This window comes from Fragaria vesca, linkage group LG5 (genome assembly GCF_000184155.1).
Source record: "Fragaria vesca subsp. vesca linkage group LG5, FraVesHawaii_1.0, whole genome shotgun sequence".
Lineage (NCBI taxonomy): Eukaryota > Viridiplantae > Streptophyta > Magnoliopsida > Rosales > Rosaceae > Fragaria > Fragaria vesca.
The window spans coordinates 12,481,848-12,549,436 of NC_020495.1; the positions used below are offsets into that span (position 1 = coordinate 12,481,848).

At 36.8% G+C, this 67,589-nt stretch overlaps 8 protein-coding genes and 1 pseudogene across 8 annotated transcripts; 4 read left to right on the forward strand and 5 right to left on the reverse strand.

Annotated features, from left to right (window-relative positions):
- Nucleotides 1-1,829: 1,829 nt before the first annotated feature.
- Nucleotides 1,830-5,327, reverse strand: LOC101312929 (transcription factor bHLH143-like). Its single transcript, XM_004299659.1, has 4 exons — nt 5,169-5,327; nt 4,308-4,956; nt 4,025-4,171; nt 1,830-3,931 (listed from the first exon to the last, which is right to left on the reverse strand). The coding sequence occupies exon 4, from the start codon at nt 3,912-3,914 to the stop codon at nt 2,832-2,834; it is 1,083 nt and encodes a 360-aa protein (XP_004299707.1). The 5' UTR covers nt 3,915-3,931; nt 4,025-4,171; nt 4,308-4,956; nt 5,169-5,327; the 3' UTR covers nt 1,830-2,831.
- A 17,338-nt stretch (nt 5,328-22,665) lies between these two features.
- Nucleotides 22,666-25,609, reverse strand: LOC101313215 (cyclin-D3-1-like). Its single transcript, XM_004299660.1, has 6 exons — nt 24,861-25,609; nt 24,314-24,400; nt 24,112-24,210; nt 23,824-24,025; nt 23,512-23,645; nt 22,666-23,371 (listed from the first exon to the last, which is right to left on the reverse strand). Exons 1-6 carry the CDS (start codon nt 25,182-25,184, stop codon nt 23,132-23,134), a joined length of 1,086 nt encoding a protein of 361 aa, XP_004299708.1. The 5' UTR covers nt 25,185-25,609; the 3' UTR covers nt 22,666-23,131.
- Nucleotides 25,610-33,947: 8,338 nt separating this feature from the next.
- On the forward strand, nt 33,948-36,581 carry LOC101313514 (protein CutA 1, chloroplastic-like). The gene is made up of 6 exons (XM_004299661.1): nt 33,948-34,133; nt 34,207-34,331; nt 35,021-35,083; nt 35,736-35,767; nt 35,936-36,030; nt 36,246-36,581. The coding sequence occupies exons 2-6, from the start codon at nt 34,253-34,255 to the stop codon at nt 36,325-36,327; spliced, it is 351 nt and encodes a 116-aa protein (XP_004299709.1). The 5' UTR covers nt 33,948-34,133; nt 34,207-34,252; the 3' UTR covers nt 36,328-36,581.
- Nucleotides 36,582-37,595: 1,014 nt separating this feature from the next.
- On the reverse strand, nt 37,596-39,457 carry LOC101313803 (cytochrome P450 716B1-like). The gene is made up of 4 exons (XM_004299662.1): nt 38,966-39,457; nt 38,424-38,865; nt 38,147-38,334; nt 37,596-37,895 (listed from the first exon to the last, which is right to left on the reverse strand). The coding sequence occupies exons 1-4, from the start codon at nt 39,455-39,457 to the stop codon at nt 37,596-37,598; spliced, it is 1,422 nt and encodes a 473-aa protein (XP_004299710.1).
- A 1,220-nt stretch (nt 39,458-40,677) lies between these two features.
- On the reverse strand, nt 40,678-45,018 carry LOC101305081 (TMV resistance protein N-like). The gene is made up of 5 exons (XM_004301305.1): nt 44,446-45,018; nt 43,231-44,371; nt 42,667-42,960; nt 41,333-42,556; nt 40,678-41,211 (listed from the first exon to the last, which is right to left on the reverse strand). Exons 1-5 carry the CDS (start codon nt 44,919-44,921, stop codon nt 40,678-40,680), a joined length of 3,669 nt encoding a protein of 1,222 aa, XP_004301353.1. The 5' UTR covers nt 44,922-45,018.
- Nucleotides 45,019-47,568: 2,550 nt separating this feature from the next.
- LOC101314089 (laccase-14-like) lies at nt 47,569-50,641 on the forward strand. Its single transcript, XM_004299663.1, has 7 exons — nt 47,569-47,810; nt 47,985-48,136; nt 48,282-48,526; nt 48,893-49,018; nt 49,128-49,722; nt 49,857-50,215; nt 50,333-50,641. Exons 1-7 carry the CDS (start codon nt 47,697-47,699, stop codon nt 50,509-50,511), a joined length of 1,770 nt encoding a protein of 589 aa, XP_004299711.1. The 5' UTR covers nt 47,569-47,696; the 3' UTR covers nt 50,512-50,641.
- Nucleotides 50,642-51,916: 1,275 nt separating this feature from the next.
- LOC101305379 lies at nt 51,917-54,613 on the forward strand (annotated as a pseudogene).
- A 1,662-nt stretch (nt 54,614-56,275) lies between these two features.
- On the reverse strand, nt 56,276-59,110 carry LOC101314376 (14-3-3-like protein B-like). Its single transcript, XM_004299664.1, has 4 exons — nt 58,569-59,110; nt 58,095-58,217; nt 57,092-57,208; nt 56,276-56,816 (listed from the first exon to the last, which is right to left on the reverse strand). Exons 1-4 carry the CDS (start codon nt 59,067-59,069, stop codon nt 56,796-56,798), a joined length of 762 nt encoding a protein of 253 aa, XP_004299712.1. The 5' UTR covers nt 59,070-59,110; the 3' UTR covers nt 56,276-56,795.
- A 2,204-nt stretch (nt 59,111-61,314) lies between these two features.
- Nucleotides 61,315-63,518, forward strand: LOC101305670 (pentatricopeptide repeat-containing protein At5g18475-like). The gene is given in 3 exon segments (XM_004301306.1): nt 61,315-61,420; nt 61,854-63,365; nt 63,368-63,518. Coding segments are annotated over 3 exon segments (1,704 nt in total). The 3' UTR covers nt 63,454-63,518.
- Nucleotides 63,519-67,589: the final 4,071 nt, after the last annotated feature.

Below are 67,589 nucleotides of genomic sequence, written 5' to 3' on the forward strand. Positions count from 1 at the left end.
TGAAGACATGTTAAAAAGCATTGACATGCTAAGTTGTTGAAACTTCCGTGATTAGTAAGAATCAGGAAGAGCCCTATGATTGATGTAAAGATCAGGGGGAGGTGCGAACTTCAGGGGGAGTCTAGCACATACATACATGTCACTATCAAATGTGAAGGGTGCGTTGTACTCTTTTTCTCCTACGATCAAGGTTCAGTTTTTCTCTACACTTTGTTCTTCATCAGTAGAATATTTAATTGTAGTAATAAATGCCACAATCTCTAAAATTGGGAAGTTGTTGGAGTTAGAGCAAAAAAAATTTGAAGATTTTGACTTTTGCTTCCCTATTTTAAAAAATTTTTGGATAAGCTGTTGGAAATGCTCTAATATTTGTGGTCACTCGAGGGTGTAGAGAACTTATTCAATTGAAAAAGCAAAAAAAAAATAATAATAACAAAAAAGAAAGGTCTATGGTCATTTTATAACTTTGAATTGTCAAATTATTAAAAAAAAAATCAATAGGGTTTAAGACCCGACCTAGCTAAGAGATTCAGCTCCACAACCCTGAATTGTCAAAATTACTTAGTGAGAGTGAGTTTTGTTATAACTCACGGAAAATGCATCAAAGGGTTGGAAACTCTTTGGCTCTCTTCGAAGCTTGTTGTCGCTCATAACATGTGTAGGTTACCAAATAATCACAATAATAAGGAGAAACATTTACTTTTAGTGGATCGCTTCGGAGCTCCAGATTTAGGACTAGGCCCAGTGTTAGATATGAGGTAATGAGGTATGAAGTCCTTGATCCAATTCATAGTCGAACCTCCAAGGTTGGGTCCTCATATACATACCCTAGCTCAAAGCCTCTATGAACTCTTTTTTTTGGGACAACACCTCAATGAATCTTTGTATTTGAACACATATCTATACGAAAGTAGATTAAGATGATTTAACATAAAAGCTCATCTGTTAATAAAATTGTAAGCATTCCTAGTTGAGAGAGGTATACAATGCACTTTTGGTAGGTTTCGGGAGTGATCGACATGGCTTAGCCAGACTATTGTAATCTTAGTTTCTCCTAAAAATGTGAGGGGATGAGATATTGTGCCCTCAACAGTCATCTTCATTCATCAAGAGCTAAGATCTTACTTGTATAGTACACACAATTGGACAGTTAACATTTATCTAGATGTCAACATTTAATATTTACAAATGCAATGCATGTTCTTCTTTCAGTAGGCAGTGATCTTAACAGTTTTATCTATGTTTAATAATCAACAACCACTATAAATGGGCTTAGTGCTCGAGTGTCAGGTAGAAAACCCCCTAACCCAAGTTCGATTCATGAACTTGTCAAAGGAGTTGAACCATGCACCAAGTGATTAAGTTTTTACGTGTAAGAAGCCTTTAGGTTACCCTAGTCCAATCAGAAAAGAAAAGAAAAAGAAAAAAAAAAAACAAACATTTGATGACCAATAGCAGTTGTCGATTGGAGGTTTGGAAGTTTTACATGTCTTGTATTACCTAAAGCTATGTAACTAATCTCTGCCTTTTAGTCGCATTTAAGTACTTCTGCCCTGCAAAATTTACCAAATGTTTTCGTCAAGAACTTTATGGTATTTCATAATTCGGAATGATGGCTCAGAATAATCATATGCTTAAAGAATCTAGTGGAAATCAAAAGTATCATCAAATGTATCCAAAATTACCAAGACTGTCATTTTACTCCTACTATGCATGAAGCAACGTCCCATCGCACTTACCCATAGCGTGTGGTCTAAAAATGACTCCACTTTCCTCCACATTTCTTTCAGAGATTAAGAAAAAATCGTCACAATGAATTACATCATAATCATAGAAGTTATTTATTATTCCTCCTTACAGTCTTAAGCTAATAATGCAAGTATGCAACTCCGTGGTCCCCGAAACACCCATAATGAAAGAAACTTTGCAACAACACAAATCAAGAATCACACAACACATCACTGTCTCATATCACCAAACGCGTGCATGCGACGTAAGTACATAAACATCAAGACAACATAACACCAACCCAACTTAAATTACACCCAACACGAATACATCATCACACTTCCCCTCTCTTTTATTACAACATTAATATCCAACCCCATTATCCTCATATCACAAAGTCTATTCACCGTCACGTTTACAGTGAAAATCCGATACGCTTAGTCTCCGTCACATGGCTGGCTAGACACGAGAAATGGTGGGATTAGGGCCCTCGGCCGGCCTCCCAATCGGCCCCATTTGCATGATGGAGTGGAGAAGGCGCGCTCTTGCTCGTGGAAACTTGGACATCAGTAAAGAGGAGAGCTCCACAGATGATAAACATGGACAAGTAAACAAAAAGGGAGGAGAAAGTGAGAGTTGGGACCCAAATACAACCAAGAGCGTGCACCTCTTTCTCTTCTCTTTAGGGGTAGGGGCCCTCCAGAATAAAACTACCGAGTCTTTCAATTCACCCCATGCCCAGGTGCGCTCGTCACTTTCTCTTAAACCTAAAACCATGATTCACCGCCCTTTATTGGGACATTATGTAAAGCACCACTCCCTTCTTGCTCATGATATCCAACCCCAAAGCTCCGCTGATTTCCAATCCTACCCAATCATTGAAGAAAATACTTCAAGAGGGGTTCAACTTCAAGCAACAATTTTCACCACCACCCTAGCTGGAACACGCCTCATGTCCTACCATCTCTACAAGCAACGCATACACACCACCAACCAGGCAACTTATTCTCCACAATCACATCAACTGTTTCTAAACGATTAGAACTGATAATGTCAAACTGCTACTGGAAATCTACTGTATACTTGGATAGATAGGTTGGGACTCAGAGAGACTCGAGTCCAAAAGCTTTGGCCTTAACCTTCAGCAAATTTAGGTAGAGGATGGCTTCATCGAGCACCACCATTGCATCTTTTCCCTTGACACCAGGAATTATGTTCTGCAGAACGCTCACTGTCTCGCGTATCTTGTCCTTTTTCATCTTCTTGTTGCTGGACAAGGAATCCAATTCTCTAGACCCGGAACTTCTGTTGCGGGCACAACTGGATTCTGCATCATCCTCTAACTCAGCTGATCTGTCGGGATTCTTGGAAGTTGCAGTGTCCATTATGGATGGCACATCATAACCTCCATCAAATAGCTTCCGCTTTTTAGTTATTCCACAAGAACTAGCAACTTCTTCATCCCTTGCTTCAAACCAATTCTGCTTATCATGAACTGTCATTGTACTAGGGGAATGACCTGTGCTAGTAACTTCATCGTCCTCGGTATAGTCGCTCTCATCATCTGAGTAGAGCAATGCATTCAGTTCTTCTGTGTCTTCATGCATCTCACTTTCAGCACCAGATTCATCATTTCCTTTAAACTCATCAGTCAAAATTGCTCCCGAGAGGTTTGGAAAATCTCTATTAGATGCATGATCATTCCCATTCACATGGTATGCACCTTGTTGGTACCCATCCCAAGAAGTAGGGCACTGCAAAGGATTCACTATTCCAGAATTAAAGACCAAACTTGTTTGATCCCCTGACGGATTGCTGACAAGCAATCTCTTCTGTTTACTGTCAGGGTCTACACAGGGTATCAATGTCTCCTTAGGGTCTTGGAAGGAGCAAGTAGAAACTTTCTCTTTGAGAACAGTGTGTGTAGCAGGCACGAATGCCTGTTGGATACTGGGCAAGCAATAGAACCAACCATGAGGTTCATTTGCTCTGCCAACTTGTGGATGGGGCAACCCAGATGATGCATACACTGGCAAAGTTCCATTTGTGAACAGCATACTAGTGCCAGGGTTTCTATATGCAGAAATGAAGTTCTGTTGCCCCAAGACAAAAGGAGCACCCAAGGTATATGGATCGGGCGGTCGCCGATCATGCGGCTGGTGAATCCAAGATCCGAATTCACCCATCCAATCAAATCAACTACCTAAAATTTGTACCAAAAACAGACATTATATAATGAATTGGACAAAATCCACACAGTAATTATAATTCACCAAGTGGAATGTGGAAAACATACCAGAAAGTCGTATGTACAACTAGAAACAGTTGATTAATGTCTCTTTCCGCAGCAATGAAAAAAAACTAAAATCTCCAGCTTAATTTGAACGCAAAGCACAGAAAGTATCTACGTGACAGGTTTCAGCAAATGACGAAAATATTCAGCCTGTAAACACCAAATACACCCATGTCAGGCATCATATACCAATATTTTTGACATGGAAAACGAAAAAACAATGAATCTGAGGAAAACAACAGCAATAAGATAAGATCAGATGGTACTAAAGAATCTATGAACTCACCTGGCAATCCTGAAGAGGTTGAAAGCATGCTATTACTCTAATAACTATGGTGGCGCTCCCATCAATCCCATTTTCATGTTTCAATGCTCGAAATCTTGTTTGGCTCGCTGCTTGGCTTACCATAACTAAACAATTTCCCAGCACTTGAATATGATTTAGGAAGACGAACAGACTTCCAAAACACCACAATTTCAAGAAAACAGACTCAAGCTGATTGATCACTGGAAACAAGAGACTTAACCAACGAAACGAAAGAGTTTGCAGAATACCGAGATTCAAAGAGAATACGAAAAAACGGCTAGACAAAGCTAAAACTGAAAAAGGCCGAAAATGGACTGAAACAGAATTTCAGGAAAAGGGATTTTGATCTGGAGTTTCAACTAATCTGACGGACATACCAAGGAACGACGATGAAAAAAGAGGATCCCATGGAGAATAATCAGGAGTTAAAAATGGCTCGAAACCGAAGAGTATTCACTAATCCACTGTCTTAAAACAAAGAACAATTACAGAATAACTCTACAGTATAAATTCAAAGAGATAACTTTGCGAAACACATCAACAGAACGGGTCAGCAACCACCGCATGCTTTTCCGGTCTTAACCCTCCACCAAATCGATAGATCTCCACAACCTCTTCCTTAAACCCCCTGCAATTGCATCATTCCATCAGAAAACAAAAAACAAAAAACAATATTTATATCTCCATTAATTCACACGCTAATCACAATTTACAGATCCCTGTATTTCAGAAATTCATATATAAATAAAAACATGAATCGCTATGAGATACGAAATAATACACTCAAGATAACTATAACCATAAAGAGCACAAACTGTAAAGAAGAAGCGGACGACTTACAGAGAGCGAAAGCCAATCGGAGAGCGTGATGAGCTTAATCCGTGCGTGAGAGACTGAGATCGAATCGGAGGGGAAGCTTTCGGGAGAAGAAGAAGCAGAGGAAAGTGGGTGAGAGAGAAAGTACAGAAATGCAGAGAAGGCAGTCAAAAGCTTAAGCGTGAATGAGAGCACGGGGAGGCAGAGAGAGATTATATAGAGATCTAATTTTACAGAAATGTCCCTGTTTGGGGATCAATAATATTTTTTTTTTGGGGGGGTTTACTCTGCGGGTGATTTTATCATCGCCTGGGCGTTGAGGTCAATGGCGCTGTTGCGATGTTGACCGGTGTGGTTGGGTCGGGAATTTGTGGAGTTCCGAAATTGTCCTCCTTATTTTTATTTAGACGGCGAAGCCCTTTCTTTTTCTTTTTACTTTTCTTTTGTTTTATTTTTAATTTTTCTTGTAGTGGCAGCGCGCCCCTCCCCTCCTAACATCATCATCAATCTCTACAAGTACAAGAAAGTTTCGGATGTAAATTGTGATTTGTGAGACATAAAGTAACGAAATGAAATTTGAGGGTGTTTTTTTACCATAAAATTGTTAGTCGATTAATGATCAGATGAATCTTACAACAATATATAAGATATTATTGAAATATGATTTTGGTGTTGGTTGATCTATTGTGGTCCACTGTTATAGTTACCATAAATGAAAAAGAAAAAAATTCGATGATCAATAACATAAAAGTTGTTACATACGTGATTTAAACAGAATATACCCTACCCTCTGTTACCATAAAATTATTTCCAATTTTTATGGCAACAAGAATTCAAGTTTAGGTGCTAGCTTTTTACTTTTACAAGCTATGAAATGATGCAAGAAGAGCAAAGGGACGGTAAAAGAAGAAATAAAAGGTAACTTAGGCAGTATACCTACAGATTATAAGATAAAAAAGTGGGATGGGATCCGATGTTTTACATGAACACCAATAATTTGGAGCTTGACCATTCAAACCACGAATTATAGATTCATAAGATAAGGTCCCACTGTTTTTGATTGGGTATGTGATTTGTGTGTGTGATAGATATATCAATGGCCTGCTTTAGGGTTTAGGGTTGGCTTAAAAGTTAAAAGGCCAATAGATATAGACCCCCCCCAATACCTCCTTTCTTTGATGTGATGCATAAATGTGTCTTAACCATCAAAGTATGCATCAATGGATTCCTGGCTCGAACTAAGAGTGAAGAGTCGATCGGTGCGTATTCTTCTTTTCTTTAGCGTAATAAGAGAGTTGTGATTTTTGTATGAAACTGACATATCAATATAAATGATTCTTGTAATAATTTTGATTTTGAGAGTTGATTTGCCAAATTGTTTGACCACATCGAGAACATTTTGCTATTCATACAAAGATATACCATAGATTTCAACCATTAGCAAAAAAAGACAATGTTAGTACGTCTAATGAGTCAAAGAGGCACACTAAATATGTACTAAATTAGACGATACATATCACCATCATGTCACAGTCAAAAGATGACTACATAGTCTGGTGCATGAACGAATGCGCAAGGAAAAACATAGGTCAATTTTCCAAAGACTTGAAAAGCCAACAAATCGATACATGTTGCATCATCCACAACCCAAACCAAACCATCATTTTTGATAGACAATGTTGCAATTTTAAACCGAGCAACAACACACATCATGAAAGAAACGCTATTAGAGATGCTGTCACTTTTTTTGATTTGTTGTCCTATTATATCCTCGTGTTCCTTGTAAGAAGGTTACAATATAACACAATTCACCCTCGTGTTCTGTGTAATATTCAAACTATCCAAAACAATTTGAGCGAAATATGTATATTTATTGATCTCACCTCTTGGAATGATTTTACGAGTCTTGTATTTGACTCTCAAGTTTTTGTTTTGATGAAAATGTACCTTTTAAGTTTATTTCCTATGTTTTAAGTTTTTACCTAATTAAAATAATTACCTTATATAAATGAACTTAGGCACTTGTGTACACTGTAAGGCCTCGTTTGGTTGATGGAAAGGAAATTGGTTCCTTAGTCTTTCCTATATATATAGGAAAGTAAATTTCCCACTGGTTTCCATATCATGTGTTTGGGAACATCGAGAAAGTAACTAGGAAATGTATTTTACTTTCTTTTCTAATGTTTGGTTTATGTAAGGATAGGAAAATAAGTAATATTAATTTACCAATTATATCCTTAGTATTAAAATATAAAATATTCAAGATTCAAAAAAATTTATGGATAATTTGGTAATAACATTCATTAAATAATATTTGAAAGATGCAATTAATATTGGGAAAATATGAGGGAGATTGAATCCTATGGTATGTGGAAGGATCCAATTTCCCATATATTTTCCTATATTGTAGTAAAATCTTTCCTTTCTATAGATGTGTTAAACAAAGGAAAGAAACAACTTTCATTTCCCAAGTTTTCCAATCCGTGAGCCAAATGAGGTCTAACTGTCTCTAGCGCCTTCGACATAGTACAAGTGAGAAGGATTTACCCTACCTTTAGGTATTTTAATGTATAAGAGTATGTCTGTTAATGACAGTAAACATATATGTGACGGCATATTCTTATTTGTGATTAATATACAAGTTCACCCTTGTGAGATTGATTAAAGAAAAAGCTTTATTTATTGCTGGTGTTATCATAGGATCCTAATTTGATATTTGACTGTCTTTAAAAACCAGACCAAACAGTGCTGCAACATTAAAAAACTTAAAATACAAAAATGAAAAAACTAAACTAGTGGAGCCTTTGCCCTAAACAAGTGAGCTAAGGAACCAATTTCCCATGATTTACCAAAAACATATAATATAAAAACACTCCCATGATGATTTGATCACCTGAAACAAATCTAATGCACAGGTAAGGAGATCTAATTAAATATTAAAATTTGCAAGATTATTATTTTGAATTGATAATTTTAAGCATACTTTCATGCCCTCTTGTTTGGAGTGGAGGGAACAATAGCCACGCCCAATCAAGTCCTCTCCTTCCCCTCCCAATCTCATTGGGTCTACTCTTTTGGTAGCACTAACCACTCTCCCCTTGTACAAAATTACATGTAAAGCAAAGGATTCCTACCTTTCTTTCAATCTTCATTTAAAATATAAGAACCCTAATCCTCTATAAAGAATTTTTGCTTTTGATTATCTTTTCAATATTTTGTAATTCTTAGGGGAAAATAAACAAAAATTGATTTCCTCCGCACGTCTTATGTGTTGTTTGATCATCATCATAGCCATTAGCCACTTTGAAATTTTAAAAATATTCTCTTTTGGGAGAATGAAAGTAGAAATGGCACAAGAATGGTGGTTGTGGATTGACCACTCGACTAAAGTGTGTTCCAACACTTCCCTTTAAGAAGGAGGAAAAGAAAGTTGAAGCTTAGCGGCAGCAGCAGCAGCTTGCCCACCCAGAAGAATGGAAGAATGGAATGGATGATTCAGTGTATCCCACAAAATGCTAAATACTCGATAATTTATTTTGGTTGAGTAATCACACCTAGTGGACCCTCCATATTTTATGGATGTCCTCATTCTTTCAAAAATTATGTTATTTCTACAGGAGAAATTTTTCTGTTCCTGTCCTCTAGGAGAACCACGTCAGCATGCCTAGTGGTCCTCCTTGGCCAATAAGAAGCCGTTATGTAGTATTTTTTGACATGTCATAATAAGGTAAAACAAAACTGTATTTAACTTGAGTAAATGCAAACTTTTTTTTAAAAAAAAAAAAGAAGAAAAAACTGAAGTAAAACCAAACAAGATCAAAACAAAAAAAACCAAGATCTAGGGTTCATGTCATCTCCTTAACCGAAAAAAAAAAAATCAGATCTCCATGGTAGTTCACTAAATTTAAACCCCACCTAATCCAAATTTGATCTCTAGAAATCAATTTAAGGTTTTTCTTTGCTCTTTTCTTCGACCTCCATCCTCTTTCAACTACCATGGAGATCTAGGATTTTTTTTTTCTTCTTTTTGGTAAGGAGATGATGAACCCTAGATCTGAGTTCTTTTTTTGTTTGATATTGTTTGATTTTACTTAATTCATTGTTTTTTTAAGTTGGATTTACTTAAGTTAAATACAAAAATTGTTTTATCCTATTATGACATGTCAAAAAATACTACATGGCGATTTTCTATTGACCAAGGAGGACCACTAGGCGTTCTGACATGGTCCTCCTGGAGGATAGAAAAATTTCTCTTTCTACAGCATGACCGCACATAAATGTTTGAAAATTTACTTGAAATAGACATCTTAGCTATTGAATTTTATTTAGAAATAGAAGATTGTGAAAGTACGACAAACAATATCGGTGACTACTTTCATCTTCCGGTGGTAGGTTTTAGAGATTTACACTAGTTAGGTACATTGGCGAGAGTGTTAGTGTTTGTCCTTCATAGCCCACCAACACTATTTGTGGTGGGTTATCTTACACCCGTTTTGGGTCAAAAGGGTCCAATTCGAGCTGTGCATTATTGTCTTAAGATTTCCCCATTCACAAACTTAAAGTTCAGAAGTCTGTGATTCCTCGAGTTCCTGATTGCTGTTTGTTCTCTACTTCTCTTCATTTTGAGGGCTTTATGTTTCTTGGTTTGTCGAATTTATAGTCGTAATCGTTATGTTTTATTAACTTCCAATTTGTTTGTTTGTTTATTATTATTATTATTACTACTTTTTTTTTCTTTTCTTTTTTCTTTTTTTTTTCTTCTCCGACTTTCCTTGTCATCCACTTCTGACTCAAGTCAATGTCACTTATAAGGAGGAAATACAAATCGTATCTAAGCTCTAAGGTATTGAACTGTCAACTGTATTCTGTATACTTCGTTTTCGTGGCAAAGTATGTGCTGGTATACATATATAGGTTTATGATTATTGACACATATGAGTTCTTTCAACAATTTATCATAAGCTTATACTTTTAGGTCTAGCTTGCTTTCAAATCATACAGAGCACAAGCTCACGGTCATGGCTTCAAAAGCAAAAGGACCATTTCTGCCAAGCATGATCGATGAACATTTGCTTTTTGTTGTTAATCATATCTAAAGCTTTGATTGTGACAGTAAATTTGATCTTCATCTGTCTTTTACTTACATCCTATATGAAATGGTGTGATCACCGCGATGCAGATTGTATTTGTTTGTTCAGATCTAATAGAGTTACAATATCAGAGTTTTTTTTTTTTAAGCTAAATGACTGACAAAATGAAACCATTAAAACAACCTGCTCCGAAGAGATCAAAAATGATAGTTGAACCTATAACAAGGGGAAATCTGAATCCCAGAAATTAGGCCTTGCATAATAGTGATCGAGGTTGGCAAGATCGTTGGTAGCAAAGTTGGCTTCACAGATTTTATGCTGGAAGTGAATGCGATGGAAAGAGCTTGCAATCTTCTTAATGTCTTGGACAATCTGAATGAGCCTCTAGGGATATTTAAACTTCTCATTAACACAATTGATGATTAACGAAGAGTCACCTTCCACCAGTAGATCTTGGATTCCCATTTTTTTTGCTCTAAGAAGACTATCTCCGAGTGTAGTGGCTTTTGCAATGGGAACAATTGTCTTCCCGAGTTTTTGAGCATAAGCAATTAAAGGACATCCAACATCATCTCTCAGAATAAATCCAGCAGCAACATCAAAAGTTTGTTGGATAACTGAGCCGTCAAAGTTAATCTTGACTTGGCCCTGAGGAGGGGAATTTCACTTGATGTTGAGCGGTTTGGAGTAGCATAGTGATAGGTTGCAGCACAAGCCACAACAGCATGAGGAGAGAAAATTTTGTTTCTGAACACAAAATCATTACGTTTCTGCCAAATCTGCCAGCAAAAAATAAGAATCTTTCTAAACTTAGAAGCATCAAAGGGACTATTTATAAAAGGATCATGCAACTTTTGGGCCAAGTTATCAGAATTGCAAATATCTCTGCAATTAGCAAGATTCAACTTGATCAGTTCTACGACATTTACAGAAAAGATGAGAGATAATTTCTTCCTCCTGATCGGACAAAGGACACAAGTTATTAAGAGTAATACCAAACCTGTGTGCTTCTAGTCTTTAACCTACCCCTTAGAAAGAGTCAACCAAAAACTTTAATTTTGGGAGCCAAATCTGATTTCCAAACTTTTTCCAAATCTGATTACCAAATCTGTTACGATATTAGAGTTGCTATATTAGATTGTAAACCTTAAACGCGATAAATGAGAACTGCTGTACAAAACAATAAGAGTAGGTTTACTGATGAAGTTGATGGAATCAGAGAAATTGTGTTTGATAATGGATTCAGATTTAAGTCAGTCCACTGAATCCGATCTACTTACGAGCTTGGACATCTAACACAATAAAAGCATCTACCTCGCCTCCTCAGTGGAGACCGTTGTTACCTTCTTGTTTCTCCAAGTTAAAACAAAATATTGTAATTAATGGATAACACGTTTCAAAGTGCGATTGACGAACATTTTTTTTCTGGTAAATTTTTAATACTATAATAGATTGGAGTTGCTTCTTAAAGAGACCAATGTTGGCATTAACACTAATTCTTAGTTTAGGTGGGTCATGAGACCATGGGAGCCATTTGGTTGTGGATTCTCCAACAAAAACCTCCACGCTTGGAAAGCTAAAACAATTCCATTCTCCACCAGCCCGCACTAAAAAGGATCATATTCATATTCTTATGCCGTGTGCTTTTCTTATAAACATCAACACCAAAAACAACGAGAACAAAAAAAGGAAGGGAATCCATGCCCTTCACTCCTCCCAATTTTTAAGCTACACACAACCCACTTCCTTAGACTTTTTCCCACTCTACTTTATACACTAATGCATGCACTAATCATTTTACCAAAAGAAAAAATGGTCCATTATATTAGAAAGTGTCAACCCTCTCTACCATCTTCATCTACATCTCTTTCTTTAATTAAGGAGGTTTTTGGAAGCTAATATGTATGTTATTGTATGGACTATGGAGTAGTTGTTCGAGATTGCACGATTCATTGAGTAGGTATTGGTTAGGCTTGAATTTTAGATCATCAAACACGTGCAAGCAAGCACGCTTCCTTGAAAATTAATTCGTGATGGGAAAGTTTCAATTGTCTCTGTGATATCATTAAGGGTATGATGTGGTTTTAACCAAATAGCTATATATGGTATGTCTCTATTTATGATTTGCCATAAAAAATTTACAGTTTTGAATCATCGGACTCGCACGTTTGAAGTGTTTTATACGGAAAAATTATCGACCTCAAAACATGATTTTTTTGTTTTTGTTTTAAACAAGCACACATACTTCTTACATTTGTTGAGATGTTCATTTGTAAGCATATTGCATAAATTCAATATATCTCCGGAAGACTGAACACAATGAAAATGATATGTTTGTTGAAAGCATTTCAAACACAACTAAAAGCGCACACGAAACTTGCGGTGCTTGTTTTGAGAATATACATGGGTAAACATCAAGCGTGGTGTGGTGATCGCTTGAAATATCTTGTTGCACATTTTAGGTTCCTTTAGCAAGAAAATAGAGACTTTATCAACACTCTCATAGACCAACCTTATTGTGTGTTGGTTTCCTAAATTCTTTTTTCTCCTTGTAATTTAAGCCTTTATGGGATGATTAACGAAAGTTTTATTAATCTCAAAAATAATCATCCCACATTACTTTCATTATGGCTTTCATAACAAGACCACCAAATACTAAGCCGAGAAAAGTGTTGCAACTCTTTTGAATAAAGGAAAGACAGTGATGACCGATAATTAAGCTCCAATGAATTCCACCGTGCGAACATTTCTCAGTAATAATTTGTTTGGTTCACAATCCTCCCGAGTAATTATGAGGTTTACGGTGCTTCCACATTACTCTTCTTCTCTGCTAATCAAGGCTGGAAAGGAAAAATGACACATAGCCAGAGGCTCGAGTGTTTCCATTACATTTTCAAACACGGGTAACTTTCTGTTAATTGGTAATTAGTACCCCCAAGTCAAGTTTATCCACCCATAGCAGTGCTGTAATTATTGTATTGACCATAAGAGGAATACTTTCAATCTATCTAGTGTATTTTAGACTAACTTCTATTTTCACATGCTGTTTCATTATATTTCTGAGTATTTAGAACTTAAAAGATCTAATTTGTTAGATCTAGTTTTTTTTTTTTTTTTTTTTTTTTTTTTGNGTGAACCTCTAATTCATTAGATCCGTTTAGAGTGTGAGGTATATTGCAAGTTTTCACTGATGTAAAAGCTCATATACCAATATGAGAGTCAAGGGCTGACCCTTATCGCATTTCGAATCCTCATTTATATAGAATTTCAATATTTTGAAGCATTCTTTTTTGTGTTCACCGTTCTAAGAAAGCTTGAGAGACAATAATTAGATGGTTCAAGTGCTTTTACACTATGTTGGTTGAATATCTTACCGCTTCGTGGCTTCATTGACTTCATAACTTCATAATAGGCAAGTAAACCTCCTTCTAGTTCATCAATAGTAAATCAAAGCATGCCGGGCAAAGTCAGACATGAAAAGTCCATTTTCCAATCCAATTTTGCTATGTGAAACCGTACGTTATATTGTATTGAGATTTATTTGATAAACAACATAAAAAATGAAGCATACCATATTAATACAAGTCTTCAGTCATCTCATGTAAATCATACTCTGATTAAATGATTTTTCGACCTCGTTCATGTGACAGAAATTATAAGCAGTAATGATACTTATTCAGACAATTAATATGTTGAAAAATTATCAACTCATTCAGTCATTCTACTTCTACGAATTCTAGGTTTCATATCATTATTATTTTTTAAATAATAAAAAATAAACTTTTTGGTGATTGAAGGCTAAAGGACAAAGGTAAACGGAAATTAGGGAACACAAAAAAAAAAAAAAAAAAAAAGAATTGAAGTCTAGAACCGTAATTTACCAGTGGCTGGGGTAAAGAAAGTAATCACTGACCTCGTAAAGCGAAGGCAGTAAAATAATATAAACTTATTAAAATAAGCAAGAATAAAAAAAGGAATAAAATCTTGAGAACCCAGACCACCAAATCTCCGTCACAGTAAACAAGCAGCACCAGACTTTAAGCCAAAAAGTTGGTCACGCGACCCCGAAACCTTTTAACTAAACAACCCCCCAGGCCGAAGCCGTCTTTATCTCCCCGCCACGTGTCGTGCCGACACGCGCCTCCGCAGGCGTGTGGAGGATAAGATCACGAACAGGACAGAAATGATGAGCGTGAAAAGCAGCAGACTGTACGATCGATACGCACCGTATCGGCCGCATGGGGCGCGCATGCTTTGAGAGCCAGCTCGCGTTTCCAGAGTGGTCAGAGCTCGGTCAAACCATTGTTAAATGGGCCGAGACGTCAGCCCATGCACGCGCGCGCGCGAGTCTTCTCTGGCTTCAGTGGGGCCGTAAAAAAGTGCTCTGGATGGATGACACGTGGAGTGCATGGACTGTGGGGTCCACCGCATCAGCTGGGAATTATTGCGGGACGCGTTAGACGCCAGTTTTAACCGTGCTTTTCTGGCGTGTCTCTTTTTTACTGCAGAGTTTTATGCCTTTGCGGTGATCTTTGTTTTCTAGTGTTATGCGGTTTGACACCCTGCCTTAGGTTTTGGGTATTTACATCATGCCCCATCTTCTTCCCCTCTCTTTCTATAATTTTTTTTGGAATAATTTCAGTTTACTCCGTCAACTTTAGATCGATCATTATATTAGTCATTCTTCTTTCAATTTCATCAAAAACACCCCTCAACTCCCAATTTTCATCAGCCGCGCATGTCCAAACCTCCAATCTCTATTCAATTCCTCTGTCAAGTGATGATTTGATATCAAGAAGAAAGTCAAATTCTAAAAGTTACCTTTCGGACCATTTTTCCCCCATATCAATACACATCTTTATTCTCATCACAACCCCCTAACCTTACTGATTTTGGTGGATTGAATACAATTTGTCTATTTTTTCTTTTTTCTTGATATCAAGTCATCACTTGACAGAGGAATTTGATGAAGATTGAAGGTTTGGACATGCGCGGCTGATGAAAATTGAGAGTTGAGGGGTGTTTTTGATGAAATTGAAAAAAGAATGACTAACATGATAATCGACCTAAGTTGATGGGGGTAAACTGAAATTAGTTTTTTTTTTTATCAATTAAACAACTCATTACTCTCACATATAAGTGAGTCTTATGTCACTAAACTAAATAATGATATTAGGCTATACTTCTACCATTTTGATTTACCTATTTTCACTACATTTTTGGGTTTATTAAGTTGGTAACATTATTTGACGTAACTATATAGGTTGTTGGATGTTTCTACTACGGTAAGTGTTTTACTGTCATCATGAAAGTTTAGAGAGGGTTTGTTCTAAATTTTTATTCTCAATTGTTGAATTTGTTCGACATGATAGTTTGAAAATGATCACATGTATTTAGAGTTTATCTTAAAAATCACGTGCTATTTTGAATAAAAAATCAAGTCACGATTCACAAAAAAGTGTAAGTTTTTGCACCTAAAAGAAATGTATTTCAATACGTCGTGTTATAAGAGGTAGAAGTTTATGGCATGACATTGGACAAAAAGAAAATGCATCTCAATACATTAGTTGATCAAAGCTTGTCATTGTAGGTCTCCATACCACTTTTTATCTCTATCAAAAGCATACACTAACCTAGGGTCAAAAATTGTAGCTATTAAAAATACTTGTGGTAAATAGTTCGGCAACTAGTTCTAGCACAGGTATTGCCAAACTCGTTGAATATATGTGGTAAACTGGTAATGTAGGCTTTATACTTAGCAGCCCTATCTCACAATTCCTAAGATCACGTGTATGTATTAGGCGCACACACGTATCAAGAACCCCTTAACAAACTAATTAGGTACCTTTTATCATCTTAACTATAGTGATATAGTTGTTGTTTTCCCACTAAACTTGATCATTATTTTCCATACATCGCACCTAGGCAATGCTACCTATAATTATAACTCCAAATCAACATTAAAAGTCAAATTTCAATATTGTAAATGACCAAGTCTTTGCCTTGGCATTTGAAAATCCTAGTATTTGGGCTAGTGGCATATTATAAAAACTATTAAAGGTATACATCAGTCGTATAATTCAAAGGATTAAATTTATTTTATCTCCATGTGATTTAGGGTTAAATTCATTTCAGTCATGAGTTTACAGTTAGTTAGCGTTGTTGAAAAAAGCTCTGCCAGGTATCTAGGTCTTCTCTCTCAATGTCGCTTTGCACCCTTCATCCTCGACGAAAATGTCGAACTCTGATGCCAATCGAATGGCCGCTGCCCTGGCTGTCCAAGATAGAGGCAAGGTCTCTTTTAGAGCGGTCAGAGCCGCCGTGGTCTCATCTCACCATCTTGTTGTTAGGAGATTACTTTCCCTAAAGAAACAACCAAACCCCAAGGCACTGATTGGGACGTTGTCTTTGATCTGGGGATTCAAGAACAGGCTCACCATGAGAGCGGAAGGGGATCGCTTTACCATGCGGGTTCAAAGAATAAGCCTAAACCTGAGATCAGTTTGGGTCCAAAAAGAGCTCGAAAGAGGACCTTTGGAGCATGAAGGATGTTGGTATTGGGAGGTAATTTGGATTCGGGTTCTGAGATTGTTGATGTTGCTGCCTCTGAAGCGGGGACTAAAGTAATTGAGGAGCTTGCTTTCGACTCCTCTGGTTCTAGTAGCTCTGGGGTTAACCCTTTGGAGTAGTTTGGTTTGCTGTGGATCTTTAAATAAGTCCGATGATTCTGACAGTTCCGAGTTATTGATCATAGTGTCTATTTTAGGGTTTACAACATTAAGATGATTTATGTCATATCGGTTGCTTTACATAGCTCTTTTCTATCGTTGCCCTTGCGGGTGTGTTATGCTTATATTGTTCTCCTACTGTTTCTTGATCAATAAAATGACTTATCGTCCTTGTTCAAAAAAAAAAAAAAAAAAAAAAAAAAACACTTCATTTCAATCCTCATTCTCTCAAATTTGAAAAATTAACCTCTTAAATTTTCTAATTTTCATCAACTTTAAGATTTGGTCAAATTTAAAAGTTAATTTTGACTTTACGACTCACTTTAAGGTCTAAAATAATTTCAAACATCACACTTTAGACCCTATTTTTCTAATATTTCATGTTAGCATTTAACGTGTAAATTGGATGGAATGTTAACAAATGAGAGAATAGAGGGTAAACTGACGGTTACCCTTGATAAGACAAATATACCCTCGATGTTATCGGCTTCTAACAGTTAGTTTAACGACAGTGAGTTAAGTGAGAAATAATAAAAATGAGTGAGTTAAGTGACATTTTTGAAATGTAAATGTGTAAACTGATTGACGGGTCAAAAGTTAGTTACCATTTGTGATATTTTGCCCAAAGAATAATGGTAAAGTGTAGGGATATGACTGGAAAAGTAATATGGTAAATTTAGTTACGCGTGAGGTAAAACCCATCAAACTCATAAGTGTACCTCATAAAAGTACGTTGTACAGTAAATATCTCTGTACTCTCACTACTGACTATTCTGTACCCCCCTTGATAGCGATCACGTCCCTTTAGATAGATAATTGGATTCCGAGTACAGGAGTCAACCATTATTACCCCGCAGTGAATTAGCGTGGTCTTAGACCAAAATAAAAAAGAATTATCGTGGTCAATTTTTTAATTCTTTGTCCAAAGGCTCCAAGGTCCAAGCCTTAAAGGGTGTGAATAGAAAATTGGGTTTACTTTTTCAGCCCATAATAGCGACTCAACATAAAGAAATCAGGCCGGGATGAGCTGAAACTCTGGTGTTTTGTGGTCCATTAGTACTGTCTTGTACACTGTCCTAGTGTCCTTAACATGGTCTTGTCTATTGTGAATTTTTTTGGATTGAATTCTGTAGTTTCACATCTCTTTCCTAGAGTCAACTTCACCTAGGGTTGTTGTTTAGTTCTTGTTTGGTTCGCCGAAAGTAAATATGAGAAAAATAGAGTTGTTCATTTTATGTGTTTTGGATGCAAGAGAAAAAAAAACAGTTACTGATTGAAATGAAAATACGAGGGAAAATAGTTCCATCCAAACACTAAATGATGTAGAACATATGACGATAGAGATTAAATAGCAGATTGATCGTGACAAGTCCAAACCCGGTTTGTTTCAGATTGGACGTTCGGTGTCCGATTGATTATTATAATACATTTTTGGAAGCGGAATGGCCCAACGAGTCAAACTCGTCGCTTTGTCACGATGTATGGGCTTTTTAAGCCATCGGAGTCCGTTTACTTGTTTTTACTAGTTTGTTTTAGATTTGGTTTTCTTTTAACCCATAGACTTTTAGGATTGAATGTTAGTCGCCCTAGGGTTTATTTGCTCCTATATAAGGACCTTAACAGTTGTAGTCGTTAGCTTTTGATATTAATAAAACCCTGGAGTTTATCTCAATTCTCTGATGGATTCCAGATTCTTTAGTGGATTCAAGAAAACTAGACTTGTGAATTCCATATATCTCAAGTCATCGTTAGTGGATTTCAACGTTTATATTTCCGCTGCATCACTAAATGAACCATCCCTTATCTCTTTACGTTTATTACCCACAACATATTATTTTATTATATTAATTACAAACTATTTAACAACTTTCCCGATGACTTTTTTTCATGTTACCAAATATCGAAATAATGTATACAGTTTTTTGTAAAGTTTAATTTCCCTTATCTTTCTCTTCTAAAAAAACAAAGGCGGTGCTTTCCTATACATGCAAGATATTGTTAAATTTAACATACGCATAATGAGTAGATTAACATGTAAATAGTTATACATCTGACCCAAGATCAACTAACAGTAGGTTGAGAGACTCACACGTACAAATTTTTAAGCAAAATTATATTGGCTATAGAACTCTACAGTGTCACAAGTTTCATCTTCTTCTACACATGTGTTCTTGTTCTTTCTTTTTGTTTTTGTTTTACATGAAAATTGTTACAAGAACGTATCATGATTCAGCATGGGAAGGAAAATCATTACACAAAAAGACAATCTTGAGAGATGTTTTCTACCTATATTTTTAAAATGCTTGTTAGTATGTCTAAATCATACCTCTCGTAAACCTCTGTCTACATTCTTGATTTGAAGAAGAAGCCAATGATCTTGTTTCATTTAGGCCAGCATCACGTCTAGGCCCAAAGGCCAGCTCAAACCATCCATAATAATGAGTCTCCAAATGTCAAGGCTCATTTCAATAGTTGGCCCAAACAAGAGCAAATAGTTTTTGAGCGCCATATTCCCTTGAAATCAAAACCAGTGAGTTGTCCCGCCTAAATTCATTTCCTATTTAAACTCGATCTCTCCCACTTCCGCTTCCAGCTCACCTCCAGATCTCCTCTCCTTAATAGAGCCAAGACTCCCCAAAATCAAATACACGGAACCACAAAACCTAAATCTGCGGAGATCGAGCAATCGGATCGGCGCCGGATCTTGCTCTTCGCCGATCGACGACGATCAGGTCAGCCGCCTCCCTCCGATTTTGACTAGTTCATTTCTTTATCTCTGCGCGATCTCATCTGATTTATACGAGAATCAAACTGATTATGATCGATGAAGTTAATGGAATCTGATTAACTATCTGTTTGTTATATTCTGGTTGAATTTTGTGTTTTGGATTTGGGAATGAACATAATTTGATTTCACTCCTGAAATCCTGACTGTTTTGGATGCCTGGATTTTGTATATGATCCATTTTCATCTGCATCGTGTGCATAAGTTACGATTGAGCGTTGTTCTTTAATTGGTTATAAAGTCTAAACTTTGATGTGGAGGTTATGCCCAAACTCTTGATTTGAGATTGAGATTCATGCTTCTTTGTAACAACTCTCACCTCTTTGGAATTTTTTTAGAAAATAGCACAGAATTTGACTATGGTTGAGGATTTTCTGTTGTTTTAAAAGCTTGGATGGTGTGTTTGGGAAAATTTCCAATGGAAGATTGAAGTCTTTTCAAATGCGCTTTCGATCTGATTTAAATAAGATTATTGGGTAGCTCTGGTTGTATTGATTAATTTGGTGATCATGTTCTTTCTATTGCAACTTTTTTTTGCATCAGCGCACAAGTTAGGTCAGGAGCTTATCACCTTCCATATTATTAGGGCATATCCATTATCACAATTGATTTTCTGTAACATTTTTACTGTTAGTTATTTGATGATCCTATCCATCCTATGAGATTAGAGGAATGATATGCTGACCAATACGATAAATCCACCTGCGTTCTGTTTTTACATTATTTCGCATCATCAGTTTTATTAGAAAGCAGCACGTTTTTGTTACTTGGATATTAATCCTTTCGTTTGGTCAAAACTTGAATGCTTAATTCAATTTCATCAGCCATGGGTTGCTGATTGCGACATATTTTATGAGATAAAAAGATTAAAGAGATCATATTTGTTGGTTTGTGTTTTTTCCTTTCTTTATAGCAACACCCTTCTCTTCCAAACGAATTGAAAAGATGAACCCTCATTCCTGCACATCTTCAGTTTCTGGACAAATCAATGATTCTCGCAACCCTCTTTGTTTGGTGAAACTGGGAAGAAATATAATTCATTCCAACTTTGGTTGGTAGGATAATCAATAATGTGAAATCCCATCTATCTTCTTATCTTCCATGTATCAATTGATCAAAAAACTAAATTTCTTGTTGTTCTTTTATTTTTATATTCATTACTAAGCTAATGCATCAGGAGTATTTCTTCCTCCTCATCTGCAGCTTTTAAGACTGATATTATCTAGATTTTTATGGGTTCAGAATCACAGTGAACTGTCTCTCCCATCTTAAATGATTGTCTGAGCAATCTGGTCCAACCCAATACAGCACTTGATGAAAAGTTTACTATTACTGTGCTTGCTTCCAGAGATGTCTTAAATAATTCATTGTACAGTTTTTCCTTCTTCTTTAGTTTCCTTCCTAGTTCATGGACCAATCAAATTATCAAAATGATTTGGACATTAGAGTCTGCATTATCTACGGCTCTTTTGCACCCCCTTCAAACTAATGTTGTTGAAATTTCAATTTGATTCCATGGACCACGGTTGATTATTTGTTTAATTTCATTACTATCTATTTTCCATTACTCATTTTCAGGATTCTCTGCTATATGTTCTGTGTGAAAGATCGTTTAAAATAATGAAAACCTGACATTATCAGAGATCTAGTACTAACTCTGTTTTTCTTTTCATTTGTGCAACTTTTAAATATCAAAAACTGTCTTTTAAACTCTGCATATTATTGGTCTTGTGCTGCATATGAATAATGCTTCCCACATTTGTAGTTTCTTTAGTAATAGGTGAAATAACACTCACCAGTGTCACTAAAATTTGTTTGTAAAATTCTAGGTGCACATGACACAGTAAATGCTGGTAAGAGTTGTTCCCTGAATATTTTTTCTTCCAAGGTTCTGATTTTCTGACCAAAAAATAATAATAAATAAGTTTCTCAGAGCCGTGAAATAGGAAGAATTCAATTTCTCAATTTTAGGGAAAATATTAAGTGGCTCATATATTTCAATATGCTCTTTGGTGCCTCTTTTTCTTCATAGAAATGAATCTTTGCCAAATTCAGGCTTACCAAACATGATATATTATTTTCATCCGTAAATGTCTAATCAGAAAATCCAAGAAGGTCCTGAAGTTGCGTTGATTGTATGGTATGATGTTCATTGTTATAGACACTTCTTTGATTCTTCCTTGCATAGAATCATTTGCTAAAGTAGGTCGGATTGATTATTTGCATTTAGTGTGCCTTTTGAATATTTAAACTATAAAAATGCTTAGAATAGTCAAAAATCTATGTGCAAGCAGTAGAAAATTGCGAGGATTACTGTATGCAAGAGTTATCATTGTTCGCCTTAATTTTTCTTACGTACATCTATTCTCTGTAATTATTAAAGTAATCTTTCTTCCTTCATTTTAGAGCACGAAGTAACTTAAAAGTTTCAGAAGTGTCAATTTTTCTTTTACATAAAATCTTATGTGCATTTCCTATTTTTTTGAGGTATATTTCTGCACTTCTTAAAGAAAGATAAAGCAAGAATTTAAGTCCATAATATTAATTTCATATGCATTTCTACAACAGTTTAACATTCCTTTAGTAAATGCTAGGATGGCAGATAAGTCATTATCTGTTACAGGTATTACTATAACCTCTCTAACTCTGACAATGATTGTCAATCGGTTACCATTTTATTATTTTCATCTGGTTGGTTAGGATATTGCATTCACAAAGTTCCAAGTCCACAGCGCACTTGATCCCCAAAGCTGCAGAACCTATTATTCCCAAAAAAAAAAAAAAAAAACTAGCAGAACCTATTACCCTCACGGTCTAATATAGACATTCAGTCAAACAGAAGCAAAGCACAACCAGCTCACCCTGACACCAAAATTAAATACCTTAAATTCACAAAATAAATAAAAAGAATAAAACACTGACAAAAGAAACATAAGAATTATATAAATTTCTGCAATCTTATAAATAATTTTTCACTGTTCCATATTTTTTTTCTTTTCCTAAACCAATAAAACTCCCAAAACACAAAAACAAACTATATTTCCCACAAACAACACCAGCTTTTATAAACTTTTTCCCCCATTTTGTTCTTCCTTCCTCTCCTTTTTCTTTACTCACAGCCTCTTGCTGTTAAGAAGTCTAATATTTAACAGCTGGAGAGGTTCTTCATCCCAAAAGCATGACATATTGATTCCATTCTCCATCCTCAGCCCATGACCTAACTTATTCAATTCCTTCCTCTCTCATCTTTTGTTCTTTCACCCCATTTTTTCCTCAGGCACCATGTCTTTTCATTTCTCTTTTTTGATCATCTTCATCAACACAACAAAAACAACAATCTACTTAATGGAAACTCTAAACCCTAAACCCCATACTTGGCTGCTTCTATAACTCCACTTCATATGGTCTGTTTAGCTTCCTTCTTTTGGTATCTGAGCCATTATGAAAAGAATTTGCACATGACCCAACTGTGGTGTGATCATCACTTTTATAGCTGAAACATGCAACATCCAACACCCCAATGGGGCTTTGTGGCACAGAGTGCACTGAACCACTACCATACTTGAAGACCCCACTCATTAATCCCACCTCTTGAATCAAATTTACACACTTTACCACTCTCTCCTGCAAAGACCAAGACCAAGACCAAAATTAAAATCAATGTCTGCAGTAATCATATCTGATGTTTGTATGTGATTGTGTAAATTTGTAATCAACACCAAAATGATAAGAGCAAAAGCAAAAGTCATCAATGATTTATGCACCTTTTCTAAGTCTACATGTTGGATGAGCACAGAGATTGCTGTCTCAGTGTGATCTAATGCTTTGCTTTCTCCTGCTACAGAAATGGCCACTGCTGCTGCAACCTCTGAAGGTTTAAATTCCAAGAAGTCAATTCCTGCATTTAATTCCCACCCACCATAAGCATCAGCCTCTCTTTCATTATTGGTACAACAATTTCTTCATCTCACCAACAATTTTAATACATTCTACCAATATGGGAAGCTGAATAGTGCAATTCCATTACTTCACTAAAAGAACTCCTAATATTTTAGCAAGAAGGAAAAATTGGGTACCCTTGGTTGTGCTCAGAATAAGTTGAACTGCTTTAAAGGTTGAAGCTTTAGGTGGGATTTGATCCTCATTGAGCTTGAGGAGGAAGGAATCTATGAATGAAAATGGAGTAACTGATTGCATTCTCCATCTCAATGTGCTCAAAACCAGTAGCTCCATTCTTTGAATAGTTCTAGCCTCAAATACATATTTTGACTCGGCCACCTGTTGAAAGATTAGATCATTAGTACTCGAAATAACTAAATCAGAAGGTTTAAGAAAGATGAAATTAAAATGAGACCAAGCCTAACCTGCAAATCAAGGGAGAGTGGGACATCAATCTCGTCCATCTTGGCTGCAAGGGACAAACATGCCACAGCCAGCAATTGCATAGTCCAAGCTTTGCCATTCTGCATATTGGTTTATGCAGAAAACAATAGATGCAATCAGCAATGGACTTTGATGCAATAAAACAGACAATGTACTAAGTCAGTCCTCTTATTCCCCACTTACAGGTATTTCATAGGCGGAAAGGAAACGATCCAAGTAGCTTAGAGATAGATATTGACACAGAGGTCCAAAGCTGAAATGGGCATTTGCCTGTTGAACAACGTAACCAATCATCAATAACTTGTAATAGTAGAGACCGGTCCATAAGAATACAGAAGAAAATAAAAGCCAATGCGGAATTTGCTAGCTGGGTGACTCTAATCCTTGGCATTTACATCTTAGAACTCGGTAAAGTCTTAAAACACAAAACACAAATTAATATATCCAATTGGCTTTGGCCCCAAAAGCCAAACGGATTCTCCACTCAACCAAAATAAGATTATGGGATTACATAATGCCAAGCAAAAGAGAAATTCAACCCATTACCATCAAACACCCTAAAACACAAGAACATATGATTTCAGATTCTTCTGCAAAGTGCCCTCAAATTTCTTTGATTCCAATAGCAGTGCAAAGATCGAAACTTTTTCTGATCGATGATATAACTCATGAATAAAAGAAATGCTTGATTCAACAACCATTAAATCATACCAAAAATAAAAAAACCAACCTTTCGAATCCAATCAACAGCCTCATTTCTAGCCCCAAGGTCCAAATCCCCGCTTTGCAATCTCTTCAAGTAATCCATACGAGGCAAGTGGTGTGATTCCTTTTCAATAACAGAAGTCAAATACTCATCACTACTCTGCAATGGCAACCCATCTTCTTCATCATCATGATCAAAGCCCCGGTTTTGATTATGGTTTCTTTGATGATTCCTACTAACCTCCTCAGACTCAACCTCAACCCTCAAAGACCCAAAATCATTATCATCAAAAAGGTTGTCTTCTGCGCAAAGCAGGCTTGAAACTGCACAGTCAAAACTGGGTGCCATTGCAACAAGAACAAAATGGGACACAAAAACTCTCTCTTTCTTTCTCTACCAAACCAACACACAAAAAGACTCAAACTTCGAGTTGGGTTTTAATCTGTATATTTAGTCTGTGTTCATCAGAGTGCATACAGATGGTGATGATAAAGACTGAGCCTTGTAATCAATCAAAGAATCAATAAGAGAAGAAGAAAGAACAAAAGATATGATACAAGGCCAAAACCCAAAAATGAAGACAACCCAATAAGAGAATCCTATTTTCAGACCCCTCTCTTCTTCTCTCTGGTCTCTCTCACTCTCACTCTCCTCTTGTCTTAAAGCCTGGGCTGAAAAGACTGCAGCTTTGAGAGGTGCTTATGAAGAAAATGAGTGGCTCTTTTTTAGGGTTAAAGTGAGAGAGAGTAGAGAGAGAGAGAGAGAGAGAGAGAGAAGGGCACCAATGCAAATACCAATACGGAGTCGGAAAGAACGGGATTGACAAAGAAAACAGTAATTGCAAAATATTGCAGGATTTTGTGTGTGACAGATGTATTGAATTGTCGAGGAGTGAAAATGCCTCAAACAGTGTGCGTGGGAAGAAGGATTTACTGATTTTTATTTTTAGGGGGATATTTTCCATCGGCAATATTGAATCCATTAATAAATCTGCTTAATCACCAATCGTATGCAAATGCTACCTACTCTGTTTTGTTCTTCTTCTCTTTTTTGGGGGTAAATATACTCTGTTTTGATTTCCCTCATTTAATTTTGCTGCATGATAAATGTCAATGGGAGCATGCGTATGGAAAATAGAATCAAGCAATCATATCCAACTACATTATATACGATTGTATTACCCAAAACAAAACCCAATTCTTTCTTATTGTGATATTTGTTATCAATTTGTATTGCAATATACATTGTCTTGTGCCCTCTTTTTAGTGAGACAATGCTATAGTTTTGTCTCACTAAAGTTTTTCTATTAATATGAATATATTCAAACTTGATGTGTATACATTGTTTTTGCTATAAGAGATCTATCTTTGTTTGTTAAAATACAATAAACTATTATATATTTGGAAATTTTCAAACCATGTAAGCTAAAACAAATGATTTTGAGGGAGTAATAAGATTGTAATGAAAATTATCAAATGGTCATGAGACTGTCTCTTTGGTCATGTTATGCTTGTACCATGATACGAAATACTTAGTTGGAACCGGCCATTTCATATATAAAATTACAATGATGACAGTTTTTTATGACAACACATTGCCGTTACAACTTCCAAAATAATCTTATTTACTTTTTTACCTTGTTTATTTGTTGACCTTATTGAACTATTCAAATCAAACGTTTTAGTTTTATCAGCGCAATGTTAGCAATGCAAATGCACTTTTTAGTCAAATTTTAGACACAACATGTAAAACGTCATTTTCAGCTAGCCATTTTCAAAATGCTTCCACATTTTTCTGAATAATCAATATCATCATTAGACAGCCCAAAAGAAATTCAGCATGAACGCATAGAGCTATACACAAACTGAAAAATAGGTAATTCTCCTTCTACTGATAGGCAAAAACAAAATTTAAAACGTCAAGTCAAAAGATCAGACAACAGATGTGTTGCAAGGCAATCCATCGTTCCTTAGTACCAAAGTCATAGATGGTGGTGGCTAATTAGCTTATCCTCGAAGACCCACCAATCTAACGGCAAGCAAAGTTGCAGCATCGCTACATGATTCACTTCAAGGGGAAACCTCATTAGACAAGGCATATCTTCTCCTAATATGGTTGATAACTACATTCCCCGTCCATAGACCAGTCATGAAACTTGTAGACCGATATCCAAGCTACCTCGTCATGATGAAATATCATCCGTGCCACATTGGAAATGTGCTTCTCCATGCTCCACAAGAAGGCACAATGATAAGATATATATGTAATAATTAGTCCCACATCGAAAGTATAATATGTGAGGGAACCTTCCTTAGTTATAAAAAGAAAGCTTCCCATATGTAGAAAGCTCTCGAACTAACTATCTCTCTTGAAGGATCGGATGATGATCTCTCTCCCAATCCCAAAGGCTTATTGGCCATGATAGTAGATTGTAAAGTGGACGTAGCCATGTCCTCCGATGACATGGTGAACCACTATACGTCCTTGTCTCTTGCCCATGATGTTTATTGTTTATATTCGTGTTCCACCGTGATTCTACATAGTCCCCGGGATTATGCAGAAACAGAGAAGTTCTCTAATTTTTGCATGTTTTTGAGTTCTAATCAACCATATTAAAAATTGTTAAGACATTCATAAGTGTGATTTACCAATTATGAATTTGAACGGTTCATGTTTGACATATTTGGTTTGTCCATTAATTTAAGCTAGTTCGTTGCCTTGACGATTATCAGTTTGGCTGAAAATTTGTAGAAGTGATCTACTCGTAAAGTGTGATTTACCAATTATGAATTTGAACGGTTCATGTTTGACATATTTGGTTCGTCCATTAATTTAATCTAGTTCGTTACCTTGACGATCATCAATTTCGCTGAAAATTTGTAGAAATGATCTACTCGTATAGCGAAGATTCTTGTATGCACCAAGGTTCATTTGATCTAGACACTAACATCAATACTAACACTGTTAACAAGATTGAAAAAAAAGCAGTCAACATAGATTAAACTTCGTCAAAAAAACTAATAACATTAAATAAGGTAAGTTTTTTATTTTCAAATCTCCATCGATAATTTCTCTTTCATCAAAAGAAGACGAAATGGTGGAATGAAATTGAAATGGATCTTATTTCAGGTGGAGTATTTCAATCCGGTTGAGAGGAGGATTTTGACCCGGTTATCGTGGGTTTGAAATGGAGAATTCGAATCTCTTCGATCAGTTATCCGGAATCACATAAACGGCAGGGATGAGCCATGGTTGGATCTGACTATACTACTATACTTCTGGGTTTATAAAACAATGGAAGTAACGGGAAGCAATGAAGGTTGGGGGAGGAAGCAGATTTGGGAATGGTAATAAAAGTAAGAACCAAGGGTTTTGCTGGTTCATGTTCAACCTTCAAAATCTGGGTTTGGTTCTTATTCAACTTCCAGAATTTGGGTTTTCCATTCAAATTTTTTTAACAATCTTGTTTCGATTCCTCTTCGTAATTTAACATCCAGAAGATTCACCATTCACCAACATCCCATAAGGGTCAACAGATCTCACTCGTTCGTCCATCTACATCCACCAAATCCAAAACTTCCCAAGAACGGATTTGTTGTTCTTTATATCTTAGTAACCTCGATGATGTCATCAAGCTTGATGTTTTCGTTGTGCTTGATGTTCTGGGCTCTTGCCTTGATGACGACGGCGACGGCCATGAGCGGACGACAAAGACCTTAACCTCCTTGGTGATGTCTTCTCCGGTCTTGGGTGCGAGAGAACTAGCGGTGCTGACCCACCTCGGGTGATGCCAACGTTGACTTTGACGACTTGGGAGGAGTCGAACTTGGGAGGCACGGCTGGAGAAGTTGGTTTTGGGGAAGATAGAGAGAGACAGATAAAATTGTTGTTTCTTGGGTTTTTACTGCTGTTGAATTTTTTTTAATAACTAACGGACGTTTGCCAATATGGTGGTTCATGTGCACCATGGTGCATTGAATCCGCTCCGCTCATATAGACCTAAAAACTGAACGGATGAGATGTCAAAATATGATCAAGTAATGAGTTTTTTAAACCATAAACCGAAAAATCCTTAACTAATCCTCATTATTGAGGTCCTCATTAATGGACTCCCATTGCTTGATATATACATTTTTTTTAAAAAAAAAATGAGTTAAGCTCCGGTCATATTAATGACGTCATTGCATCAAGTTAGGAAATTATACCCTACAATACAAGTTGAGCACAAAATGATAATCATTTAGTATAGAGTTTCTAACATATACCTTGGCTCTAACACTAGAATAAGATAGAATGTCACATTCATAACCAAATGCACACTGCCCTGCCAAACAAATTTCTTCATTTAAAGATAAAACCAAATAGTTTTTTTTCCACCTTTAGGGCATAAAAAACCTTTAAAAAAAATCCATATTCTTGTACATAACCCATAAATTTGCTCGTTTAAGCAAAAACCTATAAACAATCCACCTTTAAATAACTTAAAATTAGCCTTAACCTAATGTATACACTATGGCAGTATGTAACACATGCATGTATGCATCGAAAGTTGTGTTGGAGGAAATTAATGGGTTGTCTTTAACTCTTTATAGTGCCCAAAAAATCCCAAAAAGAGATGAGCTTTATCTTTTATTCACTTTTAGGAGCGTTTATATACCTCCTTTTGGGATGTGACAAATGAAATCCAAAGTACAAATTTTTTCCATAACATTCAGCAATGACTGTCTTTACCCCCCTAGATTAGAGGACAGTTAATTAGAGAGATAGTTCTAGAAGAAGAATTAGAGAGAGAATTTACACCAAGGACAATGACAGATAGTTTATATATAGCTTTAGATGCTCAAAACCAATATGAACAATGAGTATGAGGTTGCATTGCATAATAGAAATGATAAGGTCAGTCAATACGCATAATATCCTTTTTCCTTGAGACTGCTGTTGATTATTTACTAAGTTTAAGTTTTGGGGGACATGAATAATAGAAATTACTACTTTAAAGAGGTTAGAATTGCTAGTGATCCATTTCCTAAGGTCCTAAACCCAGATGCTCCTCGACTAGGCTTTGCTTAGTTTGAAACTTGGAATTGAAGCTTTCTTTTTGCAGGTTGAATGCAGATTGATTCTTATTTACATATACAAGTCATTTTAATGATGGGATTTGGATTTGGACATCCAATGCAAGATTACAATAGTAAAAACCAAGCATAAGGCGTTGTTAAATTAGCTTTGCACTAAAACAATGCTTGTACTTAATATGTCACTTCAAACTTGAAACTTGTACTTGGGTGAATCTTTCGCCACATACAGGACATGACTAGGAGTCTAAGACACCCTAAACCCTCTAACCCAAAGGCATAAAGTCTAAACCCTTACAATGGGATCCCATTTGTTTGATGACTTTGATCATTTTGACCATATAGAAACCATCATATGATTCATATTCAACCACGACCGGACCATCACACTGATCACAGTGGTAAATAGTTAATTGGGTTTGACCACAAATTAGAGTACAAGGTAACTATGTTAAATATTTTTTAACCTTGGATGCTTGTTCCTTGGATTCAATATTAAGACATGCTCAAACAATATAGATCCAAGAAAGGGACTTTAGCACAAATTTCTAACCCTTTTCCCTTATGCATTCTTTGAAATGTTGAAATATTGCTCCTTTTCCTAATCTCTGGAATTCACCTTTCCTCTTTTGCAGTTTCACATCCAACAAAATTTCTTCTTTAATCAAAACCCAGATATTAAACACTTGGAAATGTCAGATTTGTGCTAAGTTCAAAGACTATATCCCCACTTTATTTTCCAGAAGAGATAGAGGATAGTGAGGCCCCTCCTCCTATCTAAGACTTTTCCTTTTGGTATGAATCTTAAAGAGAGTCTTACCTGTTTGAGATCCGAGCTCTACAGAGTGTGTCACTCAGGTATCACACCCACTACATAGTTTTTTTAAATCATCCATTCGTAGATTCTTCTCTTTCTCATTACCAGAGGCCATTGCCAATGTGGAGTCGTAGGATAAAATTCAATTAGACTAGGAATTGTTGATTTGAATCACGCTCGATGACAATCATATATAATCAAGCTGCACTTGTGCTAAATTAACAAGGAAGCAGGCATCAGATGCAGCATTGGCTAAAAATTGGATTACAAATGCGTTTGCGAATTGCAAACCAAACTAGCAATTAAACTAAACATACGTAGTCTCATTGAGATTCACCCCTTCATTTCTTAAAACATCTTTGACCAATCTAAAGCATACATAAGAGATTTACTAATACAGTAAGACCAAATCACGTTAGCTCATATTTTAGACTTGTAATCGACCAACATGACCTTGTTTCATTCATTTACCTTGTTCAGGGTTATCTCTGAACTCTGTTTAAATCAAATACTACAGTTCTTGTAAATAAATTTTGAACCATGTTAGATACAGCTCATAATTAAGGATGTTAAGCTTAACAAGACAACATAACGAGCTAGACCAAATTTCATATAGTTTTTCTACAAATTTACTATGAGTTTGATTTATATCTAAAAATTGAAGAGTACGCAAGGTGAACTATGCTAGATTTAGAGTTCAAATCGGTTATACTACGGTTACTAAATTTGATCAACAAAACAACAAAAATAAGGAAAAGTTGTATAGACAAATCAAACTAGGGGCGATCCGTAATGCAAGCCCACAACAACACAAAAGAACAACAAATCGTCGTTTTATTTTTTATTTTTTATTTTTTTTTAGAAGAAATAACTTTATTGATACTAAAAAAATTACTGCATAATAAAATGACCGGTTGTGATAGCTACATCACAACACACATTCTCATAAAAATCTGTAGTTACGGGTTCATCGCTAATAACAACTATCCATGAACAACAAATCCTCATTGTATCATCAACCTCACTAGAAACTAAAGTTGCATGACATGTGCTCAAAGATAGATCGTAAAACAAAAAACAATTACACAAATATGATTTACGTTCTATAACTAAGTAGCTAACCCGATTTAACTACGAAAAATGAAGATTATTCTATAGAAACAAGTAGAGAATTGAACCCTAGACTTGGTGCATTGTGTTTGCAACCTTCAAGTCTTCCAATGGTGTTGTTTTTTGAGGGGGGAAGGCATGTGCGGCAATGCAAAGGGCAGGAGGGTTCAAACTGTTCAACGCCGTGGTCCGCCATCCGCAGCATCCAGAACATCCGCCACATCTTCCGTGTCTCCACGACACCAAAGTCCACGTGGAACACGATCAGGTCCACAGTTCCCTCCCTTTTCGTGCCTCTCATGTCGTTTTATATTCTCCCTTGTCTTGTAGTTTGGTCTCCCATTAGGCAGTGACATTCTATTCTATTGTTTAGAATATTAATATATTCTTCCTAAACTAGATTAAGCTGGCATCTCTTGTCTCTTTACCACTTCTCTAGCTAGCTTGTTCAAGCTTTTGTCTCTTCTACCAAACTTTTTTTTTGTGGTCTGTTTTTATCAAACTTCTCCGAAACAAAAAAGATTTCTAATAATTCTCTCTGAGGAGAAATGGAAAAATATCCCCCAAAACTGTCTATTAGTTAAAAAGAAGGAAATCCTACATATTCCTAATAACCACTTTCTCAATTTCTAGTAAAATGAGGAAGATCTAATAAATGATTTATGAATTTCTTTACTCCACAATAATTGTTTTAAGAGAGAAAAAGAGACAAGATTTTAGTCGGTAGTGACATTATTAAAAGAATATTGCATTGTATGGATAAATTGTCTTCAAATTTAATTAAATAGCCCAAATGAAAAACAAATCAGTCCATATGGGTCCGGACCCAATTTTTAGTTCTTGGTATTGACTTGTTGTGTTTAGAAAGGATGGAGCTAATACAGTAATTTTGTATTCTTGGTAAACTTGAACTAATTCTGAGGACTTAAAATCAAGTGAGTCTTGAAGAACTAAATTATGTCTACTTGAGTTAATTAGTACTTTTGGAAGATACCTTAATCGCTTCGATTAATATGCTTAATCTACCTCATCACCTGGTTCATTATAGAAAATGAAGTCTTTTTAACAGTTACTATATATACAGCTTATAGTTTAGGGATTCTGTGTTTTGCAGTTAATTTTGGATCATATGCTTGGAAGGAGGAAGGTACATTTGATTTTTTGAGTCACTAATGTCCTTACTAGCTAAAGTAAATTACTTAACTAATTACTATGTTGGGAATCTCAGTTCATGATTAGCCCCATATGTTAATTAGTCAAATGCACTCTCATTTTGGAGATGCTAGCACCATTTCAGAAATTGTCGTAGCAACCAACAAAACCTCACCACTTGACGACATTTCTAATCACCATTTCTTTATTAGCTCGTGTCTTTGCTTCATTTGTCACCACATCTTCACTTGTTTAATCGCACACTTAACTTCAGCCTTTGTTTATTAGTTAGAACTTGTATTTTAAGTTACCACAGTAAATGGTGCCTTGATGTGTAATGAAAGAACATATTGGGAACTGGAGGAAAATTAGTATCGGTAGCTTTCGAGTCGGATAGATATCCAAAAGACAGTTGTTGAGGTTCTTCATTTTTATTGTTCATGTTTCATTATAGTGCCCACCATCCTTTAATAGTGAGTTGTAATGCAGCTGGATATAGATTTAGATTTTGAATATGGTCTAGTACATAGTTAGGTAGGTTGATGAGCTATCGTATTACAAACGAGTTAGACATATAGTCTCGAAACACAAACTATCTTACAAACTTTTGATGAATAAATCGATATAACGATAGTCAATAGTCACGACACATATACAATAAAAACAATATTATGTTTAAAAAATGAATTTATAGTGATTCCATGTCCTTTTCAAGTGTGTCATACGTACCCATAGTCTTTGATTATCATTAACAATAGCCATTGTCTCTAATTTAAGACCTGTTGATTCACATTTCATAGTTTCATACAGTTCAATTATCAAGACTAAAGAGCTTTGTGATTGAGTACTGTTTCTAATACCCACATCCAATGTGCCTTGAAGCCCAATTGAGTACAAGGCCCAATAATCAACAGAAAATATATTGAAAAACATCTACAGCTTGTCACAAATGGCTTCCAGACTCTGCTTCAGAGCCAAAGCAATACCTTCCTTCTCCTTTTCCTCATCCTCAACGATACGACGTCGTTTGCCACTCGTCGGAGCATTCTGCGTGCTCAGCTTCGGCCTCCCCAGTCTCTTCTCCGCTGCGTGCAGAACAACCAGCTGCGCGCCTCACTCTCTCCCTTTTGCCCCTCTCTTGAGGTAACAGCCTGATTCTCTCTCCAAAGGTTTGTTTTCTGTAATTTTGTGTTTTACTGCTGTAATTGGGTTGTAGGGAATTGTGGGTTTTCAGATCAAACTTTGGTAGCCAAGCAAAGGCAATGGAAGGGCCTCAAGGGAGTAGCAGCACCACTGTACCAAGCATTGTTGTCTATGTCACTGTACCCAACAAAGAAGTAGGTTAGTTTCTTTTTTTTTGTTTTTTTTTTCTTAAATAAAAAATTTATATGATTGATCATTGTTGCTGTAAAGTAGGAATTTTTATGAAATGATGGAGGTGGGTAATTGGGATTTGAGGTTTTTGTATTGTAGATGAGTGAGTGATCAAAGAGTCATGCTTGGAGCTCATAAAGGCTATATAGGGTTACATAGAATCTTCATGTATGTGAAATTTGATTCTCATAGTGATAAAGTTCTCAACTTTTTTTTTTTTATTTGCTTAGTTTGATGATTCTATTTCCAGTTTGTGCTAGTTCTTTGTGGCGGATTAGTTTTCAGGTCTTTCTCTCTTAAGACAAACAAGAACCTGTCGAAGTTGGTTCTTTGATTGTTTTGTTGTGTGCGAATTTGTTGTATGAACTAGGTCTGAAGTTTTTGATGTAATACAAATATGTTCTTTTCCCTGTATTCTGGCAGCAGTTCTAGGAAATTTATGACATATTTGTGTTACACTCCTATAATTAATGAAATATGGGTCATCGGGCTTTTTGATTTTATTTTCTGTTATACCGTAGCTGCTGTATGCATTGCAAACTTGTAGTTGATCAAACATGTTGCACTATTTGTTCACACTGTCAGTTTATTGTGCTTTCTTTCTAAAAAATTGGAGTACCTAAACCACTATATGTTCTATGGCATACATTGTGCAGGAAAGAAGTTAGCTGAAAGCTTGGTCAGAGAAAAACTTGCAGCATGTGTAAACATAGTACCAGGTATCAACGTATATTCATTTTTGCTGGTGCATTGCATTTCCTACTCCTTTTATTTGTGTTTGGTTGAAGTCATACTTGTAAGCAAGGGCTTCCAAGCTTAAATTCACTTGATCTGTTGATCTCACTGATTTTTTTTTCTTAAACCAAAAATGAGAACAGAAAATAGTGAAAGCATTTCTACAAGTTGATATCAAATATTCTTTGGTGTCTGAAAAACTATATTTCTTGTTCAACATAAAAAACTTCCCTACATGTGAAGGATTATCTGTTACAATCTAATCTTTCTTGCAACATATGCTAAATCATGGTCATGGCCCATTGCTGTAGGTAGCTGCCTATACATATGGTGCTTTGTTTACCACCTTTTATTTTTCTGTCCTGTAGCTTTGGATAGCTACTGCTAAATTTGGACTATCTAGTACATCTTTGGATGGATTACTGCTAGATATGGACTATCTTGTACATCTTGCATTCCTTAACAGCTTAGCTGCATAGAATGTGATGCTTGGAAATTTTCAAAGCTTTATACGTTTCAACACTTGGCATGTAACTGCACGAAGGAAAATGTACCTCTTTGATTGGCACTATATTTCATTACTATTGGCATCAAGTTTGCAAATCATGTCTCACAAATGATGAACTTTATGTGCAGGCATTCAGTCTGTGTATCAGTGGGAAGGTGAGGTAAGGATCACATACCATAGTCTCTGGACTACTGTATGATCGTAGGGAAGGGAGGATGGTTTCTCTTGCTCCCTTGTTATTTTGTGAGAGATTTGTTAAATTGGACAAGTAAGCATCAAGTTTAAGAATTACATTGCTCTTATTCCACTATCTACTATTGGTTGATAGGTACAGACAGATTCAGAGGAGCTTCTTATAATCAAGACCAGACAATCCCTTTTTGAAGCTCTCACAGAGCATGTCAAGTCAAACCATCCATATGAGTAAGCACAGATCTTATAAATTTCACATAATCGATGAACTTTGCTGAAATGTCATATACATGAAAATTGCGGTAGCCACATAACTAATGAACTTTGATGCAAATGTCATAGACTTACCTGGTGGAATATCAATGTTTCTACAATATACCTGGCTGAGAGTAAACCTCGACATAGATGAAGTAATTTTTTTTTTTTTTCTATGTCTTCTTTATCAGTGTCCCAGAAGTTATTGCCTTGCCCATCAACGCAGGCAGTCTCAACTACCTAGAATGGATCAAGAACAGCACAAGGGACTGACTAAATAGCTCATTATAAGGGTTCAATTACCTATAGAACCATTCGAGCATTTCTTGAAGTGGCAAGTAGATTGTCCATGAGTCTGTGTATGTACAGTACAAGTATGAAGTATCCAAATAAACATTACTTAATGTTGGTTTCTATGGTCTGTGGATTTCCTGTTGGTTACTTTCATACTTTGTAAGGCAATGTATGGACTTATTCTAGTCAATGCATAGATATTGCCATCTGATGCTGTTTTTGCCAGCTGCTCATAGTCTTATAGTTCCGTGGAAGTTCCGAAAATGTCACCAGTAACTATACATTTGAGCCAGTATCTACGGTTTTTTTTTTTTCTTCATTTTCCTGTCCGATCCTCAATCTGTTTGTCAAAAGGCTACTCCATTCCACCGAGATAAACAGGGCCAAAAGGTTGCTCAACTCCGTCCGCTTGCTCAACTAGCATACTTGCTGATACTACGATATGATATGAACCTAATATCGGATCGGAAGTTCGGAACCATAACGAAATCTGTTGATTCTCTGATAATGAACCCAAAGTCAATTAGCATACAGTGCAGCAACATATATATCCATTGAACTGCACCTAATTCAGCTGATAATGGATTCATTCAAAGTTACCGCGGATTCGAAGGCAATGTCCTAACTCCTAACCATGGAAGGACTCCCCACCCAAGGCCACTGCCTCTTCTGTGAGTTTCCCTATCACATCTTTTGTCAATTCATTTCCCTATAACTTTTCCAGTAGAGACAGAGCAATGTTTAGGATTTGCGTACTGTTGTGTTTTGTGCACATTTTATACAGACCTCTCAAACATTTCAGCAGTGTTGTGTTGTGTTGTGTTTGGTATTCCTGGTGCCAAGAATTTATAGAGATAACAAAATGAATGGCATTGAAGAGTTTTTGAGCAAAGACTACACATTGAAAAAGACCCAGTCCTTGCTTTACTTGGCTTCAGTTTTATTATGTGCCAACTAAGGCACTAAGGCTCTGTTCATCTAAATACATTCTCTGAGGGAATACTCATCAACCTGGTAATGATCTCAAGTAAAAGATCCCACTGTTGAACAAATTAAGACGAGCCAATATGATCATCCAAGATAAAAATCACAACACAAAACGATAACATGTATGTAAATATCTGTAAATAGGCTCAACGTAATGAATGGTTAATTAGCTATTGATCGATTCTAGCTGCATGTTTATAATTACAGAGCAAAATCTTTATTTGTTTTATACAATGACAAGTAACATAGCAACTTAATGTTTACAATCGTGTTCTTGGCATGATTTCAAGGGGTAGTCCTTGAGTAGGCACTGGCATTGGATCCCTACTGAACTGATCATCTGCAGTTAGCTTCCAAGTGAATCGAGTTACCATATGGTGCATAGCAATAAGGGTTTCAATTCTGGCAAACTCATACCCTGGGCATATTCGAGGTCCTCCTCCAAATCCAACAAAGCAGTAGGGTGGAAGTACTTGCTTCTCAAACCTACTAGGATCAAACTTGGATGGTTCTGGGAATATACTATCATTCATGTGGGTCATATGGGCAGCCCAAAATATCTGACATTGGAGGTTAGCATTTCATCAGTTCTATCTTAATTTTACCAATAAGTTGAGATCTTTTGCTGATCATTTCTGTATTTGTGTTGTGTTATTGTCCACGAGTATGTCATTATGGTATCCATTTGATTATGTTAACAATCAGGAGCAATGCTGGTGTGGACATAATCAAAACATAAGAGATCTATTAACATCTACTTTGGAGGTATGATCACTATGATGTATTATGCTTATTGTAGGGCTGAAGTTACCTGCCACCCTTTGGGAATGAGATATCCACCAAACTCGATATCTTTCATAGCCGTTCTGAAGCTACCAAAGATAGGAGGAGTAACCCTCAGAGTTTCCTGTGCTACTCTCCATGTGTATTTCATTTTGGCAAGGTCTTCCCATGTTAGAAACTCTCCTGCCGATTTGCTTCTAGCTATTTCTTCCTGCTCTGTAGATCAAACGTCAACAGGAATCCATTGCCGAAAAAATCCTTTTTAGGCACGAAATGTGAACAAATCATCTACTTTTTAGGTATACCTTGAAGAAGGTGTGCATAAACAGCTGGTTCATTAGCTAGAAGCCGCAAAAGGAACGTAATCAGAATCGATGAAGTGTCATGTCCTGCAACCATGACTACCATGACATTGTGCACCATCTCCAGTTCTGTTAATTCTTCTTTACCTTCATCATTTCGGATGCTGAGGAAGCAAGTGACGAGGTCTTGTTGTGGAGAAGCTTTTCTTTGCTCAAGCTGTACCCTCTTTTCGCGTATAAGTTCCTTAAGCATGTTTTGAACCCTCTTGCTTGCCTTGAGGCTGCTGTTGTAACGCGTGAACGGCAAGTTAACTGGCACTGACCACATTCCTTCCATCATTGTTTGGAAACACTCCACGAATTCGTCTCTGCGAGTTCCCCGTTCAAGACCAAACAGTAGAGAGCATATTATGTTGAAAGTAAGGTTCTTCATCAGGGGCAAGACCTGTCAATAGTTAAAAAGGTGTTAACTAATTAACGATCATCTCTCTATTTTCTCTTCAGTACTTCAGCAATTTTAGCTGATGAAAAGGTAGCGAACTTACTGTTACTTGTTGTTTTCCATGCCAATGCATTTCAAGGTGGTTCCTGATTTCTTCATCCATTTTCTCCACATATTGCTTCAGTGACTCAGGCTTTAAGAACAGCATAAGAGCACTTCTCACACGCTTGTGATCCTCGGCACTCAGCTCAAATAAACTCCGTTCCCCTAAAATTCTACGAATAGACTCAGTCTGTTTGCTGGAAATGGTGCTGCCGTTAGCGGTGAATACAAACTTGTTTGCAGCTTGTCCATGGATAAAGACTGTTGGCTTGCCAAAGAGGCTTAGCTTTGAAACTGGACCGTACTTTTTGATCCTTTGTTCAAGCCATTTCTCAGCAGTGTTGGCACGCATGGCTCGAAGAAGACCAAGGCTCTGCCCTATCAGGGGTAGTCCTAATGAACCCGGCGGAAGTCTTTCCGATGACTTTTTTCTTCTTGTATGGAGAAGGAATATGGGAATGAGGAAGAGGAAGACTGCGAAGAGGGTGTTCATGGTTTGTAGGCTTCGTTTGCATGAGAAAGAGTTTGCATATAGACCATTTTATAACATGTATATAGAACAAAACCCAACCTTACTCTGAGCTAAAACCAATCAATATGACAAAACTATGCACAAGCAGATTGATTACTACTAGAGGTAATTTTGGAGTCATTCTCATTCTCAGTTTCATTGCATTTTTTTAATCAGAAGGCTGATGATAAGCTATTTCATCGCAGTTTCCACCAAGTTTGTCGATAAATTAGTACAAGTGATCAAAAATGTCAAATGTATCAGACATAATTTTACCAATATCCCGTATGATATGTATCATATATATGCGAGCTGTGTGATGTATCTCCGTCATTGCAAAAGTTGAGCTTGATTATATATGAAACATAGTAGTGTGGATTGAATTGCTATAGCAACTGGATTACAAGAACAGATGACAAACTCGGCCACCAAGTGCTTGATTTTCCATTTCTAGTTCTCTCCGTATTACGACAAAGTTAAACCTTACATAGTTACATAGTCTAATAGCGAACCATCTTGTGGTCTGAAATAGAGTGCTAATGAACTAGGTTGAAAGTTTGATTACAAAACCAAAATATCTAGATATTCAGTTTAAGCAAAGAGTAGCGGCAAGTGGAGATGCACAGTAGCAGCTATTACTTTCCTAGTTGAAGTAGGAAATCATTAAAGTGAACATAGATGGAGTTCTTGACATGATTTGAACATCGATGCACATTTCCACTGTTACCTGTGGGATCTTCCGTACAGTAAAGCATCGTCTGCAACAATCTAATGTGGGTGAGGGCCATCAGATGAGACATCAATCACTGTAAATGACTAAATGTGTCTTTAGGGTGAGTTATCTGATATGTACGTACCTGAAGAATGCTAATAATTTGAAGCTGCAAATACTAAATTCGCACAGGGTTGGCATGATTCAGGTGCTATCAGGAGATTGGGTTGCAGGAAAGGTGTTTGGAAGACATGCACTCAGAAGATGATTCCTCTGGTACCTTGTAACGAAAGGTATCCTAGCTTGTTCATTTCTGATTTGTTTTCATTCTCATTCACTAGAAAATTCACTACATTGAATTAATTGCATTACCAAAAGAGGATGTTTAATCAACTGAGAACCTAAGTTAATAAGGTACAATTTGACGCATACCAAAAGAGGTCTTATATCCCTTCAAGAGAGCTAACTGAAATCTCACTTCAGCTAGCTTCTACATCTTGATGGACTTGACATTTAATAACATTTGGGCATCAGACAGCAGGCATATTCCACACCTTTTCACACTACAGTATCCCACAGCGGACTGCTCTCCACCAGCAGGCCTCCTATTTTGTACAAACAAGTCAAAGAAGGCTTCAGTGGCATTGTTAAAATCAGTCGTCCACACCTTTTCAAGTCTATCATACCACACAAACAAGTGATCTGATTCTTGATCTCCCCAACCTGTCCGAACCTTCTCATAAGTACGAGCGCAACGGTCAAACTGATGGTTTTCACCTTTAACAGTTTTGAAAGTGAACTTAAAGCCATAATCTAACCAACATGGCTTATGGATTGTAACAACAGCACAAAGAGCTATACCCAAAAAATTTGCATCAGGACACCAAGTTAGAGGAAGATTGATTTGGATTGAGGATCCTTCAGTTTGATAGCTCAACCATTTTGGAAGTTCATTCCCTGGACATACAACAGCAACTGAAGGAGAGTTTTCCTCCTGAAATGCTGATCCTTCAGATTGAAATTTCTGTACATAGATAGACATTATCATGATCATATAACTGGTCAAATTAGAAGCAGAAGAACTGAGCTAGCAGGGGGGACTTATAAATCCAAATCCAAAAACATAGCTGTAATTAGGTGCAAACCTTGAGGAGACTTAGACGATGATTGGCAGTTGCCGTTCGCATAATTCTAAGATGTGCATCATCCACAATGTTGCTCCGGGCATTCTCATCCAAATTTAAGCAATCATAAAATAAATGTTGCTCATGATGATCAAGTAGACCACTTTCACATATTTCATCCAAACCTTCTGTGGGTACAGTCATCGAGCGTGACACTGTCTCAAGCTTCGTGCAGCCACTTGCATCAAACACTTTTAGAAGATATGGGAGCTCTGGTAAAAATTGCAGACACTTGCAGTTACTTACATATAGGAACCTGAGGCCAGACGCTTGTTTGATGGCAGGAGATATGCTCTCAATCATGCTTTCACTCAGATCTAATCTCCAGATTGAGGTCAAACTATAAATGCAATCAGGAATTTCTTTTAATGCTAGACAACCATGCAGGTCTAGACCACGTATCGAAGACCACAATATGGCTGACGAGGGAGGCATTCTTTTCAGTCTGCAACATCCATCAAGTGCGAAAATTGTAAGGTTTAACTTGTAGATGCTACTTGGGAGAGACTCCAGGCTTTTGCACTCATATAACCTTAATGTTTTAAGCCCAACTAGATTTTCAATAGAATAGGGTAGCTCTTTGATTTCTGTTAGACTTAAACTAAGATCCTCCAGGCGTTTCATAGGCTCTAAGATTTCTGGGAAGTTCCTGAAGCTAGAGCATCCTTCAAGAGAAAGTCTCTCAAGAGACTTCAACTTATATATGCTAGTTGGAAGACTCACAAGCCTTTTGCAAAATTTCAACTGAATGGATGCGACAGAAGAGAGACAGTCAATAGATAATGGCAATCCTTCTATACTTGTCCCACACAAATAAAGAGATGTGAGGGAGTTCAACTTCCAACTGCTGTTTGGAAGATTTTTAATACCCTCACAACATTCAAGGTTCAATTCAACAAGCTTTTCTAGAGAGAAAATCGATGTAGGCAACTCTTCTACTGCAGTACTATCTAAATTTAAGAACCTCATATTGTGTGGCATATCTGAAAGAATTTTAAGATTCAAGCAATGACTCAGATTCAGAGAACCAAGCTTGTGAAGAACTTTGAAATACGAAGGAACTTCAACCAACTGTAAACAGCCTGGAAGATCTATAGTCTCAATGTTTACACTCTTTGAGAGATCTGGAACTTCAACCAGCTGCTTGCAGTCTCTAAGATCAATTCTTTTTAAGTTCCTAGGATTCTGTAACAAATTAAATAGATATGGTAAGATAATATAGCTTGTGTACTTATGTAACTTTCGATATTGTGCATCTAGTACATACAAGAAGTCAAGAACAAACTTAAGCATACCTGTCCTTCATTCCAAAGTCTCTGGAGTTGGCTGTTGGGCATAGAAATCTCGACAAGATTTTCAGACGAAAATTTTGGTGGCAAAGATTTTAAAGGGTATGCAGGCCAGCAGAGATATCTAAGGGAGCTAGGAAGAGACTTTAGGTTAAGGCGCACATTGCATTGCTTAACATGGTAGCGCCTATAAAACCTTAGGAATCTTAGATTATACATCTTTGTGAAGTCTGGAGTCCTCAAGTTGAGCTCTTTTATCTTAGATAGGTTTACTGATATGCTGTGAACCTTTTCAGTTCCCTGACAATTAAGAGCAAAATTTACATAAGAATAGAATAGAGAGTAGTGAATTCACACACCATGTTTTCTTATTATTAACTTAAATTATGTCTTTTATATAAACTTCAACCGGAAAAAGAAATAAAGGAATGAGAATTTCATTCCTATAAAATATGCAGGAAATATCCACAAAACTACAACAATTTAGTGATGTTTTTCTTTGAAAATTGATACATTGTGTGTGTGTGTATGTAGATTTTCAAAAAGAAAGCCAATGCATGAGGTTCTTACAGTATTTCTTCCCAACACATGACAGACATCATCAAGGTTCCACAACCTACTCCGCTTGCCAGGTTCTTCAGGACATTGTTCATGAACAATCGCCCAACCCATTTCTTGTATCACATCATGCATCCATAGGAAATTGCGGTTGCCATACTTGTTTTTGATTTGTATGAGAGACATATCAATGAGAGTTTTAATGCCACTATCCGCAAATAAACCACAGGCATCTAGTTGCCTCCTTGCATCATCAATTGCCTCCTCTTTATGGAAACATGCAATATTGAGAAATATCTCCCTCTCATTTTCATCTAATGCATCATAACTTACTCTATACACATTCAGTAGCTTTTGGTTAGGAAACTTTCTCAATTTATTCAATAGACAATCCCTTTCTTGCTGGCTCTTGCATCGACGAAATAAGGAACCCCAAATCTGTAGTGCTAATGGAATGCCTGCAGCATAATCCACCACTGCCCTTAGAAAAGCTGCAGAGTCGGCTCCCAAATTGAATCTTTGAGAAGCATTCATATGGAAAAGCTGAAGTGCTTCATTACAGTTTAATTTCTGCACCTCGTATACCTTAACATCATGGTCAGCTCCTTTCCTAAGTACTTGCATCTCTCTAAGTAGCTGCTTGTCTCTAGTTGTTATGATGATTCTACTGCCAGGGCCAAACTGAACTTGAACTCCAACCAAATATTCTAATTGGTTTAGATCACTGACATCATCAAGAACAATGAAGATTTTTGCACGAGAGAGCCTCTTGTTAACAAATGTTGATCCTAGAAATGGAGTGCCGATACTTAAACTCTGTTCCTTCAATAACTCACGAAGAAGTTCATTTCGCAAATGGTTTATTCCACATTTTTCTGATTCTTCCCGAACATTTGCAAGAAAACAGGAAGCTTCAAAATGAGAAGAGAGTCTACTATATACAGCACCAGCAAGGGTGGTCTTTCCTATACCGCCCATACCCCAAATACCTACTGTTCGAACTTGAACCTGTGGTGGTGAATTGCAAATTAATGATTCTATTTTCTGAATGCGACTTTCAACCCCAACCAAGCCCTTCAAATCACTTGAGGATTGACGATCCAATTTCATCAAAATAGCTTTGAGGATTCCCTCAACTAGTTCAGACTCATTACTGGATAAATAGCAAAGGATTAATATCTAGTCACATATATTGTTTAGTCAAAGAGAAGCTGGTCATAAATTTACCTAATAGTGTCTGAATCAAACCCTGATAGGTTGGCTGCTATTGTCAAAGCACTCTTCCACTTGAGCACTTCGTCCATCTTATCACCACCTGCTTCGTGTTTAGCAAATGCAGCTGCGTAACTCTTCCTCTGGTATCGAACATGTGACGGATTTACTCTATAAAAAACAGGTATAACAAACTGTTGATATTTTTCCTTGCATTCCAGTATATGCACAAGTTCATCCAAACACCATGGTGAAGAAGCATAGTTCTCGGAGAAAATAATGACAGAAATCCTTGATTCTTCAATTGCTTTCAGGAGGGCAGGTGCAATTTCAACTCCATTCTCAAGTTTGTAATCCATATAGGCGACAACTTTCTTACCATCTAAAGCCTTAAGAAGATGGCTGGTAAAAGAATTGCGGGTGTCCTGACCTCTGAAACTAACAAAGACATCATATCTAAAGCAATGTGTAGAAGAAGATGAAGAAGCCATATTACAGACAGGTGCAAATTGACTCTGTGCTTTCTTGGCTATATAATATGTGCGGCATCCCAACCCCAACCGAGTCTGCTGGCTGCTTCAGAGAAAATACTTCTCCACATTCGTGGCCTTCCAATAAAGCACGTAGATTTATGAATACTTGCTGCCTAGTTTACGCTCATAATTCATATGCAACATAGAATAATTGATATCTGTTGTTTTATCATCTCTAAATAAACATGTGATTTTCTCTGGCCAATTCCTTGATCAATAAGGAATATCTTCATTTCTTTAACAGAAGTTTGAAAATTATTACAACCATTCTTGTTCTAGGACGGTCAATTTATTTCTCAAATAGAAAAAAAGGGTCAATTCATTGGGTACCAAGAGGAATTCTTTCTCCCGTTTTCTTTATCGATCCATAGAAAGTTACCTTATTGACCCAAAATAAATTTTTAAGCTTTTTACATTTTGAAGCACAACAGTTTGTTCCACATGCAAACCAGATTCTAAAACATTTGTCTAGACTAAATAGGATTTTTTTTTTCTTCTGAAAAACAAAAAACGAGCGATCAGATGGCAGCTAGCTAAATTTGAAAACAATGAAACCCTAAACTAAACCTCAAGTAAACCCCAAAATTGAACCAAAGAAACCAAAGATGAACCCAGAAGGTATAATAGAAAAGGGTAAACTGAATTCGCAATTCGCATCAGTCATCCATAACAAAGAAACCAAACATGCATGTAAAATATAGACATACAAAAACATGCATCTAATCAAAAGTAACCCAGAAAAAGATTTGCCCAAAAATGAGATTGATCAGAGAGGAGATAGACATACCAGAGCTAGAGTCTGAAACCAGTGAAAGTCATCTGTATGCCGATCGACTTCAATAAGTAGAACAACGTCATACTACACATTATCTTAACACGCTGAACCACAAAGATATATTGATTCAAATAGAATATAAAGTAACAGGTCAAATTGAAAGAGATGGGTGAGTTTAAAATTTCTAACAGAATTGGGCCTCATGTTTGTTCATGGTGGACAGTCTTGGATATATGGACTCGGTGGCCTTGGTTCCTCTTATTTACATTCAATGGAATCCAATTTCAATTTTTCATGAACCCAATGTCGAGATTATTATTGATCCCTCGTTAAAAAAAAAAAAAAATTGAAACCTTACCAGTGGGTTCATAAGTGTCTGACTCACTACATTTATCTTATATACTAGCTTAGCTGCATGTTAGATATTAGCTGAGAAAGTAACTCTTCCCAATTTAAATCGATAACCTACCATGGAAGCTTTCCGATGTATAATTTAGTCATGGAAGTAAGGAACCTTAAAAATATATAAAGGATCATCTCTGACAATCTATTGTGGATGGTGGGCATCTGATGAGATATATCACTATCATGATATATAGTTCATGCATGAATGCATATGCTATATGCATTGTTACTCAAAGCCAGCATAATGGTGTGAGGGTGATAAAGTAGTCTGAAATTCACACCTAAAACCAATTGGTGATGGGTGGAGTAACCCAAATCCTTATAAACCCACATACAATGTCTCATATTCCCAATGTGAGATTTATATCTCAACAGAAGGTCTCTAGCTTGTTCTTTCCTTCTTCTTTTTTTCACTCTTATATAGTACCATATGAATCAAGGTTTATTGAAGCTAAAGTGCAGAAGATGTAAAGAAAATGGAGAGAAAAATATGGACGCTGCATTGTGTATTCAATAGTTGGAGGTGAAATGTACATCTGACTTTATATAGACAACATGAATTACAAGCAAATAACTGAACTATCCTTGTATGGTTAACACATAAGAGGACTACTCGAATTTAAATAAATTCTCTATAAAAATGTGCACAGCTATATATCTACTTTATACACAGGATGAATATCAGTAGCCAAACTTTCTTATGTATAATTTTGATCAAGAACTTCCACCTTCAAGGATCACTCGTCTGTAACTATTATACATTCCCCTCTCTAGGTTGAAGTCAGAACATAATTGGACGCAGTAAACATCTTTATATATATCTACGTACACCTGCACGTACACCAATTGAATTAATCATTGCATATATGCACCTTCTTCCTAACAGCCAGCTGCATGATCTTTTTAACCGAAGACTAGTAGCTAGGCTGCAGATCATGATCAGAAAAAGGTTATCGATTGCTACTATGCATGCATATCGTGGATACTTGACGGTCGGTGGAAAAGGATTTCAAGTCTGTGTTCTGCAACAGGCCACGGCATATGACAAGAACTACTTCTAGTCTTCTACTGCAAAATCACGTGGAACAACAACTTCGTTGTCCCTCTAGTCTTTTCCGATTTAAACGTACAACTATTCTGAAATGCAGTTATATGTGGGTCTTCCTTTAATTAGTAACAGACGTGATCAGTGAAGTATGATCACCCATTACTTGTTCAAGTATGAATGTATGATCCTCGATCGATCTCTCTTTGTATTTGTCGTATATCTTGAACTGTGTTCTTGGACCCAAATGCAGCTGTGGTAGTACGCTCTCTTATTAGTTGACTGGAAGATATGCAATCGACTGTGTGCACTAGTTTTGACCAGTTGTTCGGAAACTGAGTGATTAATGTATGAAGGAGACGACTATGTATGATTATTCTATATAAGAATCAAATCTATCACGTACGCACAAGATGTAATATAATATAATATATAATTTGCTGCAGGACATATACAAAACAGGGAAGTAAGCTACCCAGCTTCTTCATCATATCCAAGAAAGAACAACATGAAACCCCAGAAGAATTGTTCGATATTATCGACAGAGATTCTGGGGTTTCTCTTTCTTCTTGTGCTGTTCATCTCCTCTGTCGCCGGCGAAGTGCATTTCTATGATTTCATTGTAAGTACCAAATTCCCAGTTCAGCTAGATATGTGGTTGATTATTGTGTGAAACTGTGAATGGTGTACAATTTGGTAATTCAGTATAATCTGTTTTACAAACAACTGACTTTTGAGCTCGATCGTTTAGCTTCTATGGATGTCTAATTGGCAACTGCTTGTTTTAAATAATCAGGTAAGGGAGAAAAACTTCACCAAACTGTGTTTAACAAAGAGCATCTTAGTCGTAAATGATGGTTTTCCAGGTCCAGAGATACGAGTTCACAAAGGGGATACTGTGTACGTTAATGTTCATAACCAAGGAGATTATGGTCTCACTATTCACTGGTATGTTGCACCTCTCTCTCTCTCTCTGTCTCTCTCAACAAAAAGAAAGATAATAAATAAAAACTAATCAATCATCGATCAATTTGTATAGTTTTGCCTTGAAAATAAATTAATAGTTTCAACATTGTCGAATACGTACGTATAGGCATGGGATAAAACAACCAAGAAATCCGTGGTCAGATGGTCCAGAATACATCACGCAGTGCCCAATTCCTCCCGGAACAAATTTCACATACGAAGTAATATTATCCACTGAAGAAGGAACTTTATGGTGGCATGCTCATAGTGAATGGACAAGAGCCACGGTTCATGGTGCGATTGTCATCTTACCAAGTGCTGGAACCACATATCCATTTCCTCAACCGGATGAAGATGAGACCATTATAATCGGTATGCAAAATATTAACTATGATGCCGTTTGCAAATAATTTTTGCGAGCGCTCGTAAACACATATACAACAAGAGAAATGTTTAGGTAGAACAAACGTATATAAGTCACGTGATACGTACACTCATACAATCATATCTCGTTATAAATTGTTTGTATTCTAAAACAACTCATGTTTAATAAAACACTTAAAAACACACATATGTGCAAAGATACTGATTGGTCGGATGTACCACCACATGACACGGTTACTATTAATTTGACCACCAATTTTGTTGTTACTCACTGTCACTCTTAAAATAACTTTACGATTGAGATCGAAACGAATCAAGATTTAATCTATTCTTCTAATTAATCTATATATGCAGCATCATGGTACGAGGGAGATATCAAAGAACTATATGATGAAGCTATGGATGATGGTAGCGACTTGCCCCATTCAGATGCTTATACTATAAATGGCGAACCAGGAGATTTTTGTGCATGCTCCAAAGGTAAGTTAATGATGCTAAATCGTTCATACGTATGTGTACATTATTACTGTGTGAGTTATGCTTCCACACAAGACCAAAATCCGTTCATAAATTTCATGTTAAATTGCAGAAACAACATATCGTCGAACAGTTGATTACGGCAAGACCTATCTTCTTCGTATAGTCAACGCAAACATGAACGCCGAACACTTCTTTGCAGTTGCAGAACACAATCTCACCGTTGTTGGCCTAGACGGATCATATGTAAAGCCCATAGAGACATCCTGCATAGTCATAAGTGCTGGACAAGTAATGGATGTTCTTCTCAAAGCAAACCAATCTCCAGGCCAATACTATATGGCTGCTAGACAATACTCGAGTGAGGATGCAGAAGTAACTGGCTTTGACCATGTAAATGTTACTGCAATCCTTGAATACAGAGGCAACTACACATATCAAACATCTCCTTCATTTCCAACTTCTCTTCCCATGTACTTGGAATCTCCAGCAGCAATAAGCTTCACCAACCGGATTAGAAGCTTGGCGACCCCCGAATACCCTATCGATGTCCCGTTAAATGTTACTACTAAAATGTTTATTACAGCTTCTATGAATGATCTTCCTTGTACACATCCAGGTTGCGAAACAACCGAACAAATCTCTTCGAGCTTGAATAATGTTAGCTGGATGAACCCAACATCAGATGTCCTCCAAGCCTACTACAGGCAGGTTCTTTCATTTTCTTCCTCTAAGCTTTCAATGGACGATTGATACAAGAAAAGGAAGTGATGAGATTAGATTACTGCACCCATTAGTCTTAATTTTAACACTGCTCGATCGTTTTAACATTTTGTTGCAGGAACATAAGTGGGGTTTACACAACAGATTTCCCAGACCAGCCTCCTACTTTTTATAACTTCACAGAGGAAACTTTTGTGGATGATATTGTGTTCACTGTGCAAGGAACAAAGGTGAAGATGTTGAATTATAACGAATCAGTTCAAATTGTGTTCCAAGGGACTAATGTGATGAAGGGCTCTGTTAATCATCCAATGCATATGCATGGATATAGCTTCTACGTGGTTGGATTTGGTTATGGAAACTATGACGATGAGGCTGATCCCAAGGGGTTTAATTTTGTTGATCCTCCTAAAGTAACTACCTTTGCAATTCCTAAAACTGGTTGGTTAGCAATCAGATTTACAGCTAGTAATCCTGGTATGCTTTCTTCCCTGCTTTCATATTAGTATGTGAAAAATCAAAGTTACACACACACACAAACACAGAAGATAGATAATCATTGTCGTTATCGATCATATTCTTTTGTTTTTGTAGGAGTGTGGTTTTGGCATTGTCATTTAGACAGGCACTTGAGTTGGGGTATGGACACTGCTTTCATAGTCAAGAATGGGAGCACTACTGAGACTAGCATTCGCCCACCCCCACTTTACATGCCTCCATGTGAGCCTCACTTGAATTCTCGGATCAAAAATAGTCATGAGATCATTCTATAGAAAACAGTAACTATATATTGTTGTAGAGTAACTATTCTTTATAGATATACAAATTAAAGAAATGAAAGAACACTATAATCTTTCGTGTACTACCACATGGAATAAGATTTTATCAGGATACAGTTGATCATGATTGGCACTGTTTCTTAGATAGGAACTTCAGTTTATACTCCTTATTTTGTGTTTGATATAATCTTTCATGTTCCAACATATGCTTCAAAACCTTTGAGAGCATTCAGTTTATTCATGTACACACTACAAAATAATGAAAATGGAACAAGGACTCACCAAGTAGCAGAAAACAGAACAACAATAATAAGCAAGGACTCACCAAGTAGCAGAAAGTGAGAAAACAAAACAACAATCATAATCTTACCCGTGAGTCTTCTTCAGCCAGAGAGGTATGCCAAAGAATGAAAGTGACCACAGCCCAATAATAGTATCACTACCAGTTTGTGAGTGAGAAGGAATCTGCATTTGCATCATTAGTAAAGTTAAATAGACTAGGATCATTAATAGAAGACAAACCAGAAGCACCTCCAAGACACTCGTCCAACAAGGCATCGCTGGTGGGATCTGCAGCCAAAGCCATCTGCAGCCACTGCGTAAAATAGTCATCAGAATTGGACACATTTACAACCTCAGAGGTGTTACTAATGGTAGGTTGTTCAAGTCTCAACCTTTTCTTCATATATAGTTTTGTGGCCGCTCTTGTTACCGTTGCGCTTAACTGCTTAAGTAATGTTTCAGATAATAATGGAATTAATTTCCGGACAAGGTTAATTTCAAATTAGATAATAAAAATCCTATTGTATTTGTTTTTTTAATAATAAATGAAAGGGAGTCCCGACACGGCGACGTTTGCTCTGCCACTGCTTAGTAACTGCGCTGTATATCAAAAGGTGGAGTCTTTGGGGTTCGAGTGCTGAAAGCCTGAAACTTCGTGCTTTGGTTTTGGGAAGAAGACGATAAAACTTTGAGGCATTATTGCTGTGGGTTTTTAGTATACGTTTTACCCCAACTCGTTTTTCAGGTAAGCTTCATCTTATCTTTGATCTTTTACGCTTTGAGGTTTCAAACACAAAGAACTCATCTTTTACATGTAAGAATACCAAGTAATTGTTACTCTTCAAGTTAGAATCTTTTGTATGAACACAAAGCTTTCCACTTTATATGGTTGTTGTATAAATTGCATATCTACTGAGCATTCTGTTTAGTCTTTATGGATATCATATGAGAACTCAAACTTGTTTTCTTGTTCTTTAAGATTATATGGATATTTGTTAGATTCTACTTAGGACTTGATTCCTATATAGGACTCAGAAAAAATTGAGAGAGTTACTCTCAAAATATTATTGTTGTTTTAGGTTAGACTCTGCCGCCGAAATTTAGAGGTTAGAATTTGATGGCTCAGATTCCCAAATTGGACAATGCTCCTCTCAATCTCAAGTTTATGAGGGAACAGTCTCAGAAGGAGCTCATAAACATTCTCAAGAGTATTAGAGGTAGGAAGTGTTTGGTGGTTGATCCGAAGCTTGCCGGGTCATTATCATTGATCATCCAGACTGCACTCCTCAGAGAACATGGGGTTGAACGCGACATCTTTCGGATGAAACAATTCAAACCGACTGTTCCAATGTGGTGTTCCTTGTCCGTTCGCAGCTTAGTTTGATGAAATACATTAGTTCACAAGTCCATAATGATATCTCGAAAGGGTTAAAGAGAGAATATTATCTTTATTTTGTGCCTTGTCGTGCAGTTGCTTGTGAGATGTTACTTGAGGTGGAAAACGTCCATGACTTGTTGCATATAGGGGAGTACCCATTATACATTGTTCCGTTGGATGAGGATGTTTTTTCGTTTGAACTTGATCTCTGTCTCAAGGAATGCCTTGTTGATGGTGATACGAGCTCACTTTGGCATGTTGCGAAAGCCATTCACATGCTTGAGTTTTCTTGTGGGGTGATACCAAATGTGAGGGCGAAAGGAAATGCATCAGTACGTGTTGCTGACATTCTAAACCGCATGCAGATAGAGGAACCCATTAGCTCATCGGATATGGTTGTTCCAGAGATAACTACTGTCACCCTTCTAGATAGGGAGGTGGACATTGTTACACCAATGTGTACTCAGTTAACATATGAGGGCATTGTTGATGAGTTTCTGCGTATCAATAATGGTTCTGTGGAGGTTGATCCATCTGCCATGGATGTCAAACAAGAGGGACAGAAGATGAAAGTTCCACTTAATTCAAGTGACAAGCTGTTTAAAGAGATCAGAGATCTCCACTTTGAGGTTGTTGTCCGGATTCTACGCCAAAAAGCAACATCTATGAAGCAGGACTACAATGAGGTGACTTCAAAACAGACTGTTTCTGAAATAAAGAATTTTGTCAAAAAGATGCACTCATATCCAGAAGTGGCAAGGCACATAAGGATCCGGCTTCTCTAAAGTTAGCAAATGGTAAAGTTAGTAAAGTTCATAAAATCTACACTTTTTATTTAATCTAAGGGTTTTAAACATGACATGTCACTCATGGATCAATTAAGTCTAAACCATGGTTAACTTAGGTTAAATGTTGTTACCAAAATAAAAATAAAAAGTAAGAGACTTTTATGGACGTAAGGACGCCTCTCACCTCTTCTTCCCGTTTCTTCTGCTAATAAGAAATTAGGTTAAACTCAAAGAATTCCCAGAACTTGGACGCCAAGAGGATTGTTGTTATAGCTAGATAGGCTAATCGTCACCTAACTCTATTTGAAACTTGTGATGAAAAATCCCAACATGTATCTCTAGTTTAAAATTTATATCGTCTTTATGAGTTTATCATGTGTATTTTTAGTCATATCATACACAGGTTCAAGAAGAACCATAAAAAAAGATCAGTTTGTATTACCGACCATTTCAGTTTGAATGATCAAGAGCTCAGTTGGTGCTAGCATGTGATAGTTACACCAATTCATTTCTTATATCACTGTTTATTGATCACAAACTGATTTTCAAGATCAAATCTTTTCCTTTTGTCATATAGAATCAAGAAGCTGGACTTCAATAAGGAGAAATAAGAAATCCCATGAATGACTCGACAACCTTCAACTGAACAAAGGCGTAGCAATTTTTCTTTTTGTTTTTTGTTTTCTTTCTTTTTGTCAACGACATTTAATCTATTCAATCCAAAAGAAACACACTTAACCCAAATTAACCATGGTTTAGATTAAATTGATCCAAGAATGACGTGTCATGTTTAAAACCCTTAAATTAAATAAAGAGTCTAGATTTTATGAACTTTACCAACTTCACCATTTGCTAACTTTAGAGGAGCCGGATCCGGCACATAAATCTTGCTAAGCATCTGATGACTTTCATGTCGAAGCCATCATTTCGTAGACTACTTGACATGGAACAAACAATTGTCGAGACTGAGAGTTTTGACATGTGCTCAGTTTACATTGAAGAAATGATGCTGAAGCGGGAGCCTCTTGTAAATGTTCTACGTCTTCTCATCTTACTTTCTATCACAAATTCTGGGTTGCCAGAAAAGAATTTTGACCATTTGAGGAATGAACTACTCATTACTTATGGATTTGGGCACAGAGTCGCATTGAAAAATCTGAAGAAGGCTGGATTGTTTAAAGTACAGGAGAAAAAAGGCCACTGGCCGACAGTTCAGCATGCCTTACAACTTGTCGTTGAAGACACTGACACAGCTAACCCCAATGACATCGACTATGTGTATTCTGGATATGCACCTCTTAGCATTCGCCTTGTTCAGCATGCTATTCGATCTGGATGGTGTCCAATTGAAAATTTTTTAAAGCTCTTACCTGGACCACATTCAGAAACAAAGAGAGGCCCATTCTCGAGCGGCACATCAGTTGACAATTCTCAGGCGGCTGCAACCAATGTAGACAAGGTAGCTGATGGGAAGCGCTCCCTTGTACTAGTCATCTTCATTGGAGGCGTAACGTTTGCAGAGATTTCAGCCCTTCGGTTTCTCAGTTCTCAGGAAGGAATGGCTTATGATTTCATAGTTGGGACAACAAAAATGGTTAGTGGCCATAGCTTGACTGAAACATTTTTGGGGAAGATGGAGGACCTGTAAAACACTTCATGTCTTATTTTTGTCTATTTTCTGCCTCTTTTTTAATGAACATTGAGACTTCTTGGCACAATTTTGAATCCATAGTGGTTTGTGCTAATGCAATATCAAACAGGTGTTTGTTGTTCCATGTATCTTCATATTTAGATAGAGCATTTGGATCTTCCTACAAAAAATATATAACTATACATAATATATTCATATAGTGCAGGGAATCAAGTTGGCCAGAATTTGGTCACAAAAATTTGCAGTGTGTATATCCAACAAGGCTATTGCGTGTTATACTCATATACTGCTTCTCATATGCTGCAAACTTTGGCAGTTTCCTGTGCTTGGAGGAATGCTTCCTTCTAAGTTGTTCCCTGATAATTAGAGCTTAAACAACTGATTGAGGTTTTCCTATAGAAGATGGGATTTGCCCTGAACACATCTTCGCTCAAACCCAACACTTCTCCTTTGAAACTTCCCAAACGAAATAGGAATGACACCGGTGAATTGTTTACCCTACAGGCTCAACACTATTAGATTGTGGAAATGCACTGATGTTTCAGAGTTCAGACTTTCAGGTATCATTCCGGATATGTGATCAACTCCTAAGCAGAGGTTGACAAGTTGGCCACAAAGTTGGCTAAAACACCTCCAAAGTTGTTTCTTTTCTTTTAAGAGTAGGGCTTCAATACTGTGCTTTTGAAATGTTGTTAACCTTGAATTTAAGGAGGCTTTTCGGCTTACGCTATCGATGCATATGCATAACCTGCGTTTGCACATTATAGAAATGTTGAAGACTTGATGTCTCCTTCACCAACTGGTTCGAGTGGCCGGACAATTTGTTGAGTAGTTAACGCCATGGCCAACGAGGTTCACTAGAGAATATCTTCTTTTATGTTGATAATGTTGATTGATGCTCCAGACTACATAGTATTATGGTCTACAGACACTAGACAGCATCAACTTTTATCGACTTTTTTGAGACTACTAGAGAAGAGAATATTCTCCAATGTTTTCTTTCTTGTAAATTTCTTTAATTTTGTGTTAAACTATTGGATATTTTGAATGGTTTCCAGTTATGAGAATTAAGAATCAGTCTTTCCATAAATACATATAAAGTTCATCATGATTTGATCTGTAAATGAATTTTGTATCAATAGAAATTGACAGTCCTTGTTGAACAATTTCAATGTCATTCTCTTCATCAAACACATAGAACTTCAGATGAAGAATGGTTTGAGAAAAGACACTTCAAAGACTTTTCCGTATAGGAAACAAATAAATTATAAATAAATGTGTATACTAGAATAAAACACGCCGTAAACATGTCAATTGACTGTTTTCAAAGAGTAAAGGTAAAACTATTTTCTTAACCTCATTTCACAGTTATGTATCGTTCGTTGAAATTGGTCTTTCATCATTAAGAAATTAAAGGAAAAATCGTTTAAAATCCAAAACAGAGCGAAATGGTCATTATTTGGTCAATCATATTTTGCTTTTTATTTCTTTTCTTCGCTATTGCCAAGTGAAAGAGGAAAATTGATTGGGAGGTATAGGTTCTAAAATTTCTTTCGTTATAGTGGCAATGGATTTTTGTGTTTGCATCTGCAATATACTGATTGATACTCAAAAATTAATCTCTGAATAATAGTATGCTTGGGAGCAAGCTTGCAAGTTAGAAGGAAGAAACCAAGTTTTATTGACGTACCAGTCCAAAAAACAAATAGATTGTGCAGTTTTGCAAAATTTGACTCATTCTTTGCAGCTATGTGCTCAGAATCTTGACAAATGAACTAAAGAGAACATAAAGATTTTGATGACATCTAAATTTTGGGATTCATCAAAGCAAAACACGAAAACCAGCTTTGATGAAAAAGATTGCCACATGTTCATTCCAATCTTTACGGCCAAGCAAATGCATCACTCTGAGTCACACGACAATACTATTCTATAACATGATTATCCTCAATAGTTTTATAATGCTATGATTCCACTTCCATAAACCAAACCCAAATTAAAACTGCTGAAAAAAAGACAGCTGGTTGCTGTTAACATCACTTAAAACAAGTCAAGAACAAGTTTTAGTTTCAATTCTGGCCAATATACAGATCACCACACTTGCTTCCAGCTGATTCAATGTAAATGACATTCAACACCCAAACTCCTCCATCAGGAAGCATATGATCCTTCAAGCTATCTATGGTTCATCTAACCCTTCCTGCAACGGTAACATAAAATATAATCTCAATCAGGTTCTGTATAAAACATTTACTAATTTTACTCATCATATTCAGTAATTTTTCAGCATTCATGAACAAATGCATTTATTTGAGTATGAGAGATAAAAGAGAGTATTGAGTTATTTGGTGGGGCACTCCTATCGTGAATTTGCATTCCCTCTCACAAGAGAAATCCCATCAAACATGAACGAGAGGTGGACGCATTATAATGACCAGTCTGTTGAATCAATTTTTAGGATAATGAGGCACTAACCGTCACATCTGAGGTCCAAAGGGTGAGGTTGTCCCTCAAAAGTTGCATGATCAGAGTGCTGTCCTTGTAAGATTCTTCTCCCAAAGTGTCTAGCTCAGCAATAGCTTCCTCAAATGCCTAATCATATACAAGCAACTTAGCAAGTGTTTAACCATATACAATGCTTAAAGAGAAGAGACCATGTCAATGGGAGAGAAAGGTAAATTCATCTCTCAAGGAGTTCACTGCCACTAATTAAAAATAAATAAATAGATGAGCCACTGATTTTAGTCTTTACTCTAAACTCATAAAAGTCAATAAGCATGTTACTTCAGTTGGTACTTAGTTTGGTATAGGTGACCCAGTCTAAAATATTCCTAATATGATGCCTACCAAGTAGACAGACATTGCAACTGTTGGATATAATACTTTTTCTCAACACATTCAAAATTATACAAAATAAAAAAAGAAAACAGAAACTCAACAACATTTTACCCAGACAAGCAGACACTGTCCACCCGTAGACACATGGTACTACTAATAAACAATAATAGCCACAATAATTCATGCAACTTTTAGTACAACAGGCATGGGAAAAACAACTATAGCATATACACGAAGTCAAAGAGCACTAATTTTCATTTTCTTCTCAACTTATTGAGAAAAATTCCGTCCAAAACCAAATAAAATTACCTTCCTTACAAAGTCATAATAAGTCAAGCAACCCGAATCCAGGTTATTATCAACCATATACTTAAAAGCATGCAGTTCAGGAACCAATCCAGAAAAACATAAATAACAACCAACAGAACATAAACCAATCAATATACTCATCATATGATTGTCACTGATCCTTCAAACTCATAGACAAACCAAAAGTAAGTCGCTGTCTAAGAGAGTCACCAACATTTACATGTTACTACAAAATCCAGACTTGAACGACAACCATATGACAATTAGAAAAATGAAATAGTATAAATATACATAAACTTAAACCCGCAATGGCGTAAAATACAAAGCATACCTGTTTGGCCATGCTACAAGCCTTATCAGACTGATTGAGAATCTCATAGTAGAACACTGAGAAGTTCAGAGCCAGACCCAATCTTATGGGGTGAGTTGGCGCCAGATCCGTCATAGCCACATCCTTCCCAACAAAAAATCAACACACAAACATCAGATTTCAATTCCAAATCAACACCACAACAGCTCCACTCACTCAGCCACATACATATACTCACTGATTCAAACATTTCAACCCTAATTCCTTGAAATTCAAACTTCATTTCGACTATTCACTCCACCACAACAAAAATTGAACCCCAATTAAACTCATAATAACTCATTAATTCAACGCTTCCGCTCCGTAAAATACGAAATTTAAACTTTAATTTACTGTTTACTCAAGTCAAACCTCACTACCAGACTCAAAATCCCTAAAATTGACCACAAAATTGAATAATCTAAAACAATTGAAACGGCGTCGTTTAGGCGTTACCTGAGCGGCCTTGTAGGAGAGCATAGTGTCCTCAGCAGCGGCCTTCCTCTCCTCAGCCGACTTGAACTCCGCCAAGTAGCGGTGGTAGTCCCCCTTCATCTTCAAATAGAACACCTTTGACTCGCTCGACGACGCCGACGGGACCAGGTTGGAGTCCAAGATCTTCAAGATGCTGGCGCAGACGTCTGAGAGCTCCGCCTCGACCTTGGATCTGTACTCCTTGACGAGCGCCACGTGGTCCTCGTTCTTGCGCCCCTCCTCCTTCTGCTCGATCGACGACACGATCCGCCACGCCGCCCGGAGCGACCCGATCACGTTCTTGTAGGCGACGGAGAGGAGGTTGCGCTCCTCCACCGTCAGCTCCGACGCCGGGGTGCACCCCACCACAAGCTTCTCCATGAACTGGACCATCTCCTCGTAGCGCTCGGCCTGCTCGGCGAGCTTGGCGAGGTAGACGTACTGCTCTCGGGTCAGGTTATCGGGGATGACGGAGGACGCCATTGGAGAACAAGAGAGAGAAAGAAGAGAGAGAGAGAGAGCTGTGGGGTGAAAATGACCAGAGAAGAAGAACGAGGAGGAGAGAATATAGGAGGTGGGGGTGGTGGGGCCCGGGGAAGGATGGCCGTTGGATCTGAGAGCTGGTGGTGTCAGGATGTATGATTAGGCAACTTGATTCCGGCAATAATTATTTGAGTTGATTACTTTCCCTTAATTAACCTATTTCGTCACAAACAATGAATTTCTTAACCTTTTCTAATTTCGCCAATATGCTCCTTCTTCTTTGAAATAAAAAAATAAAAAATATTTGGATTGTTTGAGTTTAAGAATTTAGAATTATGGGGGGAAATGGTGTTTTCCTCTAAATTTATTTTTCTCATTTTGAAGAAAAAAGTTCATTCTTCCTCGGTTCTCGCAACGTTGTTGAGTAAAGTCTAGTTACGACTATGTTATAATTTGTGTAGTTTGAGGAACGATGTAAAGGGTTGGTTGAGTTGGTTGGTGTTAAGCGATCTAATGTTTAGGGTATATCCTTGATGGTAGTAAGCATGGCGTTTTTGTGGATCATGTGCTTGAGATGATGATGACAATATCAAGGTGGTCGTAATGAAGTAGACGTAGGATTAGAGGCTTCTAGGTTTGAGCGCGACATAATGATGACTCTTTAAGCATGACAACTAGTTATGTTATACGAGTTCAAAACTCACTTGTGTTTTGTTATGATCAACAAGCCTTGAGATGGTTGCTTGCTTCATTGTTTTAGGGCCATAGTTGTGTACACTTCTAATAGGTTGACTGTAACAAAATGTACTTCGGTTATTTAATGTTTAATAATATTTAAACTTGTCACCGTAATTTCAATTTTTCATGAACAACACCGACAAACTTTACTGGTGTCGGTTAACCATCTTAACATTAGTCGACAAAAACTTCCTGAAATCTCAACCAAATTTGGCTTTATCTACCTAAATTTTGCCAAATCTAGATGGTGTCAATGACGACGCAAGTTTGACGAAACTCCCATAAAACCCTACCAAATTTTGCTGGATCCTACCTAGATATATATATATATATATATATTTATATATATATCAAGCCAAGTCTAGGTTCGGTCATCTCCTACTACATCCCTTCATTTCATGCATGACGTTGTTGTTTTTTACGAGTATTTAAGGAGTTCGATGCTTAGAACTGTTGACTAGAACGAACTAAAATAACTGCGTGATTTTGGCTAGTCTTGTGTGCTCGGTGCCTAGAACTTTACACCCTAAACGATATTATAACATTTTTTTTTCTTCTTTTACCTACTTAAATATTACGAATTTAATATGTGCATATACATATGATATTGTCATTCCAATCCATCCTAATTTGCATTAATTAACAGCTATATTACGAGAATTCATGACCTTAAAAGTCAAATTTTGAATTAAGTTTAGAAATTTGTCCTTTTTTTATAAAGTTGAAATTTGTCTTTGAAATCGGGTTAATAGTCGATTTTGTGATTTTTTTTTTCTTTCATGAAAGAATAGCACAATATTTTCATTTAGCCAATCTTAATGAGTACATTATAGACAAACAAGAACCGATCAAAGAAAATATCAAAAATTACAAACAACCATGAGTCAAAGAAGCTCAAACCAAACTTAGAAAACTCCTCATGAAAGTCTCTGCAAACAACCCTGGTAAACAATGACAATATAGAATTATAAATTGTGTCATCTTTCGTATATAAGTATCAAAACAGGTGCAACGAGTGTTGATCAGTTAATTTACAATAGAAAATGGGTGGTGTTATTTAATTTTATAAGGTGTATAACAAAATAGGGTGTATAAATAACATCATCCCACAAATTACTAAAGATCATACAATTTAGTCTCCCAAAACACACAAGCACCGTAACAAGACTATCTTTTTTTTTATAATAAAAATAAATATCATGTTAATATATCGAAAGAAACACAATAGACTGAGCACACACAATGAAGCTGAAGAAATTCAAGTGAAATTCATTATAGAAAATAATTTGATTTAGTTACAACTTTTGTTTTTTGAGAAATTATTTTATGTACGACGCCACGACTTGGTTGTATTTAAGAAGACGATAAACAAAACAAAACTCGTCGTATATTCAACTAGATGAACACTCCTAAAAAAAAAAAAAAAAAAAAAAAAAACAACTAGATGCAAAACTCCAGTCAAAATTTGGGCCCGGTCTAATAGACAAAACCTTCCCAAGGCCCAAAAATGGCGAGAAGACTCCTCCTCAAAACACTTGCTTCTCGAGCTCTCTTGCCAATCCCAGACCGCTCCGACCGTCGGCGACCCACTTCAGCCGCTGAGCTCTTTCTGGGTACGTTTTTGTTCTGATAGCTTTTCATTCTCAATATGCTTTCATAGGTAAAGTCAGTTGTAGTTGCTACTATGAGTGTTGTTTTCAGTTTCTAACTACCTTTAGGCGTTGTGATTGGTTTGTTCTGGGAAGAAGCTAGTCATTTCATATTGTTGTTTTGGCATCAATTTTTATATGAATGACACGTAATTAGACATTGTTAATAATTTGGTGGATGATTCAGATGGAACAACCTAGTATTCAGGGCGAGAATGAGACTCCAAAAAATTAATTTAGGTTTGCAAACTGAATCAATCAATGGCTTCCCTGTGTGTAGGAATCCTATATCAGATTAGCCAGATGGAAGTCTTTTCGCATTAATCTTTTTCGATTAAATGCAGTTTTTCAGTGTATGTTTTGCAAGGTGTGGTTCATTTTAGATCATCTATTTAAGATCCTCATCCTCTTCAGATTGCAGGGCCGGGCCCTAGTAAAACAGTTGTAGTTTTCATGAATCTAAGGAGAGTTCATTTTAGCTGGCGTCGTTGGTTTGCTTCCTCTCCTTCGACAATCTCATCATCAGTTTCATGGATCTCTCCTCTTAAGTTATCAAAACTCAATGCTCACCAACCAGATCCCCCTCCTGATACACGGACAGAAGCTAGGAGGAAATCGAAATATATTTCTCACAATGCTGCCATCAACTTAATCAAACGTGAGAGAGATCCACAACATGCGTTGGAAATTTTTAACATGGTCTCGGAGCAAAAGGGTTTCAACCACAACAATGCCACCTATGCAACTATCCTCAATAAGCTTTCTCAGTCCAAGAAGTTCAAGGCTGTTGATGCAGTTCTCTATCAAATGAAGTATGATACCTGCAAATTTCATGAGGGTATATTCCTTAATCTCATGAAGCATTTTTCAAAATTTTCTATGCATGAGAGAGTGCTTGAAATGTTCCATGCTATCCAGCCAATAGTTCGGGAAAAGCCTTCTCTCAAATGCATTAGTACTTGTCTAAATCTGCTCATTGAAGCGAATCAGGTTGATATGGCCCAACAGTTTCTCATGCATTTGAAGAAGAGTCTTAACTTGAAGCTGAATACATGCATTGCCAACATCTTGGTTAAGCACTATTGCAAAAATGGGGATCTTGAATCTGCCTTTGAAGTTGTGAAGAAAATGAAAAAGTCTAAGCTCTCCTATCCTAATTTGATTACTTATTCAACACTAATTGATGGTCTATGTCAAAGTGGAAAACTGACAGAAGCAATGGACATGTTTGATGAAATGATCTCGAAGGAGCAAATATTGCCTGATGTCCTAACGTACAACATTTTGATGAAGGGGTTTTGCCGTGCTGGGAAAGTTGATAGGGCGAGGAAGATATTGGATTTTATGAAGAGCAAAGGATGCAACCCAAATATATACAATTACTCAACTCTGATGAATGGATTCTGTAAGGAGGTAAGGTTGAAAGAGGCCCAGGAGCTTTTGGATGAAATGAAGAGCTTTGGTATAAAACCAGATACAGTTGTCTACACTACTTTAATTGATTGCCACTGTAGGACTGGTAGAGTTGATGAAGCAATAGAGTTGCTCAAAGAGATGAAAGAAAGAAGGTGCAAAGCTGACACTGTGACTTTCAATGTCATACTTGGAGGATTATGTAGAGAATGTAGAATTGAGGATGCTCTTAAGATGCTGGACGAACTTCCTTACGAGGGTATTTATCTGAATAAGGGAAGCTACAGAATTGTGTTGAATTCCCTGTATCAGAAAGGTGACTTGAACAAAGCTAAGGAGTTGTTGAGATTGATGATGGGCAGGGGTTTTGTACCACATTATGCAACTTCAAACGGGTTGCTAGTTAGCCTTTGTGAGGCTGGAATGATAGATGATGCAACTACGGCTTTGTTTGGATTGGTGGAGATGGGATTCAAACCACTGCTTGATTCCTGGGCTTTTTTGTTGAATCAATTTGCAGAGAAAGAAAGCTACTGCCTGCGTTTGAACTGCTCGATGAATTGGTTAATGAAGAGTTTGGTTAACCCCAATATGGATATAAGATGCTACAGAAACTTCAAATCATTGGCATGCAAACCCACAGATGAAAATACTGGTACTTCAAGAGAAAATTATGGAATGGAAGCGCCATTTTCATCTGCGTTGTGACCTTGACTTACTCCAATCTGGTGAAGGGGAAAGCCGGTACTCACGCTATCTTAACCCAGTTTGTCTGACATTATAGAGTTAGAATGCTCATTTTAAGCCAGTTTTCGAGGTCAAGTTAAGCTTGATGTTAGCAGAAAAGAATGTGGAAAGTGTAGATATGGAAAATGCAAACTCTTATCATTAACCATGTACTCAGTAATGTTCTTTATGCTAGAAAGCAACAATGATATCAGGTTTTGACCATTATCGAAAGGTGTCTTAACAGAACTAATAAAGCATACAAACACAACCAATTTGGTCAGAATGTAAAAAGAATCTAACTTGAGTTCTTATACCAATTTCCTAGAGTTTTTTTTGTACCAAACAGTGTCTAGACACTTCGGGGACTGACAATATGATACTCGAACTTACAGAGTTATCAATGTGATACCTGAGCTCCTTTTTTCTTATAAACATGGTACCTCTGTCGATTTTCTGTTACTAACCCGTTAAAATAAACACATGCCAAGCGCATGACTGATTTTCAAGGATAAAATTGTCTTATTACCTTTTTTTATTAAACAAAAAAGTAAATGAAATTTGTCAGAATTTGTTTTTTTTTTTTTTGGGTCGAATTTGTTCTTCTTGTTCTTCCTTGTTTGATCGAGTTTCCAGAAGCCAGGAAAAAGAGGCTTTGTAGCTTCAAGCCTTCAACCCAGACCTTCACGAAGGAAATATATTTGTATTTTGATTGGATTTCAACCTCAAGAACTTCACCATACTTGCGACCAAGTTAGTCCCAGACTCCCAGATCCCATGGATAAGCTCTCCAAATGCAGAGGAACTTTAATTTATGGATCTGAGTCCAATATTCAATGCATGAGAATTAATAGCAACTCAGCAAGATGCTTGGGCCATGGAACCACGTTCATTAAGCAATTACCAAAGTTCTATCATGATTTAATGAGAAGCCAATGTGAAAGCGGAAGCTCCAGTTCGATGGCAGAGAGAGTGCTCCTGCACAAGTGACTTCATCTTTTCTGTAGACGAGATCTCAGGGCTCACTCTTTCTCGAGGTCCCGAACTTGAGGGAGATCCTGAGAGAGAAATCGGGGATAAAGGAGATGCCGGCGATGATGGTGACGAAGCCGCGGATGGGAATCGGCAGGCACCGGAGAGACGGAAAGACTGCGGTACATCGGTCGAGAAGACAACGTTTGATGTTTAACTTGAATTTGAAAGAGTGAAGATACTAGATGAATGAGGAAGAAGATGAGAGGTAGAGAGAGTATGACAAAAATAATTAAAGGAGTAAAAGAAAAACATATATATATATTTAATTGAAAATAGGTAAGATATAGCTCTATATTTAGGGCAAATCAGTCTTTTGCTTTTGTTTTGAGGGTCACGTGCTGTTGGAATTAACGATGTTGTGACAGAAAATCGACCGAGGTATCATGTTGATAAGAAAAAATGAGCTTAGGTATCACGTTGATAACTTTGTGAGTTTGGGTACCATATTTTCAGTTTCTAAAGTGTCTAGACACTATAAGTGCAAAAAAGGTTCTCTCTACGACACCAAGCTCTCTCTCTCTCTCAATAGGAATAAGACTTTTGTGTTGGTTTTTTATTATATTTTAAAGATCCAAAACTATTATTATTATTATTATTATTATTATTATTATTATTTATATTTTGATAGTATCAAAAGTTATGTCTTTTATTTTCTCAAGAGTCATGTTTTTTAGAAGAGAAATTTTATTCACACACCCCTATTTGCTTAATACAGAACACATGTTTTTGTTAAATTTTAAATTCCTTCTATACCCTCTCTTCTTCCAAAAGAACAATAGAACAAAAAACAGCATTTTCCTACCTCTTCATTCACCAACACCTGCAAACCTAATTATCAAATCTCATGTTGTTTTGTTCATCCGCATAAATAATAACTTAGCAAAACCCACTTATGTCAACATATCAGAATATTTTGATTTAAAATTCCTCTTGAATTAGACCAAATGTAGATTCTTCATATGATCATCTTCACAATTATTAATAAATTTAATGAGCACATTGACCTATTTTAATCTCTCTCTCCCTCACAATGCACAATGCATTCTCACTATTTCTTCATGATCAATTTATAAGATCACAAACCAAGTCATGTTATAATGTTTTATGTATAAGAATGGAGAAAGAATTGAAGAAAGAGAGAGAGAGAGAGAGAGAGAGAGAGAGAGAGAGAGAGAGAGAGAGAGAGAGAGAGAGAGAGAGAGAGAGAGAGAGAGAGAGAGTAGAGAGAGAGAGAGAGTAGCTCCGTGCAGTGAGAGGGAAAAACAAGAGCAAGAGATGAGGTTTTTTTTTTGGAAGGTAAAAGTTGAGGGTATAATAGGAAGAATATAGGGAAAAATGGCAAAAACAAAAATCAAGAGGTGTGTATCTAGAAATTAGAGATGTGTGAATAAAATTACTCTTTTTGGAACAGGCATGAAGAGTCTATATACTGCAGAACTCTTCCTGAGTGAAGGATATACGCTGAACTATCTTCTTCTTCCTTGTTCTTCTTCCTCTTCCATTGACTCTCTTCTCTACATCATTCACTCTCTACTCTGGGCAATTGATAAAAGCTTGACATCCTCGTTTACCGTGAACGTGTTAAACGGATTAGACTTCCTGTGAGGTGTAAGGGTTATATCTTGGAGTGCTTAGACGATCGTCAATACCTATACGAGGGGAGGCGTCTATCATTTTAGGACAGCGACATCGTGCCTCCTTTGGATTCTCATAGGGCATACTTCTTCTTTGGATTCTCACAGGCCAGATTCTCTAACCCTTTCTTTTATTTATATATGTGATTATTTGATTGTGTTGGAGTGATGTTTTGAGATATCAGTAGATAATTTGTAGAAGTTCTAATATTCTGAACATAAATAAAATTTTCAGACCTCTGTCCTATTTATAGAGATCAAGAAGAAGGTCTACGGATAGGTATGAAGGGATTAAAGTAGAATACCTGTAGTCGATTGTATGTAAAACAACCTCCCAAGCCTGTAAACTAGCACGCATTCCATCACGACGAAGGTAACCGAGGCCGCCTTAAGGTTCCCGCCTATAAGCAGGATGGGCCGGGCTCAATCTCGGTGGCAACACTAGGCCGGGAATGACTGCATAAGGCATAGGGGATGTCCATATTTGAAACAGCAGCAAAGACTATTGTCCCACATTGATTTCCAAGCAAAGAGAACCCACTCTGGGCCATAAATACGGCCCAGTCACCATCTTGTCAGGTATCATTTACTACACTAGTAATTACACTCAACTAACAAATACTGACTTAACCATCGGAGGAGGAAAGACCGGAAGCCCTCGGACATCCTTTTGTTCACAGGTCATCGGGAGGAAAGCTAGTCACCCAGCAGGCACGCCTTGAGCTTCTGCGACCCTATCCGGGATTGTACAGAAACAATACCTATGACTTGATGCTCACTCTTATAGGTACTACACCAGGAATCCATCTTTAAGGAGTCACCCAAAAGGTAACTTGCTCTCTACCCCACCACCTTGACACCTGTTACTTAACAAAGTCGGTTGCTATTGTTTAAGCTTTTCTTAAGAAGGTTCTGGGTTTTCTAAGGATGTTGAGCAAGATTTTAGATTGGGAAGATAAGAGTAAGAAGAACAAGGCGGTGAAGAAGAAGCAGAAGTCGGAGGAGAAGCAGAAGGCGATGAAGAAGTGTTTTTGGCGTCTTTCAGCTATCTTAAGGTCAACAATGACAACTAGCTTTTTCCCTAAAGCTGTTTCAAGTATGGGCTTGGTTTTTAGGTTAAACGAGTCTTGGACTAATAAAAACCCTACTACTTAAATCCAATAACAACAAATAGAAAAGAAACTATATACTATATTAATTTTTTCAGCATATATAACAGTAAATATATATTTATATATATATACACACACACAAACTAAAACATTGAACCATGAATATAGATACATGAAATATATATATATATATATATATATATATACGACGGC

Bases quoted from the DNA above. Each gene is read 5' to 3' on its own strand.
- LOC101312929 (XM_004299659.1), bottom strand. From the start codon at position 3,914: ATGGGTGAATTCGGATCTTGGATTCACCAGCCGCATGATCGGCGACCG.
- LOC101313215 (XM_004299660.1), bottom strand. From the start codon at position 25,184: ATGGCACCCAGTTTTGACTGTGCAGTTTCAAGCCTGCTTTGCGCAGAA. The intron at 24,401-24,860 runs GTTGGTTTTTTT...GTTGTTCAACAG, and splicing joins CTGTTGATTGGATTCGAAAG to GCAAATGCCCATTTCAGCTT. The intron at 23,646-23,823 runs GTACCCAATTTT...AATTAAATGCAG, and splicing joins TATTCTGAGCACAACCAAGG to GAATTGACTTCTTGGAATTT.
- LOC101313514 (XM_004299661.1), top strand. From the start codon at position 34,253: ATGGAAGGGCCTCAAGGGAGTAGCAGCACCACTGTACCAAGCATTGTT. The intron at 34,332-35,020 runs GTTAGTTTCTTT...TACATTGTGCAG, and splicing joins TGTACCCAACAAAGAAGTAG to GAAAGAAGTTAGCTGAAAGC. The intron at 35,768-35,935 runs GTAAGGATCACA...ATTGGTTGATAG, and splicing joins TGTATCAGTGGGAAGGTGAG to GTACAGACAGATTCAGAGGA.
- LOC101313803 (XM_004299662.1), bottom strand. From the start codon at position 39,457: ATGAACACCCTCTTCGCAGTCTTCCTCTTCCTCATTCCCATATTCCTT. The intron at 38,866-38,965 runs GTAAGTTCGCTA...AACTATTGACAG, and splicing joins ATGGAAAACAACAAGTAACA to GTCTTGCCCCTGATGAAGAA. The intron at 37,896-38,146 runs GTAACTTCAGCC...CTCCAATGTCAG, and splicing joins TCATTCCCAAAGGGTGGCAG to ATATTTTGGGCTGCCCATAT.
- LOC101305081 (XM_004301305.1), bottom strand. From the start codon at position 44,921: ATGGCTTCTTCATCTTCTTCTACACATTGCTTTAGATATGATGTCTTT. The intron at 44,372-44,445 runs GTAAATTTATGA...CTATTTATCCAG, and splicing joins TTTGATTCAGACACTATTAG to TAATGAGTCTGAACTAGTTG. The intron at 41,212-41,332 runs GTTTGCACCTAA...ATCTATGTACAG, and splicing joins ATCGTCTAAGTCTCCTCAAG to AAATTTCAATCTGAAGGATC.
- LOC101314089 (XM_004299663.1), top strand. From the start codon at position 47,697: ATGAAACCCCAGAAGAATTGTTCGATATTATCGACAGAGATTCTGGGG. The intron at 48,527-48,892 runs GTATGCAAAATA...CTATATATGCAG, and splicing joins AGATGAGACCATTATAATCG to CATCATGGTACGAGGGAGAT. The intron at 49,019-49,127 runs GTAAGTTAATGA...GTTAAATTGCAG, and splicing joins TTTTTGTGCATGCTCCAAAG to AAACAACATATCGTCGAACA.
- LOC101314376 (XM_004299664.1), bottom strand. From the start codon at position 59,069: ATGGCGTCCTCCGTCATCCCCGATAACCTGACCCGAGAGCAGTACGTC. The intron at 58,218-58,568 runs GTAACGCCTAAA...TTTGTTGGGAAG, and splicing joins TCTCCTACAAGGCCGCTCAG to GATGTGGCTATGACGGATCT. The intron at 56,817-57,091 runs GTTAGTGCCTCA...TTACCGTTGCAG, and splicing joins TTTGGACCTCAGATGTGACG to GAAGGGTTAGATGAACCATA.